This window comes from Corylus avellana, chromosome 2 (genome assembly GCF_965113065.1).
Source record: "Corylus avellana chromosome 2, dhCorAvel1.hap1.2, whole genome shotgun sequence".
Lineage (NCBI taxonomy): Eukaryota > Viridiplantae > Streptophyta > Magnoliopsida > Fagales > Betulaceae > Corylus > Corylus avellana.
This window is the reverse complement of record NC_142491.1, coordinates 35705352-35758600: the sequence shown is the minus strand read 5'-3', so window position 1 is coordinate 35758600 and position 53249 is coordinate 35705352. Positions and strand designations below refer to the sequence as shown.

At 35.7% G+C, this 53249-nt stretch overlaps 7 protein-coding genes across 9 annotated transcripts; 4 read left to right on the top strand and 3 right to left on the bottom strand.

The window, feature by feature from the left end:
* Positions 1 to 18528: 18528 nt before the first annotated feature.
* Positions 18529 to 20314, bottom strand: LOC132167269 (xyloglucan 6-xylosyltransferase 2-like). Its single transcript, XM_059578182.2, has one exon. The coding sequence runs from the start codon at positions 20059 to 20061 to the stop codon at positions 18700 to 18702; it is 1362 nt and encodes a 453-aa protein (XP_059434165.1). The 5' UTR covers positions 20062 to 20314; the 3' UTR covers positions 18529 to 18699.
* Positions 20315 to 23304: 2990 nt separating this feature from the next.
* On the bottom strand, positions 23305 to 23802 carry LOC132186959 (translocator protein homolog). Its single transcript, XM_059601127.1, has one exon. It carries the CDS (start codon positions 23800 to 23802, stop codon positions 23305 to 23307), a length of 498 nt encoding a protein of 165 aa, XP_059457110.1.
* A 2104-nt stretch (positions 23803 to 25906) lies between these two features.
* HSBP (heat shock factor binding protein) lies at positions 25907 to 30717 on the top strand. Its single transcript, XM_059604483.2, has 5 exons — positions 25907 to 26115; positions 29042 to 29095; positions 29577 to 29600; positions 29702 to 29744; positions 30382 to 30717. The coding sequence occupies exons 1-5, from the start codon at positions 26113 to 26115 to the stop codon at positions 30525 to 30527; spliced, it is 270 nt and encodes an 89-aa protein (XP_059460466.2). The 5' UTR covers positions 25907 to 26112; the 3' UTR covers positions 30528 to 30717.
* Positions 30718 to 31677: 960 nt separating this feature from the next.
* On the bottom strand, positions 31678 to 32342 carry LOC132165263 (protein RALF-like 33). The gene has a single exon (XM_059575750.2). It carries the CDS (start codon positions 32247 to 32249, stop codon positions 31884 to 31886), a length of 366 nt encoding a protein of 121 aa, XP_059431733.1. The 5' UTR covers positions 32250 to 32342; the 3' UTR covers positions 31678 to 31883.
* A 3748-nt stretch (positions 32343 to 36090) lies between these two features.
* Positions 36091 to 42611, top strand: LOC132188273 (cellulose synthase-like protein D4). 3 transcript variants are annotated; one of them, XM_088513661.1, is made up of 7 exons: positions 36091 to 36336; positions 36442 to 36554; positions 37201 to 37596; positions 38247 to 39051; positions 39690 to 40094; positions 40303 to 40640; positions 41648 to 42611. In XM_088513661.1, the coding sequence occupies exons 1-7, from the start codon at positions 36091 to 36093 to the stop codon at positions 42609 to 42611; spliced, it is 3267 nt and encodes a 1088-aa protein (XP_088369787.1). The 3 variants fall into 3 exon arrangements, with proteins under 3 accessions (XP_088369787.1, XP_088369786.1, XP_059458680.1); XM_088513660.1 differs by having other exon boundaries at positions 36091 to 36399; positions 36472 to 36554; XM_059602697.2 differs by having other exon boundaries at positions 36091 to 36554.
* A 2791-nt stretch (positions 42612 to 45402) lies between these two features.
* Positions 45403 to 47633, top strand: LOC132187548 (small ribosomal subunit protein eS21y). Its single transcript, XM_059601898.2, has 4 exons — positions 45403 to 45483; positions 45901 to 45980; positions 46086 to 46218; positions 47461 to 47633. The coding sequence occupies exons 2-4, from the start codon at positions 45931 to 45933 to the stop codon at positions 47524 to 47526; spliced, it is 249 nt and encodes an 82-aa protein (XP_059457881.1). The 5' UTR covers positions 45403 to 45483; positions 45901 to 45930; the 3' UTR covers positions 47527 to 47633.
* Positions 47634 to 49418: 1785 nt separating this feature from the next.
* Positions 49419 to 51878, top strand: LOC132184721 (small ribosomal subunit protein eS21y). Its single transcript, XM_059598457.2, has 4 exons — positions 49419 to 49519; positions 49946 to 50025; positions 50131 to 50263; positions 51524 to 51878. Exons 2-4 carry the CDS (start codon positions 49976 to 49978, stop codon positions 51587 to 51589), a joined length of 249 nt encoding a protein of 82 aa, XP_059454440.1. The 5' UTR covers positions 49419 to 49519; positions 49946 to 49975; the 3' UTR covers positions 51590 to 51878.
* Positions 51879 to 53249: the final 1371 nt, after the last annotated feature.

Genomic DNA, 53249 nt, shown 5'->3' with positions numbered 1-53249 from the left:
TTTATATTTGCTTTGCTTGCATTTGGTTTGCATTTTGGAATATGTATCCAAATTTGGGATTTTTTTTAAAAAAAATTTGGATTAATGGATTTGGCTATGTTTTTTTAGCCATGTTTTTGGGCTAGAATTTATTCGGCCATGTTTTTCCATCTTTTTTGGAACATTTTGGCCTTAAAAATAAGATCAAAAAATAGCAAATTAAAGGCCCAAAACAATTAAAAAGCTCAAAAGCCTTTTTTTTTTTTTAAAAAAAAAAAAAAACGTTTATAACCGCGCGGTTATTGGTTATAACCGCTAACCATCAGTTATAAAATAACCGATAACCGCCTAGGCGGTTACGGTTGCTGTTATTTAAAACCAAGAACCGCTCAAGTCGATTGCGGTTACGGTTATAGCCAATAACTAACTGTTATAACCGTTTGAGCACCCCTGGGTAAATTTAAGGGAAAAATACACTTACCCCTCAAAGTTTGGGGTGATTTTTAATTCGACCTCTAATGTTTCAATTTTTGCAATGCACCCCTCAAACTTGCAAATGTTTTTTAATTCGACCAATGTTATTCCAAAATTCTCATACTGCCCCTAATTTTTTTTTTATTGTTTATAAAAAAATAAAAAATAAAAAATTTCGGGGCCACCTACCCCTTTGGCCATCTGGCCATTTTTGCACCTTCAATTTTTCTTTTTTCTTTTTATAAAAAATAAAAAAAAAAAAATTAGGGGTAATATGGAAATTTTGGAATAACATTGGTCGAATTGAAAAAAATTGCAAATTTGGGGGTGAATTGTAAAAATTTAAACATTGAAGGTCGAATTAAAAATCATCCTAAACTTTAAGAAGGTAAAGTGTAATTTTTCCTAATTTTATTACATTTTGACAAAAGGTTCCTTAATCATTTTTCTTGGCTTTTTTTTCATCTACTAATTCAAATATTTTTTATATTTAATTTGTAGTTTTAAATTTTGATGGCCAATTAGAAATTTTATATATTTTTTAAGAATCAAAATAGGTGCTTGTAATTGTACTCTTTGATTGCAACATTTGGTAATATTTCCCTCTAGTTTGACTTTGAAGTACTATCAAGTCGGATTCAGACAAAATTTTCAATAGTTGATAAGGGCCATCACGCATCAACGCCAAGTAGCAGCACAAGTTAACAAATTAACTTTCTTTTTTTTCGTCCTATTCCGTTTAGATCCGGTAGGTAAAACAATTGGATTGTTATAAAAACTTGTGGTCGAAATTTCATACAAAAAAGCTGCTTTTACGCGGTTGTAGCGTAAATCACATTCATAAATGTGATATGAAAATTTTTTAATTTCTAGTAAATTTGGATGTGATCTAGTGTGTTTGTTTTTTTTTTTTTTTTAAGTTGTATTAAGATGATATGTCAATCTATCATCAGAGAGCACAAAAGAATGGATTAGTGTAATATCCCGACAAAACACCTGTTTTAAAAGGTTAAAGATTTCTTACTTAACCTGTTAATAATTATTTAAAACAAAGCGTTAAACTAAGGACCCTAAACCTTCTTCAAATAACCCAAATCCCTTTAGATTTTTGAAGCAAAAACCCCAAAAACACCTCATTGGCTGAACACTAACCTGGGGACCACACGAGCACTCGCTATTGTCCTAGGTGCGAGCGCTTGCCCAAGGACCATACAAGCGCTCGCCTAACCACCTCTTACCCCTTGGACAAAACCCAATCGTACACCTAAACATTTTTACCCATTGTGCGAATAGTTCACGAGCACTCGCTCAATAGTACACTAGCACTCGCTGTCAACTCTGAAACGCAATTTTAACCAATTCTCCACTTTTCTAACCCAAATCACGCATCCACCCTCTATATAAACCCTACTACTTGACCCTTAGCCACCTTCAATCTCATAAAACCTAACCCTAATGTGAGGAGAGGCTTGGAGAAAGTTTGGGGCTCTAGCTATCTTCTAAGATGACTTCTTAATCCTTATTTTTTGTTTTCTCTAAGGCCTCGTTTGGTTCGCGGAATGTCTAATCCATTGAAAAATAATTAGCTGCTACTAGGAATAGAAGAGTGTGGAATAGATTAGTTATTCATATTCCTTTGTTTGGCTGTAACGCTGGAATAGACTAGCTAATCATATTCTTTCGTTTGATAAAATGTAATATGCTGGTGAATTGAATCATATTGTGATCAAATTTCCTAAAATATCCTTATAATACAAATACATAAACAACTTTACTATAATTTATTTTTCTTTTTTGTTTTTAATTATGTCTGGTATGTGGCCTTTTTTTTTCTTTTTTTTTTTGGCAATTATGCTACAAAATTATTTATATAAAAAAATACAGTTGGAGAAAACAAAATCAAACTCAATCTTGAAATCAAAAAAATATAGTTGGAGAATGTACAAAGAATCAAAAGAAATCAAAAAACAGATTATATATTTGTATTTTATAAAAACCTTGCAAATTCTATTTTCCATCAAATAAAAAAAAAAAAAAAAACTGAGAAAAAAGAGATACGAAGAAACATAATAATAATAATAATAAAAAAAAAGTACATAAAATTTATAAAAAAAAAAAAAAAAAAAGAGAGAGAAACGGAAGAAAAAAAAATTTTGTTTGTACTTGCAGAAAAACTGTACCAGAAGAATCAGAGAGAAAATAGAAAGAGAGAGAGAGAGCGAAATATAGAAACGAAGATATATATATATATATATATATATATATATATATATATATATATATATATATATATATATATAGAGAGAGAGAGAGAGAGAGAGAGAGAGAGAGAGATATAGAAGAATCAGAGAGAGATAACGAAATTTAATCCCACAAGTGGGGTTTTTGCGGCAATTTACACAATTAATTTAATTCTACAGGAAAGGATTAGCTAAGCCACTCATTTTTGTGGCAATTTACACAATTAATTTAATTATACAGGAAAGGATTAGCTAAACCACTCATTTTTGAGTGGCTTAGCTAACCCTGTATGTATGAGATTAGTAGTCCCGTGGGAATAAACTATTCCAGGAATAGAGTATTACCAAACAAAGAACTAGCTATACCTACTGTTAGCTAGTTCAATCCAAGGGTCTATTCCGAAAACCAAACGGGGCCTAAATGTTGCTACTACTCTCTTAGTGTTATAAGTTTTAAAGATGTTATGACAAGCTTTTGCACCAATTTTCTTACAAAAACAAGAAATGTTTTCAAAAAGCTTTAAACACCTCTTTGATTCTTTATGTTGCATGATAATGTGTTTTCTTACGATACATGTGTCTATTTCTGAGCCTAGGAAAAAAAGTACCAAACTATAGCTATAGATAGGAGTCTAAAACACATTTTTGGGAGCTTTTGCCCAAATCTTAGCTCTCTGGCCGAACGCTCGCCCTAGGGAGCGAGCGCTCGCCCAGAGAGCAGGTCACACGCCCCCTTAGCCCAAAAATGTGGTCCAAAGGTGTAGCAACCATTCTCTAATACTGAGTCATGTTTTGTTATAACAGGGATTCGTGATGTCGGAGGACTCGAACGAGCACACCATGTAAATAAACACTTACGAACATTTTCCTTAAAAAACATATGATATATCAGCTGACTGAGCATGCGTATGATATGAGCACGTCTACATTTTTATACAACTTGGTAATTGCTTTAATAACAGGTTGATGAGATACATTGTATGACATGGTACACCGGTACATGTAGTATAACGGTCATGTGCTTACTATATAGACTTAATTCTATGGTCAAACATGTGTGTTATATGAGCATTGGATCCAATGGTTATTCATGACCGGCGCAACCATGCCTAATGGTTGGTCACTATAAGATGTACATCACTAGTAGCGTGGGCCACCCGAGGTCGGGCTACTAGTATTATGAACGATAACGTACAATGGTCAGGGCATTGGCATTGTATTACAGATCCCTCATGAAAGTGCCAACCCTGCTGACAATGGGTAATATCTCGAGTAAACCATACATGATAGTTAAGCATTAGTTTTGTTGCATTAAATTACTTAGGTGATTGCCGCCTGTAGTAAACCACTCTTTTATTAACCAAACAATACTTTTATGGTATATTGGCGGAGACAACACCTATTTTTAAATGTTTACCAAAAATTGCACGTTTATTTTTGCTTAATAATAATGGACTCATGTCATATTCCATCGTGAGGTTTATTTACTAAATCGTTAGATTTACGCAATTATTATTCTTATACAAAGCCTGTTTCTAGAACCCAAGAGTAGTACGGTTGTCACTACAGACTTTGCCATAAGATCTTCATGTGGTTATCAGGTTTGCTTATTATTATTGTTAATTGTTCCATGTCTTTAATTTGAGGATTATACTTGTCCCTTGAATGGTTAATAGACTTCTTAGATTTGTTTTACCTTCTTATGCATTAATTCAGATAATGCTTAGAGAAACGGTGCCCCATTTAGACACTAATTGGCTAAACTGGAGCAATTGCCAGTAACCTTGCTGGGCTAGTCAAGGCCAGTTTTGGGGGCGTTACAGTTTGTGCCACAATCTCATAAAAGTTATTCTCTTTATACAATCATATTTAAGTAAAATTGACATCGTGAAGGGTTGCAGACAAACATTTAAGCAAAACAACGTTCATGCTATTTGTTGCCTACAAAGAAGACGAATAAGAAGATAAAAGAGAAGTATTACATATTCATTTCTTAATTATCTTTTGTTATGTGTTATTTTGTTGCAAATTTACCATCGAATGAATGGTGGATTTACCCATCTTTATATAAAGATGGACAATAGATGAGTAAAAAGACAGAAACCAACATTTCTCAAAAGAAAAACCCGTGTTCCTCCAAGCGCCTCATTTGTACTCCACCAACGAATCAAAAAAAAAACTCATTTTCTGGCTTTGTTCCACCATGCCTTAGACAAAGAGAAATTTCTTCACTCTCTAATTTTTTTTTTTTTCTTGCAAATGTCACTAAATTATTAAAACTATCATCTCTCTAATTCCTTGTCCTCTTCACATCTATCATCTCTCCACATCCCTTTGAAGATAGTATTTTTTGTTCAGAAATTCAAAGTTTTGCACACTATCATGTTTCATTAAACATGCATCAAACTAAGTTCCAGAAATAACATCGGGGCAAGTAAAAATCAGGGTCTCCCCAAGCTCATTAACCTAAAACTACTTTTGCTAATGGAAGGATGCAGTGTTGTATTCTAGTAACAACAGAAGTTGGGAAACTCTACCAAAGGTCTTAAGGAGACAATTATAATGGTTTTAGGACTTGAGGGCATCATAACCAAAAATCATCTTTCATTGATCACCAGGGAGTGACTTGAGAAACAAGATAAACAAAATCTGTGACATTGATGATGCAGTCATACAAGGAGAATATAAATTTGTGGTACCTGGATAAACAATGCTAAGGCAAGACACACGAAAATACTTTCCACATGCTGTTCCAAGATCAACATTATCTGGAAGCACAAAAAAGCCACAATGGAAAAATGTAAAAAGATTAAAAGATCAAGTACCATAAACCATATCAAACTAGTTATAAAGAAACTTATCAACTTATACAATGAACAAAATTCAACCAATACAGAATTCCTACCTTGTAAGTGACAATAATCTATCATGTTAACCTTCAACTCGATTATAAATTACATAAAAGGGGGACAAAGGAAAATTCTTGTAAAACGTGATATTTGGGTGGCTAAAGTGGGTATCGTTGTACACCACATTAGGACAACTAATCATTAAATGTCATATGGAGGACACTATTTTCCATGTTTAACACGTTTTGTCAAAGGAAAACATGTTACTGAAACCCTGACTCCCCTCAGTAGAGGCCAAGTCTCACACGCATTATGAGTTCATACAATTAATTATCGAAGACAATGGTTCACTAGATCGATGCCTACCTAATGACTTGAAGAATTGTTCCCAATCAATAGACTTCTTGGACAAAGATTTCATCCAAATTGAGTTGGAAGAACTTTCTCAAATTCAGTCTATAAAAATAAAATATTTCCTTGCGCATGTGAGAAGCACATGCTTTTTTTTAATGACAATCACAAATTTGAAAGAAATTTTATTAAAAAGGCACATGAGAATTATATGTTATTTAAAAAGCATGTTCTTCTCACATGCAAAGAGACACATCATTTTTATAGACTATGATAGAGTAACCAGTTTGGATAAAAACTTCAACCATTTTTTATGTCCAAATAAACAAGCTATTAAGATTTTACTCATTTTTTAGTTAAACAAAGTTTATTAGAGCATTCCTAGTAGCCTCACCAAATTTTATTTACCAAAATAACCAAAAGTACACTTTTAGTTATTTTAACAACTCACTTTTTTATAACACCCCAACAGCTTCACTATTTTAACAATCCACTTTCATTATTCCATTTAAATATTCTTTTTCAAAGATTTGTTTATTCTTTTTTCAACTATTAAAGGAAAAGAGGGAAACAAAAAGTAAAAATGAAGAGAGAGAAATGAATTGTTTAATTAATAGATGAGTGAATAGTAATTTTAAATTTGGTGAATACTGTTTACATCACTACATTTTTTTTGTTAAGGTAGTGAGGCAAAAAACTGGACACTTAGGTTATTTTGGTTAAATTGCCTCACCAAAATAACCAAAAAATAGTTTTGCTGAGGCTGCAATGAGTCCTCTTAAAGCATTCCTAACAGCCTCACCAAATTTTACTCACCAAAATACTTTTGGTTATTTTAACAACTCACATTTTTAAAGCACTCATAACAGTCTCACTACTTTAACAATCCACTTTCACTATTTCATTTAAATATTATTTTTCAATGATTTGTTTATTCTTTCTCTAACTTTTATATTTTTGAATATTTGTATTTTCCTAATGTTCTATTTTAAGAATATTTGTCTTATTTTAACGGTAATATTTTTAAAAATTTGTAATATTTCCTTCATTTTTTTAGTTTTAATTTCTATTGGAAGAAGATAATGTTTTTCATGATTGATTTTGGATTGTTACAAGTCGGCTTATTAATTTCCACTCCCAAATCAATTCTGATTTTTTTTTTTTTTTTTAAAAAAAAGGAATTTTTCGTCTTTACTATCATTCATCAGTAATAATATTTAATGCAATTAAATGGCATAATATATACGTTAATTTCATTGAAGAGGGAGAGGTTGTAGAGAAAAGGGAAAGAAAAAGAAAGAAAGAAAAAAAACAAAAAAAAACAAAAAGAAAGAAAAAGGAGAGAGAAATAAAAAGCAAAAAGGGAGAGAGAGAAAATATATTTGTTTAATGAATAGATGAGTGAATAATAAATTTTAAGTTTGGTGAGTACTGTTCAACTCACCAAATTTTTTTGTTAAAGTGGTAAGGCTGAGAAGTGTACATTTAAACCATTTTGGTCAAATTGACTCACCAATTTAACCGAAAAGTGGATTTGAAGAGGCTGCTATAAGTGCTCTTACAAAGCTTCTAAATAATTATCTATTTTCGGTTATTAGTCAAGATTACAAAATAATAGACCTACCCAACAAGTATAAACTTCAAGGAAAGATGGATAGTTTGTACGACATTCTCAAAGTTTTATTTATCCCCATCATAATGCACATGACGATGATCCACCCCATTTTTTTGTTTTCCAAGCCCTCTCCACCTTATTTTAGTTTTCCACGGGAGTGCTTGGCAAATCACAAACCAGTCCAACTAGAAAAATTACAAATAATAAAAAGCTTAAATGACATTTTATGTGAGAACATTGAGAGCCCTGCCTCTTGATGGAGACCACCTGGAACGGCAAATGCTACCGCAAACATGGTGGTAATAATGAGAGTACCAACCACTGTATAAGAAGTATGTTTCTCCTTCACCATGTGCTTATGGTGATGTGTGAAAACTTCTCTGGGTTTCTGACCGAAGTTGTTTTCTATTTCTCTAACAAAATGACTGACAATTTCCTCCACCTCCTACATTTATTAACCAAAATCTTACAAATAAATTGAAGCAAGATATAGACAAATTATGAATTTATAGATAAATGGTGAGAGAGATTACCTTAAACCACTGTACTTCTCTCTGCGTCTTGAAAGCTGGACCTGTGATTCCATCAAATTCAATATCAGTTGCACAAATATTATTTATAATGAAAAAATTTCTACATAGATGTATATAGGAATCTTTTTCATTCATATATGGCCTATCTTGCTCTAACCATAAAAGTATGGCAGTTAGAAAGAGTACAATTTTTTTAAAAAAAAATATAACCGTTATAATACGACAAATATTAACAAATATGACTGTTAAGATAAGTATTCAAAAATATGAAACTTTGAGAAAAATAAAGAAACAGGAAGTGCTATATAATTCTAACTTTTAAAATGAAACTTTTCTCAAAAGTTGCTACAGTTGTTGCAACTTGTAAGTAATATATATTTTCTATTAAATAGCACTTCTCGTTTGTATGTGTGCGTTGAGCTGGCAGGATCTCATGAGACTAATCAAATCCGTGAATTTCAGGATCTTAAGATTTCAAGATCTCAGGATCTTATAGCTAAAAACTAATTATTCTTTTATTTTATCCATTTTTTTTTTCTATTTTTCTAACAAAAGGACTAACGATTTCCTCCACCTTCTGCATTTATTAATCAAAATCTTACAAAGAAATTGAAGCAAAATATAGACAAATTATGAATTTAGAGATAAATGGTGAGAGAGATTACCTTAAACCATTGTACTTCTCTCTGCATCTTGAAAGTTGGACCCGTAATTCAATCAAATTCAATATCAATTGCACAAACTCCTGCCAAATGTAAAATGAAATTTCACACGTTTTCCTAAGTAGTTTCTAACATCTCCTTCAAATCTAACCCGTAAATGAGGTTAAATACTTTTGCTTGACGTTGCTGAACCGCTGTCATAAAAATATTTCTCCCATTGGAATTAATGGCTGACAAAAATTGTTTGTTTTCTATCGCAATATTAACAACAATCTCAACAGTCCCTTCCATGATAGCTCTAGAGAGGGCTTTCATAACCATATCATGTGGTAGTAATTGCTTTAAGATTAAATGTAGAAATTGATTAGGTTGGCCATAAAAAACTTTATTTCATATATTTGCTTAATTCCTAGGTCAATAACCAAAATGCATTTAACTCAAGTAGATGAAAAGAAATACTATCATCAATTAGTATGAAGGAAAAAGAAAAAACAAAAACAAAAAAGTAGACAAATTGAAGAACGATGAAAAAAGGTGAACAAAATCAATGCATAAGAATTAAAATTAATTGAGTAGATATAACATACCCAAGAGCTTAAGTCGACCAAATAGTTTTAGTCCTGCAAAGTGAAAACAAAATTTACTCAAGTTGACAAGTTAGAAAACTATTATCACAAATATAAAACTGAAGTACTATTCCAAAGTTTTACTAGTTGAAGAACAATGAAAAAATTTGAACAAAATCAATGCGTAAGAATTGAAATTAAGTGAGTGGATGTAACATACCCAAGAGCATAGGTAGACCCATCATGTCTCGTTTTGCAAAGTGAAAATGAAATCCACTCACGTTGACAAGTTCGAAAAACTATTATCACAAATATAAAATTGAAGTATTATTCTAAAGTTTGACTAATTGAACGTGATATTCAACTATATATTATAGCGCATGCTCACATGTATGCAGGTGCATATACAAAGGTTCCCAAAAGATTCTCGTTGCCACATACGTGATCAACTTTTCACATATTCTTACTCTCATGGTTGAGAGAATCTACTTGAGGGAGTATACCTTTCGAAAAAAAAGTCCAATGAATAAATCCATGTCTAAAGATGAAAAGTAGCTGTCTCATAATATATACATTCACATGCAAAACATACATACCAATGGATCCAAAGTTTAGACCAAGCCACATCGAAGTTCATACCACACAAAAGCTACATCGATTAGATAATTATGCAGCATCAGATAAAGCAGTGCAACATCCAACAACAACTTGATCAACATATCAACAGAGATAAGAAGATGAAGACTACATTGAACTGCAAATGATGATGTCAAATAGGAAAAATTTTATTTGCATATATGGCAGGTATACTTTTTCTTGTTTTGAAATAAGATTTGGTAAAGCACTTTTAAGTTAGTAAATTTAATAAGGCTAAATAATGAAAAAAACCATAAAAAAAAAAAAAAAAAAAAAAAACCTAAATTGTTGATTTTGGTTTGGTGAGTGTACTTGCTCAACAACTTATTCACTTTTATTTCTTTTCTCATGCATACTCTATTTTGTTCATTTCTCTCGCATTGGATGAATGGAATGAAAAATAAACTTTGATTGAAGTGAATGAAAATTAGAGAAGGAATTGTATTATTTATATTTGAAAACATTTCTACATGGCTGTATATAAAGGAATCTCTTTCATTCATATAAGGCCTATCTTGCTTTAACCATAAATGTATGACAGTTGGAAAGAGTACATTTTTTTCACAATATATATATATATATAACTGTTATACCAATACAAATATTAACAAATATGAATCTTTGAGAAACAATAAAGAAACATGAAGTGCTATATAATTCTTACTTTTAAAATAAAACTTTTTTAAAAAGTTGCTACAGTTGCAGCAATTTGTAAGTAATATTTTGCTCTCATGAGACTAATCAAATTCGTGAATTTCAGGATCTTAGGATTTTAGGATCTCAATATCAAATGAGGATCTCATAGCTAAAAACTAGTTATCCTTTTATTTTAGCTATCAATTTTTTTAAAGCTCCATCAGCCTCTGCATTTTAGTTATACAATTGAAATAGTGAGAGTGTATAACTAAAATGCAGAGGTTGATGGAGCTTTAAAAAAATGGATAGCTAAAATAAAAGAATAATTAGTTTTCTGCTATTTAGACTAATAAATTTGGTGAGACCATAACCAACAGAGTATATAATCTCCATTTGAAACCAGTTAGGTGTCACCAAAAGGTAGCTCAATCGGCTGGAAACCATGCCTTATGAAGTAGTCGTCATTAGTTCAAATCTCCTTCCTCCTCTTGTGTGGATATGTTAAAAATAAAAATAAAAACCGGTTAGGCAATATTGGGATAAATTTGCAAGCAAAAATTGTCATAATATTTTAAAATTAGAACAATATCCTAAAAATGGTGAGAATCCTTCTCCAAAACAATAACCATGTGTAGAAGAGATAAGGAATCGAAGAAAAACATAAACGATACTTACGGTAGTAAATCCATTGTTTCCAAAATACCAGTTGGCGGCTCCCATCACAGGGGTGATCCCATGCGCATGTGGAACAGTAACCCTAGTTGGATGGCGACGGAGCAATTTCAATGCAATTTATGTTGTGTGGTAAGGTGAATACAAAATTCAATGAAAAGAAGAAAAAAAATATATATTCTAGATTTCAAATCATCGGACTCCCTGAAATAATGAGTAGTTAGATCCATAGCCTTATCAGGAATTCTGTTAAAAATGCAGACGGTAATAAGTGTAAAACCATCTATGCCCATTCCTGGAGATAGAACTCACACAGGAGTGTTATGAAATAGAAACTAAGCGGTTTTTATATTTCCCTGGCTCGCAGCACTTACTACTGCCCCCCATCATTGATGGTAACTAACTACATGTTCCTTCAATGCATTAAATCTGTCAGCCTAATATTTCCTATTCTAGCAACATAACATAGAGTTGTATTACCAAAATTGTTTGAAACTTCTAAGGCATTCATTGGCATCAATAGCACCAACTTCTTTGCAATGTCCAGTCTCCATGCCAAGAGAGTCATGAGAAGTGCAGTTTCTCCCGATTTTGAAATTCATGAACTCAGTGCATCTTTATGACCCTTGTATACGCTGAAGAACTTCTATAGAGAGTCATAAGAACCATAACGCACAATCCCAACACAACTCTTCAAACTCGCTGAAATTGTTGTTGGAATATTCCTTCATATTGACCACCGTTCCTAGAGCTTTCTGTAGAGTAAAATGAGAGATAGTATTCATTAATAAGAAGAGACAATGGAGGCTGTAAACACTTACCCCCGAATGGCGGTAGCCTGGAAACGTGGCCCAGCTACCCCATCACCGGCCGAAGACCACCAACTAACCACCCTAGACCCACGAGAACAGAAATTCAAAGAATACTAGTCTACAAAAGGACACTCACCTGGAAAAGAGGTTGGTGCAGCCTCTACAAAGTGAGAAGGGGATCGTGCTACCACGCAATGATTAGTGCGGCGGCAATGAAGACTCAGCTGGTGGTGTTTAAAGAAGCACACACGGGAACCCTAATATTACAACCAACCCAATATACCGCCTGCCACACATTTTTGTCTTTTCTTTCTCCAAAAGGTTCTGAAAGTAACAGACCACAAATTTGATTAGCCTCATGAGATCCTGCCAGCTCAACACACAAATAGTACAAACGGAAAGTGCTATTTAATAGAACATTTTTATATTATTGCTATATAGTTATGGTAATATAGTGGTAAAAATTAATTATTAATTATTATAAAATTTTATTGCTATTTTGGCTGGTTTTTACCACTTGCATGAAAGTATACTAAATAGATTATTTTTCCCATCTTATCCTTTTTTCCTATCCGATTAATTATTTTTCCCATCTTAGGTTCTTTTCCTATTTGATTAACCAGCGCTGGGACACTTTCGTCCAAGAAAAGTGAGCACCCACAACATAGTCATAAGTCCAAGTCCACAATGGAATTAAACGTATAGGATCAGATGTTCAGTCGCACGACATTCTAGACGCATTGCAACATGCATTTCTCGCATTGCATACCAATTCATGGTACAACCTCAAATACAAGGTAGCCAACTAGAATTAGAAGCCAATAAAACGAAAGAGAACAACACAGAAAGAGCATAGCAGAGTGGGGGAGGGAGTTACAACTCCCTCCTCCCCGACCCCTTTCTCTTTCCCCCTTCCATCTCACTTTTCTCGTTTCCACCGTAGATCGATCAGGGCGCGTATGTCAATGATGCTCGGGCTACTTTTTAGTGGCGCATGGCTGGCCGGCGGTGGCACGTGAAGATGTGTTGGATTTTTGTGATTGTATTTTCGTTTTTTTTAAATAAGAATGTATTAGCTCTAGATCTTCTTTTAGTAGCAATCTATGGGATAAAGTTTAGTTCATTTTCTTAGGCTTCGTTTTCATGAATTCTTAAGAATAATGGATTTGGTTTTCAGTCGGTTTTTTGTTTACTTATGGTTCATTTTTTGGGAACAAATTATAGACCGATGAAGAAGGAGTTATCAAGCATAAAGAAGAATTGTCACTATGAAAAAAGCAGCGAAGGAAATTGCGATTGATAAAGCACTAGTAGCGAAGATAAAAAAGCTAGAGAATCAAGGACCTGAAAGCGGATAGAGATGTGATTCGCCGAAATTTGCTGTAGATCTGAAACTGATTGAGACAGTGACTTTTCATAGATATTGTCTTATAATAACCCGAGAGGCTATTGTGTATGTCATAAATAATGTTTGAGCTGTAAAGATTCAAAGTTATATCTTTGACATTGTACGAAGCATTTTGCCCCATTTGATTGTTATATCAATGAAGAGATAATTCGTTCAAAAAAAAAAAAAAAAAAGAGAGAATTAGAAGCCAATTGAGGAAAATCCCTAGACCAAGGACCCAGCCTTGAAAGTATGACCTATGAAGCCAAGGACGGTATTAGAAAATTAATTTTGGAGGGTTTGAAAGTTTTTTTTAAAAAATATAGATAAAAATTAATTTCGGGGCCCACTTTATAAAACTACCTAACATTTAAAAGAAATTTTTAAAATTTTGGAGAGGCTCAAAATCCCCTAAAACTAGACTATAATTCTTGTCTTATAAGAGCACTAGCAGTAGCTTCCTACCATTTTCCTTCAATTTTGGTAATAAAACTACTTTTTGATTCCCTATAAAAAAAAAAAAAACATTTAACAATAGATTCTCTTATTTTTTCCTATGTGAATTAAATACTATTTTTTTTTATCATTGCAACCAATGAGAGAGAAGAGATGAGAGAGAATTGTTGGGACATGTGAATGAGAGAGGAGAGAGAATCAATTTTATAATTTAATAATCTATTGGGCATCTACAGTGTTTCCTAATGCATTGAGAAACATTGTAGATGCCCTATGATGTTAGTTATATTTAGGGCTTCTAATCTGGATATTTTTTTGTGATTTTTTTGAGATTTTTCCTAAACATAGGAAAAAGAATGAGCTATAGGCCAAGAGTGTGCTGCTAGTGCTCTAAGAGCATCTCTAGCAGAGCTTTCAAAATGATGTTTTAAGTTAAATTTAACTATTATAGGCTATTTTTATGCTCCAACATGCCTTTTAAAATGAAACTTTAGAAAAGTTGCTACAACTATATTATATTCTCTTTCTTTTTATTTTTTTAATATTTTCTCTCTCCTCTCTCTTTCTCCCTTTCTCCCACAATAAATATTGAAAAATAATATTTAATTAAAATAGTGAGTAAAAATAGATATTCTGTTAGTGTATAATAAAAAACTAGTAGCTAAAAAAAAAAATTGTATTTAAGGTAGCTAAAATAAAAATTGCTGCCGGAGATGGTCTTATTGAGTAATGGGCTCAGTTCACTGCTTATAAAGGTTTTGTACCAATTGTCAGCCACAAGGAAATTTTTGTTGCAGCATTCTCGCCCACACATGTATCCCCAGACAAGATTTCCATTGTCCATTCCCGTGGGCCGTGATATAAGAAGATGGAAATTCGGTGCAATTCACGTGTAATAATACTGAAGGACTGAGATCTTTTTGTTATATGTACAAGCTTCCATTCTTTTCTTTGATTTTGTTTTTCATTTTTGTTCAATTTGTACGAGTTATTGGAGTTATCAGAACGTTTTTCTTTTCTGGATGGTGAAGCATTCTAGATAATTGACCCAGTATAAAAGATTTTAATAGGTCAAGTGTTGTCAAAATTATAACAGTGTACGATTTAGTTCAAAAACCGGAATTTTTTTATTTTTTTTTATTTTTTTTAATTATTGCCACAGATAAGTGCAAAAATAATAATAATAATAATAATTAATTAATTGGGTTGTGGTAAAAAGTTATGAACTTCGATGTGGCTATCTTGGTTTTTTTATTTATCTGGGATTGATGAATTCATGATGAAGTTAGAGATTCCGATTTTTTTAGTTTCCTTTGTTTGGGTTTTGGAAAAGGTGTCTTACATTAGTTTAGTTGATGTGCTGATTTACTTCTAATTGGCAAGTTCCCTTCCTTGCCCTATGTTCTTAGCTCCTTCTAGGATGATGCTTTTCATAGTATAATTGTGCGCGTCGACTTTCAGATTTTGTGTATGCATTTTTATATGCATTGGTATGTGGTTCTAGACTTCACTATAGGCCCTCTTTGTTAGACACCTTTCCCTCCCTTCAGTACTATTCACTTTCATTTTTTTTTTTTTTTTTTTTTTATGAAAAAATCAACATCAAAATATTATCATATTTTTTACTTTCTTTTTAGTATTGTTTAAATAAAAAAATACTATAAAACAATTTTTTTTTTTTTTTTTTTCACTTTTCTGTGTGGTCGTGGCACAAAAGCCACCTTTTGTGCTCACCACTCAAAGTTTGACACATTAGCAATGCAAGAAAAATGCATGTTAGTAAAACACAGGATTAATCCTCTCACACAGCCATTGAGCCACCGCTCTCCTCCACCTCTCGCCACCGATCAGATCCACCCACTGCCCACGTCCAGAAACCGCCGCCCATTGCCCACCACCCAACCAGATCTCTCTCCCTCCCTCTCTCTCTCCGCTGGCCCATAGGTGACCATGGGGGTGGCGTGCGGCCATCCCATGACCTAGGGGTGGCTCGCATCCAGCTTTGGGGATGGCTAGTGGGCCACCCCTAGGCCATGGGGTGGTCGCGTGCCACCCTAGATGTGGCTGGGGTGGCACGCTGGGGGAGGTGGCGAGCCGCCCCCACCTCTCTCTGGGGTGGCTCCTCTTCCACTTGGGTGGCTACAAACATTTAATTATTCTTTTTAAAAAATAATAATTAAACCTGATATAATCTGGTGGTTTTGTTTTATTTTCTAAACATGTTTCATGCTAAGGTGTCACATCTTTAATGGTGGGCACAAAATAAGGGTTTTGTGCACCGACCACATTGAAGATATTCTCTTTTAACAAACACACCCATAGTATGTTCTTTGGAGCTTTATTTTATAAATAAATGAATAAACCTCTCATGCGGTCATTGCATAAAAAGAGGGTTTTGCAGCACCCAATAGCATAAAGACATATCAGATAAAGAGAAAAACATGCACAAAAATACTCTAGATCCTAATACACTTGATTTTTCTCTTCTTTCTCTTCTTCTCTTGTTCTTCACCGCCTCTTCCTCTCTCTCTCCCACTTTCTCTTCTTTTCTCTTCTTCTCTGGGTCACACTCTTGTCTCTTCTTCTATGGGTCATGTCGGCCAGACCCATGGGTCTCCTTTCTCCAGGTGGCAACCCTTTTCGGCGGATCTCCTTTATGGTGATAAAATCCCTAAAGCGTTAATCTTTCCTTTTAAGTTTAGTTTTGAATCCAAAAATGAGTTTTGAGGCATTAGAAACGATTTTTGGGGCATTAGAATCTGATTTTGAAGTTGGGTTTCGCAGAAAAATGGTGCCGGAGATGGTGACCCACGACTGGGTCTGGCGAGACCCAGCCATGGGTCATGCTAGATCCACGGTTGGGTTTGGCCGAGACCCAGCGTGGGTTTGGTGGCGCATGGCGATTCCGTCCGACCGAATTCTCTCCAGCGCCTGTGGTTTTGTTGTTTGGTTTGCTGATGCTGTTTGGTTTTAGATTTGCTGTTTTGATTTTATTTTGCTAAAATGAACTTGGTAATGTGGCAACATATGAGTGGATGCTGCAAAACACACATTTTATGCACTGACTGCATAGTAGGGGCTCTCTAAATAAATATATTCCATGCCCCATTTTGGCCATAGGGGGTGATTCGACTAACCCGTATGGCCAAAATGGGGTGGCTAACCAACTCAATTCTCCAGATTTTTCTTTTAAAGTTTTTAAAATTTTAAATTGGAGATACTATTTTTTTAATAGTTTTTGCAGCATACGTGGCACGCCATATCATCTGGTCAGACTAATCTGATGATTTGGCTTCAATATGTGACATTAGGGACATGTGTCACCATTTTATGAATAATGACGTAAAGATCCATTAAATATTTGGATAGAAATTCCAAATGCGTTTTTTCAAAAATTAAAGGTACTAGTTGTAACACTTTCTTAAACCGAAAAATCTATTTACTTTTGGCCCTAACCATATATATTAAAATTGCATGCCGTGTCACACCGTGCCACACTGACCCGCATAATTATTAACACGTGGAAATGTTGTTACATTTAAATGACACGTTACATCGCTTGAACGCAATCCAGACAAATAAGAAGTCCACATGCAAGCTCGGGAGTGGCCATTGGCCCAGCCAGTAGGACTTGTGACACTAGCTTTTCTTGTCTGAAAATATCTCTTTGGGCATTATATTATAAGGTAGCCGCTCTCTCATGTTAATTTATCTGTCTACATGCAAATAAACAAACAACATTACTCGGCCTGGTGATTATCTTCATCCATTGGGGAGATGGAAATGCTCCCTATATCTGTAAAAAGCAGCCATAAACTTGAGTTCCTCTCTTTCCACATTATCCAAATTACACCTTTTGATTCCTGAATCTTGTTCGTATATTATAAGAAGTGTTTGGAACCCAAAAATCCAGCTATGAGACACAGGTTCCATCCAGCATCAATAGGACTTTTAAGCAACAACAACAGCTGAACCCCTATCAATGTGTTCATGCTGCAATTTCATAGAAGGGGCATGAATATGATGCTAAATCTGGCCTGTCCTTTTCCATTAAATCAATCGCAAAGGTCATAAATTCTGGAACAAATCTAAAGAGATTTGGTAATTGCCTTGAATTATCTAGAACTGATTTGCATGATAGAGAAGATAATCGTTGTGTACCAAATATTTTATCGAGAGATGGGTACCTCTGCTCACAAGGGTTAGGTCGTTGGTTGTTCGTATTTCTTCAATTACCTGATATACGGTTCTTGCGGGTGGAGTCGTATATTCAGAGTTTACCTGAAGACCTGCCTTGAAGGAGTTTCTCATCTTAAAAAAAGAAAAAGATAAAAAGGTGGGACTGACTTTCCTGGCATCAATTTCTCATCTTTGTATGGTATGTTTCAGTTTCTCTCCTTCCTTTATACCAAAACCCAAAAGCATTTCTCATGATGCCTAAACTTTTTCATGCCTCAAAGTCTAAAGGCGCTATCAAACTGTTCCTATAAAGCCAGAAGCACCATGAGTACAATGCAGCAGCAACCAGTTCTAAGGAATTTGTCCTAATTACATCCAAGAATATGATAGCATGAAACAGATCCAAGACAGCCAACAAAAAGGAAACAAGTAAAATGCAATTGTAAACACTAGTATTTGATGCTAATGGTGACAACCACAATTGAAGGTAATAAGAATTGCTGCTGTGATTTCTTCCAAAAATCAATATAATTTCAAGTGATTAGGATAATACAAAATACTCAGAATAACATACAACATTAACATTGACTCGTATCGATAACTTACCAAAATGTGAAACAGAGAAAGAGCAACGTGGAGTTGCAAGCAGAGCTCAAGAAACCGTCGAAGATATCTTGACAGCCTTGAAAGCGGGGTGAAGCAACCCGAGCTCGTCCTTCACGTCGAGTGGATTGTTTGTCTCGTTCCTCACCCGCTTCACTCTCCGGCTGCCCAGCGACTTGTGCGTAAACCCATAGATCTGCAGGATCTGATTGTCTCCGAAGTTGTACGCCCGGTCCATCTGCCTTAGGCACCGCTCCACCGGGTAGTCCCCGAACTTCCCACATGGCTTGCACCCGACGAAGTGAGTCACGAGTGGCCACCGGTGGTCGCCCAGCCCCGGATGGTAATTCTCCATCATCTCCTCGTACCTGTCCACCAAAATCCCCCAATAACCGTGAAGATAATACGCGCTTTCTAGATACACTTTGTTTCCCCATTTGTCTCTTTCCTTCATTAACAGATACACCATAGCCGACTGGTCGTCCGCCTCGAAGACCGGCCGGCCCTTGAGCTCTCGCGTGAGGACCTTCCCGGCCTCGTCTCGGATCTTTCCCTTGGGACCCATTGGAGCCCACGCGTCGAGAATGTCCAGCGACCACTGGGAATTCCGTAATAAAAAGCTACCGGTGTTCAACCCGATCCAATTCTTGTCGTCGTAGACCATCTCGTTCCAACCGTGCATCACGAAGTTGTGGTCCTTGTAGCGCTCCCAGGGGACCTCGAACGCCATGTCGGTGAACATTGCGTCACTGTCCATCCACCAGAGGAATTCGATTTCGGGGTGCGAGAGGAGGAGTTTCCGAATCAATGGCAGTTTCGCCCAGAAACCAGCCATCTCGGCGTCTAGAAGCGCCATGTTGTAGAAGATCTCGATCCCATGTAGCCTGCAGTAATCGATCTTGTTCTTGATGGACTTCAACAGGTAGTGATCGCCGACAGGGTTTTCGCAGGGTTTCGGGGAAGAACCGGTCACCAGAAGGACCCGGGGCTTATTTGGTCTGATAAAGTTCGGGAATTCCGGGTTATTCTTGAGCCACTCAGCTCGCTGCTGGTCCCAGTCCGAGATTTTCGGGCCGAGACTGTATGGTTTGTTCGGGTCGGGTTTTTCCTCCGGTTCGTCGTCCACGAGGATCTTCGAAATATCGAATGTGGCGTAATTGTTGGACTGGTCGGACTCGGAGTCGGGCTGGACCTCCACGAGAACGCGGCGGGGCTCCACGCGCCTGCCGCGCGAGTGGAGGTGCTCGCGGATCTCGTTGAAGTCCTGCTCTGGTGTCCCGAACTTCCCGGCGCCGATGGTTCCGCGTAGCACGACGAACGTTAGGAGGAGGGATAGGAACCACAAGGTGCCGCGGCAAGCCGTCCGCTGGATCTGGCGGAGTCGGCGGGCTCCCAGACACCACTCAAGCATTTTCGTTACCCCCACTCGCCAAGCTGACCCGGAGAATTCAGACAAAGAAAGAGAACAGAGACAAAAAAAAAAAAAAAGAGTGAGGAATTGAAGGCAACTAGACAAGGATTCAGGAAGTTCTCATTGAAAACAAACCCTAATTTGATGGGCTAGGGTCGTAAATATGGAGAAAAGTGAGGGGCTCTTTTATATATGACAAGTCGGTGGAGCTGAAGAAAGAAAAGGAAGATGCACAGAGACAACGCAAGAGTGTTTCGGACATAATTTTTTCTGTTCTTATAATTATAATAATAATAATAATAATAATTCTTTTTAGTATAAAAATTGCGTTATTCTTGCACGTCACCACGTTGACAGACATAGCCATGTTGTCTACACTCTACAGTGCGTCCTTTGATGGGTCCGAGGCGTGCCATCCGGGGACGCAATTACCTGGAAATCTTTTTTTTCTTTTTTTTTTTTCCAATAATAATGAGAGTTAATATTCCTAATTATATCTCAGAAAAATAAATAAATAATTTATGAGAGTTAATTAATTTATTTCGTATTAAATGGGAAAGATAATGAGTTGCGGAAAGAAAGAGCGACATTGGGATCCAGAGCATGTGTTGCGTGGCGCCGGCTGAGAGTTGTTAATACACAGCATTTATTCAAATCACGTGGGTTTGCCAGTTGCTGGGCGTCTTTTGTGAATCTGTGATGTCAACAACTACTATCCTTTTCGCGTTAACGGACGGCCAACATTACTCTATGCGATGCTGACAAAATCAGCGTTTGACCCTGTAAAATTACATTCACGCGTTATTACCTACATTACATAAAATTCTAATATTCTAATCGACCTTATGAGATTCAATTTGACAACCTGGCATTCATCAACCGTCGAGAATGTCCATTTTGTCTCATTTGATACAGGAGCAAGATTTTTATGCTTCCGATTTTATTTTATTATATTTAATAATGTACACTTGTGTTACTTTATTTTTTTATGACAAAATATTTATCATGCACAACTTTGGATGTATGAACTATAATTTCAACTATGGAATGATCCATCAAATGTGAGAGACAAAACATCAACTCAACTCAACACATGTATTTACATGTGTTTACTTTTTACGTGACAATGAAAATCACCATTAAATTTTAAATAGTTTAATTTCATAATTGATGTGAAATATATTTAATCTATCTAAAATTCAATAGGAATTTTTACTGTCACATTAAAGAGCGGGCACTTTGAGAGTAAATTCCACTTTTATTAAATATGATACAACATTGATTTAAAACGGTTTTTTTTTTTTTTTTTTTTTAATTTCAAATTTACGGAAAAATCATATTTACTCCCTAAGTTTTCATTTTTATTTGGATTTAGTTTTTGAGTTTTCAATTTCAAGAATACATAAGTTTTTTAGTCACTTTATTGTCAAGATTAACGGTTTGTCATATGCCACATATATCTCATTTAACATGTCAATACCCTACTGCAATGCCACATCAATAAAATACAAGTCATTCATAATAATAAAAATCGTACTTAAAGCCAATTAATCTCACGCTTCAACATCCTCAAATGTAGAGGGGCTGAATCGTATAGGAAGCCTTTCCACAAATGCCGCAAGTAGGCATCTCATGGCATGCCTCAAACCAATCATACCATTGAATGGGATCACATTTTCAAGATGGATGGATGAATGCAATAGCGACTCTAAAAACTTATGGCATTTCATATAAACGAAAAAATAGCTCTACTCTTGACACCCAATCGGATGGATGGTTTTCATCCCACCGAGAAAAGTCCATCTTCATGCACGGAAAGTTGTGGTCATGATTGTGAATCGTGATGACGTGTTGCAGGTGGGATCCAAGGTGGCGATGGTCCCTCATTGCAAACATGATCATGGAGGACTTGCCTAATAAGCTCCTTCAACTGCTTCACAAACCCTGAGTCAAACTGTCTCTAGTGAAGCATCCTCCTTACGCGGAGGATTTCTACTAAAGGCCATTGTATAAGTTGTTAAATCTAAAATTTCTATCACTCGCTTTTGGTTGCGTGTGTAGGATATACAATCTTTTTATTTTTTTTTATGTTTTACCCCTACCCTAGATAAGAGATACTTTTTCCTTTGTGAGTGGATAAGAGATACTTAGAATGCAATAAATTGGAATAAAGGCCTAACTAAATCTGGCTACCAAATAGCTATAATTTCCAACACCAAAACCATAATAGAAGAATCCCTTAACTTGGATAAGCCTAGCCTTATACTGGTATAAGGATCAAACCTGGTTTAGTGGAGTTGAGTAGCCAAACACGTCTTCTACCTCTCCAAATACTCACTTTTAGGTCGCACCTAGCAAGAAATCAAGTGCGGTTGACTCTCCATGGTCGTAAACCTCTGCCACCCACATTCTCGGCTATAGGAGAGAAGCGTCACCACAAGAGGAACCTTATTTAGCCACACACAAGCCTGGCAATGCTACTGTCTCAATACTGTAATGCTGCTCAAGTGCCACCCCTACAAGTTTAGGCTAACGCACGTCAAGTGTTGTTGCACTCACACCCAATGGCACCACCCACCGAACAAGGAAGCTTCCCAAAAACACTAATTTGGTACAAAATGATAGGAATTCAAGAGTTTTCATCGATTAAAAATCATAAAATATAGAAATTAAAAGGATAATAGATCGCTTCGAGGGGGTCGAACCGCTAATGACAACTTCGACGGAGTCAAGCCTCCACAAATTACTTATAGCAATTGACTGAAATTATTCATTTCAAGGAATTTTCGGTACGTAACTTACATCTTATTTATATGGGCAAAACAAGTCCAACATAGAAACAAAATCAAAGAAAACATAACCAAGCATACTTAGCAATCAAGCAAATCAAGATAAATTAAGAAATTAATCAAGAAATTATTAATGGTTTTGGTTCAATTGGTGAACATTAGAAGTTGTTACTAACTTAGTGCGCAGGACTCTGCAACATCTGCCATAAAATATTATAGTTAATCGCTCAGCAGAAAAAAAAAAAAAAAAAAAAAAAAAAAAAACGTGTTTGACAATTTTGATTTAAGGAAACAACGAACAGAAAAAGAACAAGTATTGTCTAGAAAAAGACCACCAAACTAGCATTATAGAACTACATACATGGCACAAACATTTGGATGCTACAAATTTCATTGTGGGGGCGAAACCTAATTACAAAAATGTACATAACAAAACGTTATACAAAAACCAAAATCAAAGAAAAATAAGCTTAAAAGTGACAATACTTAGATAAGCTGCCCATGCCACACAAGGCTTAACAAGATCTTTGGCAAACGGATTCACGTTCATCCCTCGGAAGATCTTGTAACAAGCAAAAAGAGCCACAAAGTTGGCCGCACAAAACACAAATGCGAGCCACCTTGCTCCGATCACGAGCACGAGAGGATCCCACACTATGCTGAGCGAAACTTGAGTGAGGTAGAGGAGCAATGCATCCGGTTGTGCATGAAATCCTCCGTCCGCCCACACGAGCCACGCCGCGAAGCCCATTAGGAAAGACGACCCTAGGGAGGCCAGGTGTATGAACGAAAGAGGCGGAAACCAAAGGGGCTTGGCTAGCACACGATACTTGCGGCCGGAGCCGAACATAAAAATGATGAACATGGTTAGTGAGATGGGGACGGTGATGGCAATGGCGAGAGACCGGAGAGCCCGTTTGGCGTTGGTGTTCTTGGTATTTTGAGAAGCCATGGCAATGGAATTGTTGGGGGAGAGAGGGGATGAAGAGACAAACGGAGATTTATTTAATGGGAGACATTGGAAGGCAGCAAAAATGAGCGTTATGGAGCAAATTTAGGGGTTTCATAACAAGAATGTGGTGTATATATAGCCTTCTTTTAAACACAAAAAAAAATACAAAAAAATACAAAAAAAAAATCTGAGATGATGGGGCATTTAAAGAAAGGAATGGAGTATAAAATAAATATAATTTTTCGAAAATTAATTACCTGTTTCATTTGGCAACCCCATTACTTGTTCCATTGTGATTTGTGAAAGCTCTGTAGTAGTCTTAACTCCATACCTTACTATAATTGGTAACATAATCAGATAGTCTTATCTTATTAGATCATCTAATATCTTCAAAAGGCCAAAAAAATTAAGTGCACACGAACACATGGTCAAACTTTTTTTCTTTTTTTTTTTTTTTAATTAAAAAAATGTTAATGTTTAAAAATATAATAAATATTGAGTTGTTGTCACTTGCGTGCAGTGATTAAAGATATTTCATTAAAAAAATTCATATCATTTCTAAAGCTAAAATTCTAGGACATCAATTTTCTGTAAAACAGTTGGAAAAAATATCATGTTACCCTTTTAAAATAGTGTCAAGTGTCTATAAATATTTAAAAAGTTCATTAAATTATGAGAAATGTTAGGTATTCTTCTAGTGTTCTCCCAACTATGATGTAACTTTTAAAATCACCAATAAATTAAAAGTCAATAATGATAATCTCAAATTGAACGGTTATTTTAAAAGCTACATCAAAGTTAGGAGGACACCAAGAGAATACTATAAGAACACCTAACATTTTCCTTAAATTATTAAGGTTATTAATAATAGTTTACTAACTTAGACTAAATTTAGTGTGCCCCTTAAATATTTATAGATACTTGGTACTATTTTAAATGAGTTTGAGGATATTTTCTTTAGACTGATTATTAAAATTATCATCCGATCAAAATTTAATAATCATTTATGAGAAATTTAATAGTGATTTTAAAAGTTACATAAATGTAACAATGTTGGGAGGATACAACAAAGACATGGGTAATGTTAGAGACCATCTTTTTATCTTCTTAAAGTTGATGTAACTTTCAAAATTACCATTAAATCAAAATTCAAGTATGATTCATCTAAAATTTAATGGTAATTTTGAAAGCTAGCTTTAGGAGAATGAAAAGATAATAAAAAAAGGGTTCCTAACATTATTCTTTCTTTTTAGCATTTTGTCTTTATGTACCGCAAAAACAATGTTCCAAGTTTAGTAATTTTTTAAAAGGTCTAGAATAAATTTCAAGTATTCAACTAAAAAGAGAAATAAAATAAAATAAAATATATACCTTAAAAAAATAAAACATAAAAAAGCATAAATGCTATATATATATATAGGACCCAAGCCTAATCCTTTGAGTTTACTAAAAACACTCTCTAGTGGCTACAAAAGAAACAAACAACAAAACGGATTGAGATTCCCAATAATTTTGTATGCACATTGTGAAAGAGTTTATATAAAATTTACATGTTCAGAAAATTTTGAACTATCTCGTCACCTATTTGAGTGCATTTGTTGCACTTTAAGCTTCATTTGTTTTGGTATAAATTGATTAAGACTTTGTCAAGACCCGCCGAGACCTCACTGAGACTCGATCGAGACATTGTCGGGACCCCGTCGGGACTAGGTTAGGACACTAGCCAAGACTTGATCTGGGCTTGTTCGGCACCTCGCCAAAACCTGATTGAGACACTACCAAGACCTGGTCGAGACCTTGCCGGGACGCAATTAGGACAATGTTACTATGTTAGGACTTGGTTGGGACCCAACCAGGACACCGCTAGGACCCAATTAAGACACCGACAAAATTTGGTCCAAATCCTACTTGAACCCGGTCAGGACTCGTGGGACCCGACCAAGTCATCATCGGGACCTAGTCAAAATATTTCCATAATTTAAAGTTTAATATGATTTAATAATATTAAAAAAAAATTGTGATTTTTCGAATGCTAACGTCAAAAAATATTTTTCTAAAATTCATTTTCAAAAAAATGTTTTCGACTTAAAATATTGTTTGACGGAAAACATTTTGGATCGCGACAAACGGAATCTCAGACACAAAATTGTTGGAGAATCGGAGATCTTTGGCAGGAACAAACTCGTAATTTCGCCCCATCACCACTTCATACTTTTTCCCAGTCCTTCCCCGAGTTGACCACGCCACGACGCCTTTCTCTGCTCGGCACTGCCATTAAGCGAAGCCTACCCAGCAGAAAAGACGCCGGAGATGGTAATTTTTTAAACATATTCCACACAGTAACAAATAGAATCCTTTTAAATTGTCATATATTATTATGCATTTTTATCATTTTTAATGAAGGCATGTCATAGATTGAATTTAGGGGTTTTCTTCCTCTCAGTGTGATGGAAAAGTGTTTCGTTAGTAACTGTGGATCTGTTCAATAAACTTCGCTTCCCTTGAATCATCGGTCTATTTAAAATTTGTCTACCATTTTTCTTTGGTTGTATTCTGTTTGGTTGCTTGGAAAATGTGTGAGAGAAATTTAATACTGTGATAATTTTGTTTTTTTATTATTTGCAACCCTAGAAATCAAATCTGTATTAAATTTAGGTTGTTTTTTTCCCATGCTTCGAAGACCAAATAAATAGAAAACACGAGATTGTAATTTGATTTACTTTGTTTCCCCCCGTTTTATTGGAAGCCAAACAGTGGGCCATGGGGTCTGAGTTTTTGATTTTTGTTGAGCCGTGGTGCTTGATACATACAAATATGTGTACCTTAGTGGTCTACCATGAAGGAAATGGAAATGTTTTGAGCTACTTTCAGTTGATGGGTTGAAGTATAGAAGAGAAAAATGTATGCATTTCTGAGTTGGGATAATTATGTCGGTCGGTTTGTTTAAACCCCAAGGGGTTGGCTCATTGGTTGGACAGCTTGGGACTTTGAGTATGCTCCTCAAGGTCTTAGGTTCGAAACCCACTGAGTGCAAACTGCTTCTTAGGGCCATCAGACTGGGAGTTCGCCCCTTGAATTAACCAAGATACACTTGTGGGAAACTCCTTGCTGAGGGCCTGTGCACCCTCGGGATCAGTCGGAGTGAAGCTCTGGATACCTAGTGCCAAATCAAAAAAAAAAATGTTTGTAGGTTTATTTAGAAAGGGTGTGAAATTACAATGTGGTGCACAAAATATAGTAAATATACTTCGTTGTAGAAACCTTTTGTTTATGACTAGTTTTTGTTTAGAAAGTGTGTGAATTTACGTTTTGGCACTGACATCATTGTTTGCGTTGCTTAGTTGTGGAAACCTATTGTACTAGGTTGTGTTCTAGCTTGAGTATATGGGTTATGTGTCCAACTTAGCTTTGTTTAAGGTACATATTTCCCTCTTGAGTATATGGGTACCAAACACTCTCATCCGGCTTGCCAATTTTGGCGGACAAAGTTTTCCTCCAAACTAGGTTGGAGGAATTTCCTTCAACCTACTCTATAAAAATGATATGTGTCCATCTTTTTAATAACATGTGAGATGCACATGAGTTTTTAATAAAATTTATTCCAACTTTGTCTCTTCTATTAAAAAAACATGTGCATCTCACATGTTCATGGACACATGTCACTTTTATAGAGTAGGTTGAAGGAAATTTTTTCAACCCAGTTTGGAGGAAAACTTTGTCCAATTTTGGCTTGCCTAAATGTTAAAATGAGTCTAAAAGGCTAGGCATCCGGCTCACCAAATTGCTGAAATATTTGGTGAGTGTGAACAATGCTCACCAGATTTGGTGATGTTAAAATATAAATTAAATGATTAAATTTACCTTTTCCTATCAGCTTAGCTTTTATGACAAATGCTGATTTTACATGGTATCAGAGCCAGAGGTCATGAATTTGAATCCTGATTTCATCAATTTATCCCATTTAAATTAAATATCTCATGTGTTGGGTCTCACTTATTAAAAAATAGTTTGAACCCACATGTGAGAGATTGTTAAAGTATAAATTAAATGATTAAATTTACCTCTTTCTATCAAGTTAAGCTTTTAGGACAAATGGTAATTTAACGGGTGAGCACTATTTACTTGCCAAATCTTGTTTTTGTTGCCTTTTTTAAGGAATGAATAAAGAAATCATTGAAAAAGATTATTTAAATGGAATAGTGAAAGTAGATCGGTAAAATGCTAGGCTAGATGTAGGTGTTGTGAAAAAGTGGGTAATTAAAATAGAGAAATGAGTTTTTTTTTAGCGAAAATAAAGAGTAAATTTGCTGAGCTAGATGTGAATGCTAGGTATACATATGATTGATGCTTCGGTTTTATGTATCACTTAGATACAGTTTTGCACTAGATGGGTATGATCTGGTTCAAGTTGGAGGGCATGCACTGACATGGGCTAAAGTGAGATTGTGATATATGGGAACTGCTTCAAATGGAACTATAGCAATAAGTTTTTTCTTTCCTTAAAATGCCACCCTTGGTTTAAAGTTCACCACACCCATGAGATTTCCTTCATTAGCAGCATTTGAGTATGTAGGTTTTTGAAGCAAATACTTTGAGACCACTCATGGGAAAATTGTTTTTGTATACTAATACCATTTGAATACATTTAGGAAGCAAAAAATTGTTGAAAGTTGCATGAATGCTGGGTGGTGGTTGGGTCGACGTTATTGTGTTACTGGGTACAAAATGGTGATGATCAGCCCGAAGGGCGATTTTCTAGTTGCCATTAACCTTGTTCCCCAATTTTAATCATTTGTTTTGCTCAACTATATTAAGTACCTTCTCTGTTAAGCCCCTAAAAGTTCATTCCTTGACCCAATCTTGTTATGAGTTTTGGAGCATCTAAAAGAATAACACGATGGTGATTTTGCTGATAGTAAACCATCATGTCTATACGTTTGAGTCTTTGCTAAAACATGTGGTGATTGGGAAAACATTGGTGCAACTGCTTCTAGAGAATCAATGCGATGGTTAAAACATTTGCATACGAGGAGAAATGTCTAGTTAAGTTGTTTACTTACAGTATAATGAACACTGTATAGTCGTGTCTACTTCACCTTCATCAGCTGAAATTGAGTTCTTTCAAGCATCACTTTTATGTCCACCAGCTACTTGTTCCATCTTAATAATTAATGTAGCATGTTTTGATACTTCTGCAAACATTTTATGTGGTAGTGTCTCTTTCCTTTCTTTTCTGCAGGATGGGCATGACACAGATGACCCTAAACAGAGCACTGCTGATATGACAGTTTTTGTGAGTTACTCTATAACTTTGAGAAATTATTTTATTCATTTGGATAAATTTAGACTAACTTAACACAGCCATAAGGATGGTTACTGAGCAGATTAAGGTGCTCAGAATTACTTTCTTCTAATAGTTACCTGGGGAAAGCAGTTATTTAACTTTAAATATTGAGGGTGTACTTGAAAAATGTGATGATGGCCTCGTCCAATAATGATCAGGAAACTTGCATAAATTATTGTATTCCAGACTGCCTGGCGATGGTGTATATCATCCTTTGGGGCTTCCCCTTTATTTTCCGTCTTTCAATAGTGTTTGGTGCTTGTTTGGTAAAGCACGCCATTTTGAAGTCCTGATGCTTATATATGAACAAAGAAGAAATGAGATCCATATTTTCTATTAGTAAAAAACACCTGCCTATAGTGATAAGGGTCATTTACTTGATGTGATTTGAAAAATAGTCTTTGCTGAATGTTTGTACTGATTTTTGCAGGTGCAAAATCTTCTTCAGCAGATTGTGAGTTTGGTATCTCTGTATTTATGAGATTTAGTAGTTGAAATTTTGGATCCACGCTCTGTGGCTCTAGATATGGTGCTTATATTTTTGCAAATTTGCAGCAATCCAGATTCCAGACAATGTCTGAGTCCATCATCACAAAGAATATCCTTCTCTTATTCTACATATTGCAACACTTATTAATCTGACACCTTACTGAAATGAAACCATACAATACAATTTTACATCCCTTGTTAATCTGACATCTTAGTGAAATGAATCATGCCATTTGTTCTTCGTAGCATTTCAATGGAGTCCATTTTGTTTCTGTATGCTCCTGTCTAAATCTAGTTGGATCATGTGTGACATTCTTTCAGCATCTTCAGTAAGGACATTATTAACACAATTTTTTTTTCTTTCTTCATGATTGGGTTGGGGTGGTTGGTGTTGAATAGACTCCATTAATAAGATTAGGATTTTGCCTTCCACTGATGTGAAGAGCACATCACCTTTTATTTTTATTTGTATATCGCATTTGACATTTTTTCTCTCGATAAGTACACCATTGATTTGGTTTCCTAGTGTGTGTGTGTGTCCATTAATTGAAATGAAGGGTTGTAGTTCCATCCCAAATATTAAACTTGTGCCATCAAATGCTGTGGAATACAAATCTGGAACAATTTCACTTCAATATATTGCTGCAAGTGTTGCTTAGACGGAAAATATGTAACATGCCATGCCACCTTGCCCTACATGGGAACTGATATGATGTGTCACATTGGTTTCTTTAACTGTAACATACTTGACGAGATGGGCGGCAGGATAGATGAGTTAGAGCAGAGCATCAACGAGCTCAGAGCCGAGATGGGAGTGGAGGGCTCACCTTCTCCTTCGGTCCCTTCCCAGCCAAAGCCAGAATCCAAGTCAGCCGCCGACGATTCAGTGTAATCCTGATTCGTATGTTTTTCCTTTTCTGATTTGGAAGGAGAATCCGATGTTGATGCGTTTAAGAGTAGATTAATGTTCCATGGATTCGAAACTCTATTTTGAATTGTCCATCTTTAAGTCTGCGATGTTCTCGTTTTACAGAATGCTTATGTCTGGTTGAGAGAATTAAAACCTTGCTATACTTTTTCCATTACAATTTTCAAAATGCTATTGTGTTTGTTGGTTGGTGCCATTGACAAACTGGCACTACTTCCTGAAAGTTTACCAGGAAAGGTATTTTACTGTATAGAACATCCACCACTCGTGAAGCTTCTCACTGTCCCACGTAGAAATGAAAGGCACAACAGCTTTAAAAAGACGGAAAAAGGAAGTAAAAGTATGTTTATCCCTCCATGATGTTGTCCTATTGGGTGCTGATGTAGATGTTATGGTTAGTTTATGCTAGCATGACAGAGACGTATGGGGCATGTTTTAAGCGTCGCACGGAAAGCTTAGATGCCATAATAGTGGTATCCCAGTCATTGATTTTGATTGATATTGACTGCCTTAAAGGAAAGCTGGTGCATGTGAGGCTTGCCCTAATTGTTGGTCATCAGAATAAGATTCCCGAAAGCATTATCACTTCATTTCAAAATTTCAATGGAGCCTGGCTGGGGGTTTGGCCGAAATTTTGGAAAAATAATCAAAACTAAATCCCTTTTGCAGAATTTGGAGAAAGATAGAAGAAACTTCATTTTATTTCCAGAATTTTCTTTGCTTTGTAATCACTGAAGTTTAAGAATTTATCAAATTTTTAAAAAATTTGCAATGTCACTTTCTCGAGAAAATAACTTTCATACTCTTGTAAAATTTATAAAATTATCTAACTTATATATATATATATATATAATAGTAGTATTTTGAAAGTTTCTAATGCCTCCACTATAATTTAACCACCCCCCCAACAAAAAAAAAAAAAAAAAAAAAAACAACATGATTCCATTTGGAAAGGACCAGAACATTGTTGTACTTGTGGACTCTATTGGTTCATCTTTCGCACCAACCTCCCTAAGAGAATTCTTGGGATATTTTATTATGTATAATTTTTTTTAAAAAAAAAAACTCAATAAAAATTAATTCAAAATAAGAAATAAGAAATAAGAAAATGATATGATAAATAACAACAATAACTAATATTGACATTAACGAAAGAAGAAAACAATAGTAATACAATACGGTTATTCAAATCTGCTCCTCCGCTATGTATAATAATTGGGTAACAGCAACACAGAAGCCCCAACAATACTAATAATAATAAGCACAATATATAATAATAAAAGGAAGCCAATAAATTATATTGAAAAATAAAACTAAATTTCAGCGCCTACAGCGAGTAATCGCACTGCACCCGCGAGTGTAGGGATTGGCCTGAGCACCAGTTCGGCAATTGTAGTACGACGCGCCACGTCGAGAGCAGGGCACACTGTTCCTCCTCAGCGCACCGTAGCTTATGTACTGCTTCGTGGCTAGGATGCGCCGGTGGCTCTCCGAGTCCATCGCGAACTCCTCCAATTCCAACCCCGCGCCCCCGCCAGCGAGCAGGCACTCGCCGATCGAGCCGCGGCACTCCGATTGAATAGGGACGCCTCCAATGAAATCAAGGGCCGTGGAAGAGCAGAGCGCCAAATGGGCGGCCAGGATTGCACATAGCACGAGAAAACGGCAGCGATTTGCGGCTTCCATTTTGGGGAGATGAGGGTCTGTCGGTTCTGTTTGGAGAGGGAGAAGGGAATTGAGGGCAGGTTTGCGATTATAAGTGACGGTGGGAGAGGAAATGCCACTGGGTTTGGAGGTAATTTACGGAATCATGCCACTTGACTTTAATACGAATGCCCTTTTACCCTTTGCTTGCTTGCTTGTAATCCAAGAGTGTCATAATAATATGGCTTAAATGGACACCCACTAATCAGCTTTTGACTTGATTTCTACATTTAATATTTAGAACGAACTATCTCTGCCCTTCCTTTTAATTCTTTCAAAAAAGAAAAAAAGAAAAAGAGGTTAATTATGAGCTGTTTGAACAGTGAGGGCGGCCAGGCCAGTTAGTGGACAGCTGAGCCCATGCGTGAGTGCGACAATTGGATGATTCCAATTTCCATTCGTGAGTGAACGAATGAATGAGATTAATTCCTTTCCCACCAAGGTTTCCAAAATCTAACGCGGAAATGCCCCTATTTTTTTTTTTTTTTTAATTGAATGGGTCCATTTTGTGTGCTTTCTCAAGTTCTAATTATGAGTGATTATAGAGATAATTATAATTTTTATAATATTAAATTAATATGATAGTCCATATAAAATTTATTATGTTACTAAACTAACTAAATTTATTTGTTAAATGAGTTATAATAAATTAACATGATAAAATAATAATAATAATAATATGAACAAATTGGCAATTCTCTCTCCAAGAGCCCTTTAGCGCATTTTGTGCCGTAATTGAGGTTTCATTAGAGAATAGAGACACAGGAGCAATTCCACGTCACAAGACATCACAATTACAATTGTTTATATATATAAAAGAAATTATTGTTGTTATTATTATTAGTATTATGAAATATATGTTAAATGAGTAGGTTTGACACTAGTGGAGGATCATTTAATGAATATGGTCACCTGATGTTTGTTGATGGTGTTTCTTTGGGTATTATAGTTTATTGGGTAAAGTTCACTTAATTCTCTCAAATTATTATTCTAATGACAATTTACTCTCAAAACTACTAAAACAATGACAATGTACCCTTACTTTTAACAAAATGACAAAATTACCCTTACTAAAATAAAAACAAAAATATTAAAATTTATTTATTTTTTTAAAATTTTAAGGACATTTTTGTTTTATTGAAAATTATATAGGGGTAATTTTGTCACTTTGTTAGCATTGGGGGGTAATTGTTATTGTTTTGGTAGTTTGGAAAGTAAATTGTCACAATTGATAGTTTATGAGATAAATTGTCATTGAAGTGATAGTTCGAGGGAGATAAGTCAACTTTACCTTAGTTTATTTATAAATAGATTTCTAATAAATTAAAATCATCAATATGATCCCAGTAATGTTTTAGGAAAGATTTGGCTATGGAACAAAAAGGGTGGTTGTATTGTCAAATCAACTAGGGGTTAAAGCAATGTCGGTTTTCGGCCCATACATACTCCCACCTTGGCCCAAAGATAGTTGTAGGTAGGCGGCCAGGTTTAATACTAACCTCCCAATCGTAAAGGGTTGGTTATCGCCAGCAATGATGAAGCATGGTGGGGCGAAGTAGATATTCTTTGTTAGAGTACAGTGATGAGAAGAAATGGGAACTATCGAGGTTGAGAGAAGTGACTCGGGGTGAAAAAAAAAAAAAAAAAAAAAAAAAAAAAGAAGAAGAAAGAAGAAGATAAGAAGGGAGATTAGGGATTAAATTATTATTATTACATATAAGAGCTCACGGAGGTTGAGTTATCAGTTTTACCGGCAACCTAAACTCAACTCCTAACCCCTGATTTGAATAGGTCATCCTTTCAAAATAAACTTTGCATGCCCACTTGATGAGTTGGGTCACCTGGTTGAACAATGTCGAGGCAGGTTTAAATTGTCAGGTCAGACAGTTTGGGCCGACTTGCTGAGCAAACCTAAATTCAACCTAATGGATTTGTTGGTTAGAATCTTCTTGGATCAAATAAAATGAAAATCTCTTTGGAAACCTAGAATCCATGAGAATCTTAAATTTCTCATTGACAAATAAATTGATAAACTCTATTCTTGATGCGAAAGATTTATCAGTCATGCACGCTCATGTAATATTGTATATCACCACTCATCCTATAAATTATGCAATTTAAAAGCTAAAAATATTAAAATATTGCCCCTCGATCAATGTGTTTGAGGTTTATGTACCATCTCTACTTGGTAAGTTATATGTACAAGATATTTCTCGTACTTAAAAAAATAAAATAAAAAAACTAAAGCACTTGATCATTAATTCTCACTACTCACAAGTAGTATGTCATCTCTGTCCTTGACCTGTGATTGTGCATCAATTCTCCAACCTTATCAATGGAGCATTTACATCAATTTGAAGAACAACCAAGCCTCTTCTATTTTGAAAATTCCCTTTTGAATACACTTTAAATCCTTTTTTTCCTCTCTCTCTACTTAATTCTTTCTTCCATTAAAATATTTAAGCTTTTGAGACAAATGAGAGTCGGTAGACTTTTTAATTAGGGTCAAAGAGAGAAAAATGAATAAAAATATAAAATATGAAGGATTTAGAGTGATCTTTTGTTGACAAAGAATTACTATAGCATTTTCTTTAAAATGACAGATAGAAAGAACGGGATGAAGGGTGATTTTAAATAGGCATGGTTCTTCAAAATTTTAAATAGGTGTGATTTTAAAATTGACGTGCTTTTTAAAATCACATTGAATTTATGATGGATTATTTTGAAATTTTGATATAATGGTGATCCTAAAATCTACATCAATTTTAATTAAGATGAAAAAAAGAAATGCAATAGTGTCTTATTTGACATTCAATGATAGTATGGGAAGACTTAGTGTCACTTTTGGAGGTGTAAGCGCAAAAAATGTAATAATTCAAGTGGTTAAAGTGTTTTTTTTTTTTTTTCATTTATTTATTATTCTACTTTTTGTTTTATTTGGGTTCCGTCTTCGATCATAAATAATTTCTTTTATTTTATAAATAACTCAATTTCATGAGGCGTAATCTTCGGCCGATGAGAAATAATTTGAACTTTGAACAAGCATCTCTGTGTATTAATGATGCATCTATTAGCTTCATTTTCGAAGACACAAATACTGACTTCTGTTGAGAATGCAACTCAGCAACTGAATGTTTGTTGGCACAGTCAACTTAAAAAACTGGAGGCTGAAGAGGAAATTAATTAAATCAATAAACAATAAATCAAAGGGGAAAAAAGGAAACTCAATTAATAAATAATAATATTCCATCTGTTCCTTATATTTATCCCCTTAATTTAATTTAATTTTTAGTTTGAATATTACGTGGCTGGCTGGCTGCGTTCTAGATGTAACAATTAAAACAAAAGAAATTGTATTAAACCGGCAATTAATGTCCTCTACTCCCTCCACAAACACACTCCTTCAAACCCGTTGAAAGACGACCTTAAAATAGGCATGCATGCAAGGACTTGGTCTCTCACCATGAGTTTCTCTTCTTCCGACCTCATTCTTCCTAAGTTCCACGTCTGATCGATTCTCTTGTGATTAATTTGTTTATACAAATTTTCTCCCTTCCCATACCCTTTTTTTCCAGTCATCTGATCGAAGCTCTTCTTCCAAATGGTTTGCTGGGTACGTAGAGGAGTTTTGAGAAGCCTTTTGCATGCATGCAGTTGTTCAAGATTTCATTGATTTCTGTCAACGCGGGGGCATGCAATGATCCGTAGGTTTTTATGTTTTCATGCAAATGTTATAGAAATTGATAAATTTCTAATTAATAAAAGAAGAAAAAGAGAATTGTATTGATTTTGATACGTATAGCAAGCAAGATATATTCAAATAATGGCATCCCTCTCCGGCCAACCATCAAAGAAGAGCATGCGCACCTCGAGAGGCTCCGACGGTTCTCTGCCGGGCAGCCGTAACTCCGGCGGGCAAACCGTTAAATTTGCGAGGCGAACATCAAGCGGACGATATGTTAGTCTGTCCAGAGAAGACCTGGACATGTCGGGTGAGTTGTCGGGGGATTACATGAACTACACGGTGCACATGCCGCCGACGCCGGACAACCAGCCGATGGACACGTCCGTGGCTGCCAAGGCGGAAGAGCAATACGTTTCGAATTCTCTTTTCACCGGGGGATTCAACAGCGTGACACGTGCACATCTCATGGACAAGGTGATCGAGTCGGAGGTGAGTCATCCTCAGATGGCTGGAGCCAAGGGCTCTGCATGTTCCATGCCTGCTTGCGATGGAAAGGTCATGAAGGATGAAAGGGGAGCTGACGTCATCCCTTGTGATTGTAGGTATGTCCTATTCTTTGGTATAATATTCAATCTCAAGCTAGATCCCCCTTCCTCTTTCCAAATGAAGTGTTTTAGACCATATGCTTTATGAGACATGATACCCAGTGGCTTACCACCGAGCGGCGGATACACACAAGGGTGGGTATGGGCGCCCACCCTTCGTAATTTTTTTTTTTTAAAAAAATATTTTTATGCCCAAATTTTGTAGTAGCCTCTATAAAATAAACCAAAATTTCATATTTTTGACACTTTAGCCCTTATAAAACTCAGTCTAGCTCAAATTTCAGCTAAAAAATTAAAGTAAACTGAAGGAGATGGTGTTTTACAATACTTTTTACCTACCAGGTTACCACGATTTTTTTTTTTTTGTGCTTGTTCATTGTTGTTGGCTGCTACGATGCCATGATTCTGTTTTGTGATGCTTGTGAGAAAAGTTCTCATGTCAGAGTAATGAGCCGTCTTCCGCAAGCCCCAATTTCATTAGATTTTATTATTTTATTTCTGTTCCTATTAAGATAAAGTCCTGGATCCGCCACTGATCGAGTTATACTTGAGCCAACCATTTGAGTTTATCTTTTAAGATAGCTAGATTGTGATCAACTAGGAATGCAATATCTAAACAATATTGATCGAATGTGTTGTGTAGGTTCAAAATTTGTAGAGATTGCTACATGGATGCACAAAAAGGAAGTGGTCTATGCCCAGGATGCAAGGAGGTATACAAAATGGAAGATTTTGAGGACGAGTCTCAAGATTTTTCAAAAGGAACGCTGCAATTGCCAGCCCCAGACGGCTCAAAAAGGGATCCCAAAAACATGTCTATGATGAAGAGGAACCAAACCGGAGAATTTGATCACAACAGGTGGTTGTTTGAGACAAAAGGTACCTACGGCGTTGGAAATGCCTTTTGGCCCCAGGATGATGTCTTTGAAGAAGAAGATGATGAGGGGTTCAAGGGGGGCATGTTGGACCCAAAGGATAAGCCTTGGAAGCCCCTTAGTCGAAAAATTCCAATTGCCGCTGCCATCATCAGCCCTTACAGGTTAACATATATATACGTGCTCTCAACTGACACTCTTTCTCGTTATTATAAAACACACATTTTCATGTATGGATGAGATGGTATGACTGTATGAGTATCTCATTTTAATCCACGTGTAAAATACTTAATTGAAATGTATAAAATTTTGAGCCTCTATGTGAAGAAAAATATTAAAATATTAATTAAATAATTAAATTTGTATTTTCTTTATAGCTTAAACTTTTGTATTAAACGGTAATTTAACATAATATCTTAATATCTTTAGCGGTCCTTGTAAATTAGTTTTTTATCTAAATTTCGCTACTTTTCCTTATTTTCTTACTTCAGCCATCCCCAACAATTGCTATAAAAGTTTGCGTACTATACTAATTTTTAAGTAATATTTTATTTTATTTTTTTCTCTTTTTTTTGATGGGAAAAGAAAAGAAGATGATAAAAAATAATAAAATAATACTACAAAATAATATTTAATTATAATAAATAATTAAAATAGATGTTCTGTTGAAGTGTGCAGTTCAAATCTAGTAGTTAAAATGAAAAAAATTGTATTTTAAGTAGTTAAAATGAAAACCCTTGCCCGAGATGCTTGTTGTATACCTTCCATTAATTTGAATTAAATATTTAAGAGAGATGATCTACCTGCTCTGCAGGTTGCTGATACTTGTTCGGCTTGTGGTGCTGTGTTTCTTCTTGCAATGGAGACTGACACATCCAAACGAAGACGCCGTCTGGTTGTGGCTGATGTCGGTTGTGTGCGAGACATGGTTCGCCTTCTCATGGCTTCTCGACCAAATTCCTAAGCTCTGCCCCATCAACCGTTCTACAGATCTTCAAGTTCTCCACGACAAGTTTGACATGCCGTCGCCGTCCAATCCCACCGGCCGCTCCGATCTTCCCGGCGTTGACTTATTTGTGTCCACGGCTGACCCAGAGAAAGAGCCGCCTCTTGTCACTGCCTGCACCATCCTTTCAATCCTATCCGTCGATTACCCTGTGGAAAAGATTGCTTGCTACGTTTCTGACGACGGAGGCGCCCTCCTTACCTTCGAGGCAATGGCGGAGGCGGCAAGCTTCGCTGATTTGTGGGTTCCGTTCTGTCGGAAACATGATATTGAGCCGAGGAATCCTGAGACTTACTTCACCTTGAAAGTCGACCCAACCAAAAACAAAAGTAGGTTGGATTTTGTGAAGGATAGGCGGAGGGTGAAGAGAGAGTTCGACGAGTTTAAGGTGAGGATAAATGGGCTTCCAGACTCGATTAGGAGGAGATCGGAAGCTTTCAATGCGAGGGAGGAAATGAAGATGTTGAAGCACATGAGGGAGAGCGGCGCTGACCCTTCGGAGCCCATGAAGGTCCAAAAGGCCACGTGGATGGCTGATGGGACCCACTGGCCTGGTACTTGGACTGTCTCTTCTAGTGAACATGCCAAAGGTGATCATGCCGGAATTCTTCAGGTACAAGATTAATTATTCTGTACTCATTTCCATTCTCCTCCTCCCCCCCCCCCCCCCCCCCACCCCACCCCACCCCCTAGGATGAGTGAATTTTGGCCCCAAAAGAAGAGTAAAGTAAATTCAAACTAGAAACATCTCAATTTTCAAAACCAAGTTGGTATTTCTAAGGCAAATCCAACGTTGAATTTATGTGACCGTTGGTAAAATCAACTATAAGATTAAACTGAGTTTGATCTAACGGTTGAAATTAAGTAATCATTAATAATATTTATGATCTAACGGTTAAAATTAAATAACAATTAGTTAGTTATAATTTAATCTAAGGGTTACAATTAAGTGTTTGCTAATATCTGATAGTCAAAGTTAAAATAGCAGTTACTTATTTTTAATTGCGAAATTACACGTTTGTTACTGAAAATGCATTAAAACCGCCATTCTAACACTCTAAAGAACAAATAAAACTCTCTCATCTTTCGTCTCTCTCAAAACCCTATTTAGTTTTAAAATTCGAGTCTCTCTCTTTTGCTAGAATTGAAAATCAATAAACACATGCAAACTATAAAAAATTTATGGACTTTATTGTATTCTAAAGAAATATTTTTCTTAACCCCGGTGCAAACTAATTAATTCCCATGCAGGTGATGTTAAAGCCCCCTAGCAATGATCCGCTAATAGGAGGCACAGACGAAAAGATCATAGACTTCTCTGACGTCGACATACGCCTCCCCATGTTTGTATACGTGTCACGTGAGAAACGGCCCGGCTATGATCATAACAAGAAAGCTGGCGCCATGAATGCACTGGTGCGAGCTTCGGCCATCCTTTCTAATGGCCCATTCATTCTCAACCTCGACTGCGACCACTACATCTACAACTGCAAAGCTGTCCGTGAAGGAATGTGCTTCATGATGGACCGCGGAGGCGAGAACATTTGCTACATTCAATTCCCACAGAGATTTGAAGGCATTGATCCCTCCGACCGCTACGCCAACAACAACACCGTGTTCTTCGACGGAAACATGCGTGCCCTTGACGGTGTGCAGGTATGAAAATCCGAAATTTCTGTTAAATTAGTATTAAAAAAAATATCCTCCAACCCATTTAAAATAATGTCACGTGTCTATAAAAATTTAAACATTTAAAATAGGTACATTAAATGTTTATAATGTGTTAGATATTTCATTTAAATTGGTTTGGAGGAAATTGTTTTATTGAGATGTTTGAAATTTATGCATGTGAGTATATATGCAGGGTCCGGTTTATGTCGGAACTGGGTGCATGTTTAGGCGGTTTGCTTTGTACGGTTTCGACCCGCCGGAGGTGAAAGAAAATCCTCAGAAAACTGACTCTGAGATGCAAACATTAAATGCCAGCGACTTTGATCCTGATCTTGACGTGAATAGGCTGCCAAAGCGGTTTGGAAATTCCACAATGTTGTCGGAGTCGATACCGATAGCTGAGTTCCAAGGCCGCCCCCTTGCTGATCATTCTGCTATCAAGTATGGACGACCTCCTGGTGTTCTCCGGGTCCCACGTGACCCTCTCGATGCCACAAGCGTTGCCGAGGCTGTATCCGTCATTTCTTGCTGGTACGTGTATTTAATCATTTAGTTAATAGTTTAATATTTAAGTTTCGTTGTTTGGCGGAATGTCTAGTCTATTAAAAAATGAATAGCTATTTCTATTCTTTAATTTGGTAACAACACACATACAAAAATTAGAATTGAATCAAAATAATGAAAACTCCCCCCCTCCCCCCCCCTTTTTCAAACTCATATTAAAAAAAAAAAAAAACTAAAATTAAATAGGTGGCCGACTACCCCAATGGGTGGTCAAGTCATCCACTTTATTTTTCATATTTTTAATTTTTTAATTTTATTTTAAGTTAAAAAAAAAAATATTGGTATTTTTGAAAAATGTAACCTATTCTCTAAGGATTAGCTAAGACACTCATTTTTTAGTGTGTTAGCTAATCTTGTGTGTGAATTTTAAAAGTCTCATGAAAATAAACTATTCCTAAAAATAGTGTGTAATCAAACAAATAAATAGCTATACTGTAAGATTAGTTATTCCTTTCCCCGGTTATATTCTACAAGGCCTTATTTTCATTGAAATATGAGGTAATAAACTAAAGAGTTAAGGTTCCAACTCATGAGCACCTCCCACGCTCATATTAAGGTAATAAACTAAAGCATATTTTGTAGCTAGTAGTCCTTCCAAAATTTTAAATTACGTACCTTCAAAATTATAGATTTTTATGAAATAATCCCTTTAAAATTTTGTTTTAGTATTGCCCCCTTTGTTGATATTGATATGATCAAGTCAAAACACTGATTATCCTAAAAATCTTAAGCTCATAAACCGAATTAGCAACATAATTCTTGTGTGTTTCTCTCTAGTACTTCCCTCTCAATTTCATTATGATTTTCTTGGATGTGCTCATCAATTGGACTCGTGTATAATTTGAACTTTAAAAGTAATAGAATCTCAATGTTCATCAAAACCATGCAAGAACCAATTAAACACATTATCAAATATTAGCAAGTTTGGATTTATCTTTCTTATAGTAACATGACATTAAATTGCATTCGTACAGGTACGAGGATAAGACGGAATGGGGTGACCGAGTGGGATGGATTTACGGTTCGGTGACGGAAGATGTGGTGACAGGCTATCGAATGCACAATCGTGGGTGGCACTCGGTCTACTGCATCACCAAGCGTGACGCATTTCGAGGATCAGCTCCAATCAACCTCACCGACAGACTCCACCAAGTGCTCCGATGGGCCACCGGCTCCGTCGAGATTTTCTTCTCTCGAAACAACCCCTTGCTGGGTTCCCGCCGCCTCAAGTTTCTCCAACGCATGGCTTACCTTAACGTCGGCATATATCCCTTCACCTCCATATTCCTCATCGTCTACTGCTTCCTTCCGGCGCTCTCGCTCATCTCAGGCCACTTCATCGTGCAAACGCTCAGCGTAGCCTTCTTGATCTACCTCCTAACCATAACAATATGCCTCATCGCGCTCGCCATCCTGGAGGTAAAATGGTCCGGCATTTCGCTGGAGGAGTGGTGGAGAAACGAACAATTTTGGCTCATTTCCGGAACCAGCGCGCACTTGGCGGCCGTCGTCCAAGGACTACTCAAAGTCATTGCAGGGATTGAGATATCCTTCACGTTGACTTCAAAGTCAGGGGGAGAGGACATAGACGACATTTTCGCAGACTTGTACCTCGTGAAGTGGTCGTCTTTGATGATTCCGCCGATCGTCATTGCAATGGTGAATATAATCGCCATTGCCATTGCATTCTCGAGGACTATTTACAGCACGGTCCCTCAGTGGAGCAAGTTCGTCGGAGGTGCGTTTTTCAGCTTCTGGGTGTTGGCTCATTTGTATCCTTTCGCCAAAGGGTTGATGGGGAGGAGAGGGAAGACGCCGACGATCGTGTTTGTTTGGTCGGGTCTCATCGCAATCACGCTTTCCTTGCTCTGGATCGCCATTAGCCCCCCTAAGGCATCCACGGCAGATGCTAGTGGAGGAGGGTTTCAGTTCCCTTGAACATCGTCGACACAAAATATATATGATCTTTATTAAATTACTCTCCTTTGGAATATAGAGTTAATAGCTAGGGACAAGAAATTATATGATTTTTTTTTAGCAACTGTAATTGTAAATACTATGCATGCGATTGCGTCATGGATCTTGGAAGCATGCATATATCTTTTTGTAAGTGAAAAAGAAGAGGATATTTCAATTCTCTGTGATATATATATATTGATACTTTTAAGAGTTATATATTGTGCTTTTTTTTTTTCTTAATTTTTTATATAGATATAATTATTTTTAATATTAGTAATTAATTAAACGAGATTTGCAAAATATTCCAGATCAAACGCTAATCGATTGATATGTAGAAAAGAAAGTTCTCACCGTAAGAACAAATAAAAGGAACTGTAATATTGATAAGCTAGCGTGCCCTCCGACTTTTAGTTTTAATACTAATTAATTATATTTCATATGGATTAAAATTTTCAAATTATAAGATATTCTCTCACAATTTTGGCAAATTTTCACAAATTATAATATATTTTTCTCCTCTCAAGTATTCACGCATTTGCGTTTTAGGGTGCGTTTGACATTGCGATTTCACGGGCCAAACCCACGATTTTTTAACTAAAATTGCAAAATTAGAATCATTTGCAGATTGACTATTAGCGTTTAAAAAAAGCAGTAATTTAATAACGTAAAAATTAAAAATAAAAATAAAAAACCACGATTTCGTGGGCCAAACGCACGATTTTAATTTCAATGTTTATAGTTTCATTGATAATCGTGCAATCCAGCTTTGTTTCCATGTTTCAATTGCATGTACATTGATTATCCGTGGCACTGGCAATATATACATTCAATTAAGTTGAAAATCATAAGTAATGATGTTTTAGAAATAAAATCAATAAAATAAAATAAAAGACACGTATCTTTTGTTTTCCAATGCCTGCTTGATGATTACTATAAGAAATATTTTTGAACCGTATAAATTGTTCTTATAGGCAATTTGTACATAACGTACACCACACTTTTATATAAATATTAAAACAATTGAATAACTTTTTAATAAATGTTACCAAACACAAAATATGATTTTTAATAAATGTCATGTGATCTTTTTCAACCAAAATTTTTGAAATTGCCCTAAGGGTAAAATAAACATAAATGCTTTTTGGGGGTAAACAATAAACATAAAAATAAATAAATAAATAAATAATAAAAGAAAAAAATAAAAATAAAGGCTCATGTACAAAATAAAAAACTAAACTAAACTAAAAAATTAAATATTAAAAATAAAAAACCAAAATAAAAAGGAAAAAAACTAAAGCTAAACTTAAAATTAAAAAAATTAAAAAAAAAACTAACTAAACTAAACTGGCCTAAAACAAAAAGTTTTTATATATATATATATAAACACTAAACCTAAAACTTAAAAAATAAAAATAAAATGTGAGGGGGTGGCCAAGCTATTTGGAAGTGGCTCGCCCCCCATTCAGCCGATATGGGGTGCTAAACCACCCATGCATGTGTCCCATGGGAGCCACCCGCATTCAGCCGGCCTAGAGGTTGTTTGGCCAAAAGAGGTGGCTAGGCCATTCCCCACCTTTTTTCCATTTTTTTTTAATTTCTTTTTTATTTTGTATATAAAATTTTTTGTTTTAAGTTTTTTTTTTTTGTTTTTTTTTTTTAATTTTAAATTTTATGTTTACACTTTACTCTCGAGGGCATTTTCAAAATTTTTGATTCAAAAATGTCACGTGCCATGCACAGGATTTGGTTTTTGTCCAAATAGACAAATTTGATGGACGGATGATATTTTTTGCCAATGTGAAATAGATTGAGGGGGTCGATCATCGATTTTTAAACATTGAACACTAATATATTAAATATATTTTCCCAAATTGAAGGGGTAAAAAATGTAGATTGAAGGGGTAAAAAATGTATTTTTCCCAAATTTTGTTTTATAAGGTATCAAAATATCTTAGAAACTAAAACCAAAAAAAAAAAAAAAAAAAAAAAAATCCTCATCTGTTTCATGCTCTTTAATTTTTAAATGATGCTTAAATACTGCTTACTTACGATTTGAAAAGATTTAAAAATGCAGATTGTTTTTGTTTTAAAGTCGCAATTTTTTTTTAAAAACTCAATCCCAAGTAATTAATTTTCTGCGATTTTGTTTAAAATTACATATTTTTTTTCTATAAAATCACAATCTTAAACGCACCCTATCCCTAAGTAGCGAACCGACCCTTGACAAAATCTTAGTATATTGTACTTCAAGAGTTTGAAATCGTTATGTCATAATCCCTTTGGGTTAGCTTATGCTTAGCATGGTTTGATAATTATCCAATACATGCAAAATGATCAGAGCGAAACTCCATACATCCTCATCATAAACATAAAGGAAAATGCTATTTTGTATTTCCTTGTCCTTTTCTATGATATTGTTAATCCACCCTTATAGATTAATCTTAATTAAAAATAAATAAATTCAATAGTGTATTGAAATTGCCACTCAACGAAGATGGATAAAAGAAGAACAAGAGAATATGAAATAGCTTTTCTCAAAAGAAAAAAGATTGAAAGAGAGGGGAAATAAAAAAATTAAAAAAGGAAAATATGTATGGAAAATAGAATAAAGTGATATATATGTTGTTTTAAGCCCATTAATGTTTCGGTCAGAAAAGCCCATAAGGGTAGGAGGCTCAGCTTCAAGGCCCGTGCGGTTACCATGAAGCCCATTAATGGTTTAATCAGTCAGCTTTAAGGCCCGTGCAGTAGGGCTTAATTATAAGGCTTTAAAAACCCTAGCTCTCAAGGTTTCGCCCACCGCATCTTCACCGTGTGCTCCTCTTCTTCTTCTTCTTCTTCTTCTTCACAGGTTTTCTCTCAATCCTCTTCTCACTCTTACTCTTAGATCTATCTGTAATTGCTGTTTTGATTTACAGTTTCATTCTTTTATGCTCTGTAAACACATGTTTGGTTGCTTGGAAAAACGAGAGAGATTATAGTCTCTCTTATTTCTCTTAAAGGACTATGAAACGGTGTCGATTGGTGCAAATCGGAGTTGAGGTTTTAGGCTTTTTCTAAATGGGTCGATATTTGACCATTAACAGTTTTTGTTTTCTTAGCAACCGAGTTAGTCTAATTTTTTGCGTTAATAGTGTTGATTTGTTCTTGTTTTTCATTATTCTAGCTGGCCCAGAAATTAGATTATGCCATTCGCTTGTAGCCCCTTCCCTTTTCCGAAAACCCTAAACTCACTGAGAAATATGAATATTTGGCTTTGTTGGTTCAGATTAGTAAGTGTTTGAACAAGTAAACCAAGATGCAGAACGAAGAGGGGGTTATCACCGAACTTTACATTCCAAGGAAATGGTATTTAGTCTTTTTTCCATTTGTTGTTGTACTTGTTTTTGTTTTTGTGCTTACGAATTTGTTTTGTTTTTGGGCATTGAATAAATATTGGCTTTGTGAATGCAGTTCAGCCACAAACAGGCTGATTACTTCAAAGGACCATGCCTCCGTTCAGATTAACGTTGGGCATTTGGATGAGAACGGCGTGTACAATGGCCATTTTTCCACCTTTGCTCTCTGTGGATTTGTCCGTGCTCAGGTCTTTGTTCCCTCCCATTTTTCAGTTTGATGTGGTTTGCGTGATTGAGTTTATTCTTAGTGAAGGACTGTTAGAATTACTTTGATTGTTTTACCATTTTGAATGCTTCTTGAATTACTATTACCCGCAATTGCTTTGTGTAAGTAAGTCGATTATGCCTTTTCATATATAGAAATAAATTGCCCTAGAAGCTAATTATCTGTGTGTTTGATGGGAAATTCTTGTTATTGGGATGCCAAGTACACTTTAGCACTTCCAATTTCTGTTTTTGGTTGAATGCAAGTGTCTATGTGACACAGAGTGGTTAATAGTTGTAGAAACTTCACACGCTTAATCATTCAGCTAAAATCCTATCATTTGTAAATACCATGGGTTGAGGAGCTCTATGTCTTTTCCTTTTGTTCAGAATACTGGGGAGGTGCAGGATGCACACAAAGTTCCACAATTTCTGTGGCATTACCTACATCATTCCAACAACACTACTTCAAGTATTTTAGATGTCCAAGTAAATTAATTATCAATTATAAAGGAGTATATCAGACAAGTGAATCAAGCATTTCATTGCAATTCACCCAAAGGGGGTTTGAAATCAAGTGAGTGGAGCAGAAAGTTGTGCATGCATTTAGTACTTAGTGATGACCTGTTGCTAGGTAGCCTATGAAAAGGATATGGATGTGTTGGTGGTGTTTAGTTTGTCATTTAATTTAATTAAGTAGTTTTTTTTTTAATGAACTTATATTCTTGCTCTATCTACATAATAAATTAATAATGCATAATTGTTTTTGATGGTGCTGCGCATTAGTTGTTGTAGATAGTGATTGGTGTTCTGTATCTGTGAATAATATTCATCTCCACTGGTGACAGCGGAATTCTGCACGATTGTTGTTTATAGTGTTTGGTGTTCTGTGCCTGTGAATACTCCTCAGCTCCACCGGAATTATGCACAAATGATCGATTAATTTCTTCCCTTTTTTTGGCTTGTACTTATTTTTTATTTTTATTTTTGTGTGGTATGCTCGTTTTATACTAATGTCTAATAGGGGTTTTATGCATTCCATGGGACCATTTTTCGCTTCTTTCGTGTTTATTTTGCCCAGTGCTTTGATATCTAGTTTAGCATTTACATGAGCACACTCTTGTGAACTACTTTTTGCAATTCATACAATTAATGCATATGTTTGTCACAAATTCATGGACTTGACTGTTTAGTTTTTCTTCTGATTTCTTTTATTCTCTTTCCAGGGAGATGCTGACAGTGGATTGGACCGTCTCTGGCAGAAGAAGAAAGCTGAAATCCGACAACAGTAGGGCAAGGGAGAAAGAATCTAGTTTATTTTTGTCTTTGAAAATGTACTCTTAAGGATTTTGCCTCCATTTGACCAGTATTATTAATATTGCAACTACTTTTTACTCTTAAGGTTCCTACTTGATGGTACACTTTCCATGGTAATTTGGTGGAATGACCTTCAAAGCAAGATTTGCCTTTGCATACAAGCACAGGGTGCTGTGTTTCAAAGTGTCGTGAAAGCTGATTATGCTCGCATTCTGAGTGCCATTCTCTGTAACACACGACTCGAGTGCTCTCGTGTCTTGAGGGGAGGGTGGTTGGAGTGGGTTTAATGGAGTGAATAGCAAATAAATAATCTTTTAGGGCATAGGAAACTAATAGTGCATTCAGCTTCGTTCCTCAAGGACTGCTGCCCATGCTATTTGGGAAACGGAAGGACTCGCGTGGATCCAGTTCATGGTTAGGATATTTTTAGAAAAATTTCAAGGCTACAAATCAGCCACGTCAACCTTCACTAACAAATAAAAAGATATATATATATATATATATATATATAATTTTCAAAAAATCTCAAAATGGGGTGACGTTGGGGTGGATGAACTACCCCAAACTTGATTTGGGGGTGGTTTGAGCCACCCCTGTCCCCAAGCCGAACTACCCCCAGGCCTGATCTGGGGGTGGCCGAACCACTCATATCAGGTCTAGCGGTGGTTTAGCCACCTAATAGGCCATGGAGGTGGCTCGGCCACCCCATAGGCTATGGGGGTGGCTTGACCAGCTGATTTGGCCACCCCAACGTCACCCTATTTTGCAATATATATATGAGAAATGCTAGAATTTAATAAAAACTCTACATTTTGCTCATAAAAGTTTGCATGGCAAGATGCTACATCATATATATATATTTTTTTAGGGAAAAAGACAACAAAAAGAAGATAATGTGGCATCTAGCCACATGGATTATTATGGACAAAATATGAAGTTTTTATTATATATATATATATATATATATATATATATATATATTATTTGTTAGTAGAGGCTGACCTGGCTTATTCGTAGCCTTGGAATTTTTCTAGAGAAATCTTAACCGTGAACTGGATACTCTCCACTCCTTGAAGAGGATCCGTTTCCTGCAATTTGTATGCCCTATCTCATGGTTATTATATCTATTAAACATATACAGGAAATAGAGAGCCATTATAGAGAGCATACAAATGAAAACAAATATTAGTATATTGTACTTTTAAGAGTTTGAAATCCTTGCGTCATAGGTTAGGCATGGTCTGATAATTATCCAATACATGTAAACTGGTGGGAGGGAAACTATATACATCCTTATTATAAACAGAAAGAGAAATGTTATTTTGTATTTCCTAGTTCTTCTCCGCTAAGGTGATATTGTCAAGCCATGAGTAATACTAGAAGTCTTTTTTGTGTCCTTCCAAGAATGATGTGGCTATTAAAATCATTATTGAGTTTGTGATTGATCATTATTGAATTTTGATAAAATTGTTATTTTAATAGCCACATTATTCTTAGAAAGATTTAAGAAGGACATAAGAGAAACTTTTAGAATTACTTCAATCCACCCTTATAGATCACTCTAATTAAAAAATAAAAAATAAAAAAATTCTTTAGCGTATTGATAATGCCACCTCATCGAAGGATAAATGAAGAAAAAGGGAATATGAAATATCATTCTCAAAAGAAAAAAAAAAAAAAAAAATTGAAAGAAGTGAAATAAAAAAAGAAAAAAGAAAATAAAGTGAGATGTTGTTTTAAGCCCATTAAAGTTTCATCCAGAAAAGCAAATATGGGTAGGAGGCTCAGCTTCTAGGCCTGTCGGGTTACCATAAAGCCCATTAATGCTTTAATCGGCCAAGCCCATTTGTGAATGTGTGTACTTTCCTTGAGACTCACTAGGGCTTAATTCCAAGGCTTTAAAAACCTAGCTCTCAAGCTGTCGCCCACCGCATCGTCACCGTGTGCTCCTCCTCTTCTTCTTCACAGGTTTTCTCTCAATCCTCGTATCTCTCTTACTCTTAGATCTATCTATAATTGCTGTTTTGATCTACGGTTTCATTCTTTTATGCTCTGTAAACACATGTTTGGTTGCTGGGAAAAACCAAAGAGATTATCTTCTCTTTTCTTTCTCTTAAAGGACTATGAAACGGTGTCGATTGGTGCAAATCGGGGTTGAGGTTTCAGGCTTTTTCTAAATGGATCGATAATTGACCATTAACAGTTTTTGTTTTCTTAGCAACCGTGTTGGTCTATTTTTTTTTTTTTTTGCGTTATAATGTTGATTTGTTCTTGTTTTTCATTATTGTAGCTGGCTCAGAAATTAGATTATGCCATTCACTTGTAGCCCCTTCCCTTTTCCGAAAACCCTAAGAACTCTCTGAGAAATATGAATATTTGGCTTTGTTGGTTCAGATTAGTAAGTGTTTGAATAAGCAAACCAAGATGCAGAACGAAGAGGGGGTTATCACCGAGCTTTACATTCCAAGGAAATGGTATTTAGTCTTTTTCCCATTTGTTGTTGTACTTGTTTTTGTTTTTGTGTTTACGAATTTGTTTTGTTTTTGGGCTTTGAATAAATAATGGCTTTGTGAATGCAGTTCAGCCACAAACAGGTTGATTACTTCAAAGGACCATGCCTCCGTTCAGATTAACGTTGGGCATTTGGATGAGAATGGCGTGTACAATGGCCATTTTTCCACCTTTGCTCTCTGTGGATTCGTCCGTGCTCAGGTCTTTGTTCTCTCCCCTTTTTCAGTTTGATGTTGGAACTGCGTTGGTTGTTTACCATTTTGAATGCTTCTTGAATTATTATTACCCACAATTACTTTGAAGTACTATTAACTGCAATTACTTTGTGTAAGTAAGTCGATTATGCCTTTTATCTTAATAGAAATAAACTGCCCTAGAAGCTAATTATCTGTGTGTTTGATGGGAAATTCTTGTTATTAAGATGCCAAGTACACTTTAGCACTTCCAATTTCTGTTCTTGGTTGAATGCAAGTGTCTCTGTGACACAGAGTGGTTAATAGTCGTAGAAACTTCACACGCTTAGTTATTTTAGCTAAAATAAACTATCATTTGTAAATACCATGGGGTGAGGAGCTTTATGTCTCATCCTTTTTTTTAGAATACTGGGGAAGTGCAGGATGTACACCAAGTTTCCCAATGTCCGTGGCATTACCTACATCATTCCAACAACACAACTTCACGTATTTTAGTTGTCCAAAGTAAAGTAAATTAAATTCATTATCCATTATTAAGGAAGATATCAGGCAAGAGAATAAATCATGTCATTGCAATTCACCCAAAGGGGGTTTGAAATCAAGTGAGTGGAGCAGAAAGTTGTGCATGTGTTTAGTACTTAGTGTTGCCAGTTGCTAGGTAGCCTTTGAAAACGATGTGGATGTGTTGGTGGTGTTTAGTTTGTCATTTAATTTAATCAAGTAGTTATTTTTATGAACTTGAATTCTTGATCTATCTACATGATAATGCATAATATTTTCTCAAAAGGTTCTGTCCTCTATGATGGTGCTGCCCATTAGTTGTTTGTATATAGTGTTTGGTGTTCTTTGTCTGTTAATATCATTCACTGGTGACAGCGGAATTCTGCGCAACTGTTGTTGATAGTGTTTGGTGTTCTGTGTCTGTGAATACTCTTCATCTCTGCCGTTGACAGCGGAATTCTGAGCAATTGATTGATTATTTTCTGCTTTGTTTTTTGCTTGTACGTATTTTTTATTTTTATTTTTGTGTGGTATGCTTGTTTTGTACATATCTCTAATAGGGGTTCTATGCATTCCATAGGACTATTTTTCGCTTCTTTTGTGTTTATTTAGCCCGGTTCTTTGGTATCTAGTTAAGCATTTACATGAGCACACCTCTTGTTAACTACGTGTTGTAATTCATACAATTTATGCATATGCTTGTCACAAATTCATGGACTTGACTGTCTTTAGTTTTTCTTCTGATTTCTTTTATTCTCTTTTCCAGGGAGATGCTGACAGTGGATTGGACCGTCTCTGGCAGAAGAAGAAAGCTGAAATCCGACAACAGTAGGGCAAGGGAGAAACAATCTAGTTTATTTATGTCTTTGAAATGCTATTCAAGGGTAGAGACTATGTACTCTTAAGGATTTTGCCTCTATTTGACCAGTTATTATTAATATTGCAACTACTTTTTACTCTTTATGTTTTGCTGTCTGAATTAAGTTTTTTAAGACGATCGAAATATTCATGTTACCGTCTTAAGGTACCTTTCACTATGTATTTGCTTTGCTTCTTGAGCAATATCTAGAATTTGTGAGCTGCATTTGTTTAAGGTATGAGATTTTGTTTTTGAAGCCTTTTATGAATAATTTTGCAGTTAGTAGAACGTGGGGTTTGGTTCCTATTTGATGGTAGACACTTTCCATGGTAATTTGGTGGAATGACTTTCAAGCAAAATTTGCCTTTGCTCTGTGCTGTGTTGCAAAGTGTCGTGAAAGCTGATTCTGCTCACATTTTGAGTGCCATTCTCTGTAACACGAGTGCTTTCGTGTCTTCAGGGGAGGGTGGTTGGAGTGAATATCAAATAAATAGTCTTTTAGGGCATAGGAAACTAAGGTGGTGTTTGGTAAATGGGTTGGCCTAGACACTGTAGTTGATGTAGATTGCTGTGAGTAGTTGATGTAGATTGCTGTGAAAAAAAATAAGAATGTTTGGTATAAAGAAAATTTAAAAGAGGTATGGAAAAGTGAAAAAATTTTGTTTTGTAGTGATTTTTTTATTTGAATAATAATAAAAAGTGAATGATTTGATATAAAAAGTAAAAAAATTAAATTGTTTTGATGTTGATTTTTTTGAGAAATGGTGATGGTGTCTAGGCCAAGTTCAACCCTTTTACCAAACAAAGCAAAAAGTGCTTTTAGCTTCGTTCTTCAAGGACTGCTGCCCATGCAATTTGTGTACATAGTTATTGTTCTTTTTCACTTGTGAGTCCCATGGCCCCTATCAGGTGTATAACAAAAAACATAAAAATGTTTGCCCTATCACATAGTTATTGTATTTATTAAACATCGAGGAAATAGAGAACCAAATACAAGTTAAAACAAAAAAGGTTATTTTTAATATATATTATATTATACAGGGAATTGTTTCTTTATTTGTTGAGGATCCCTTTTTGGGTGCCTTTTATTCTAATGAGATATGTAAGACATGGCAAAAAAAAAAATTGTGATACGAGAGACATTGGTAAATAAAAAATATTGACCTTTAGATTTAAAATATTTGTATAAACGATAACCATTAATTATTCACATAAAACATTTCATGTTACCACTACGCTAGGATGGTATTCTAACTCCGCATTTGGTTTTTCATTGGAAGATATCTGGAATATCTTTCCTGCCCTGAAATCATGATACCATTGGAAATATCGTTCAACACGCAAATAGGCTACACATCATATATATATATATATATATATATATATATACACACTTTCGGCTACGAGCGCATGTCTTTCATGGATGGTGGCGGAACGGAATAAAATCTGAAGGTATATATAAAAAAAAAAAAAATGCAACCGGACCACCTCTACAGATTTGCTCATTCCGCACCGCTTTAGGCCTAATCATAGACCACCCTTATCCTTATAGTTTCATACCCTTCGGGTTAAAGAATGCGGGAGCAACAACTCTACTGGCTATGACACAAATCTTCAGAGAGATGTTGCATAA

What these genes read in the sequence shown, in the direction of transcription:
- LOC132167269 (XM_059578182.2), bottom strand. Translation starts at nt 20,061, where the DNA reads ATGCTTGAGTGGTGTCTGGGAGCCCGCCGACTCCGCCAGATCCAGCGG.
- LOC132186959 (XM_059601127.1), bottom strand. Translation starts at nt 23,802, where the DNA reads ATGGCTTCTCAAAATACCAAGAACACCAACGCCAAACGGGCTCTCCGG.
- HSBP (XM_059604483.2), top strand. An exon ending in CTGCTGATATGACAGTTTTT is followed by an intron (nt 29,096 to 29,576) that starts GTGAGTTACTCT and finishes TGATTTTTGCAG; the next exon opens with GTGCAAAATCTTCTTCAGCA. An exon ending in TGAGTCCATCATCACAAAGA is followed by an intron (nt 29,745 to 30,381) that starts ATATCCTTCTCT and finishes ACTGTAACATAC; the next exon opens with TTGACGAGATGGGCGGCAGG.
- LOC132165263 (XM_059575750.2), bottom strand. Translation starts at nt 32,249, where the DNA reads ATGGAAGCCGCAAATCGCTGCCGTTTTCTCGTGCTATGTGCAATCCTG.
- LOC132188273 (XM_059602697.2), top strand. Translation starts at nt 36,091, where the DNA reads ATGGCATCCCTCTCCGGCCAACCATCAAAGAAGAGCATGCGCACCTCG. An exon ending in GTGCCCTTGACGGTGTGCAG is followed by an intron (nt 40,095 to 40,302) that starts GTATGAAAATCC and finishes GTATATATGCAG; the next exon opens with GGTCCGGTTTATGTCGGAAC. An exon ending in GTATCCGTCATTTCTTGCTG is followed by an intron (nt 40,641 to 41,647) that starts GTACGTGTATTT and finishes GCATTCGTACAG; the next exon opens with GTACGAGGATAAGACGGAAT.
- LOC132187548 (XM_059601898.2), top strand. Translation starts at nt 45,931, where the DNA reads ATGCAGAACGAAGAGGGGGTTATCACCGAACTTTACATTCCAAGGAAA. An exon ending in CTTTACATTCCAAGGAAATG is followed by an intron (nt 45,981 to 46,085) that starts GTATTTAGTCTT and finishes TTGTGAATGCAG; the next exon opens with TTCAGCCACAAACAGGCTGA. An exon ending in GTGGATTTGTCCGTGCTCAG is followed by an intron (nt 46,219 to 47,460) that starts GTCTTTGTTCCC and finishes TTCTCTTTCCAG; the next exon opens with GGAGATGCTGACAGTGGATT.
- LOC132184721 (XM_059598457.2), top strand. Translation starts at nt 49,976, where the DNA reads ATGCAGAACGAAGAGGGGGTTATCACCGAGCTTTACATTCCAAGGAAA. An exon ending in CTTTACATTCCAAGGAAATG is followed by an intron (nt 50,026 to 50,130) that starts GTATTTAGTCTT and finishes TTGTGAATGCAG; the next exon opens with TTCAGCCACAAACAGGTTGA. An exon ending in GTGGATTCGTCCGTGCTCAG is followed by an intron (nt 50,264 to 51,523) that starts GTCTTTGTTCTC and finishes TCTCTTTTCCAG; the next exon opens with GGAGATGCTGACAGTGGATT.